At 35.5% G+C, this 72,089-nt stretch overlaps 2 protein-coding genes and 1 pseudogene across 2 annotated transcripts; 2 read left to right on the forward strand and 1 right to left on the reverse strand.

Annotated features, from left to right (window-relative positions):
• The first annotated feature begins 15,013 nt into the window (after nt 1–15,013).
• Nucleotides 15,014–22,844, forward strand: LOC145813408 (LEAF RUST 10 DISEASE-RESISTANCE LOCUS RECEPTOR-LIKE PROTEIN KINASE-like 2.4). Its single transcript, XM_082908745.1, has 4 exons — nt 15,014–15,902; nt 20,089–20,124; nt 21,001–21,036; nt 21,303–22,844. The coding sequence occupies exons 1-4, from the start codon at nt 15,116–15,118 to the stop codon at nt 22,451–22,453; spliced, it is 2,010 nt and encodes a 669-aa protein (XP_082764871.1). The 5' UTR covers nt 15,014–15,115; the 3' UTR covers nt 22,454–22,844.
• A 4,498-nt stretch (nt 22,845–27,342) lies between these two features.
• Nucleotides 27,343–31,624, reverse strand: LOC145813324 (uncharacterized). Its single transcript, XM_082908607.1, has 4 exons — nt 31,184–31,624; nt 30,598–30,991; nt 27,610–27,773; nt 27,343–27,558 (listed from the first exon to the last, which is right to left on the reverse strand). Exons 1-4 carry the CDS (start codon nt 31,622–31,624, stop codon nt 27,343–27,345), a joined length of 1,215 nt encoding a protein of 404 aa, XP_082764733.1.
• A 14,184-nt stretch (nt 31,625–45,808) lies between these two features.
• On the forward strand, nt 45,809–46,738 carry LOC145813325 (LEAF RUST 10 DISEASE-RESISTANCE LOCUS RECEPTOR-LIKE PROTEIN KINASE-like 2.4 pseudogene; annotated as a pseudogene).
• The last annotated feature ends 25,351 nt before the right edge of the window (nt 46,739–72,089 follow it).

Raw genomic sequence — 72,089 nt, forward strand, 5'->3', positions numbered from 1 at the left:
TTTTATTGATTTTTTTAATATTTTAAGCAATTTTTTTACTTTTTAGAAACACCTAACATAAATACACCTAAAAAGTAAAAAAAAATTGTAAAAAAAATCTTTTAAAAATTCACTAAATACCAAAAATACAAAAAAAAAAGAAAAAAACAAGAATTCAGTACATTTTTTTTGTATTTTTATGTATTTATTAATTTTTTAAAATATTTTTTCACAAATTTTTTACTTTTTAGATACATCTAAGTAAGGTGCATCTAAAAAAGTAAAAAAAAAATGTTTAAAATTTAAAAAATATTCACTAAAAACAAAAAAAAAACACGAAAATCAAAAAACTCAATTTTCAAAAAACTTAATTCAGAAAACTCAAACCAAACACACTTTGTTTTAAAGTTTTATTAAACTGTTCATATAATTAGTCTATATGTTTCAGTATATATTTGAAAGTTGATATGTATGACCTTTTCATAAAATGACTCTGAAGTTAGAAAAGGAAATTTGAGAAAATTTTCTTATTTTAAAGTTTTGAATCTTATTATTATATGACTCCGATGAATATTGATTGCCATTGAGAATTTATTTTTTATCAATATGTGAACTGAAATCTCTAATTTCAGTTTTCATTATTAGTAATTTCAATCAACAATCTGCTATGTATGGTCGCATCTGGTTGCCTGTAACGTTAACTTGATTGTAGTTTAATGGGTTGGTTCCACTGTCATGTTTATTTCATTTAAAATTATTATTTTGGATTTAAGAAAAGACCCACAAGAGTTAGTATATTCGTGAAAGTTTTAAAATTGTATTTTTTTAAAATCAAATTATGATTTTAATTATAAAAATCATGTATGATTTTTTGGTTTGTAAACTCTTGAAACTTGAGAAAATATAGAGTATATATTGTATAATTGGTGAAATTTTCTAAATGTAATTAAATTAGAATTTCTAATTTATGTAACTTACATTTGAATGGAAATTTTATATTGATTGGTCAATTCATGATTCAAAATAAATACAAGCACAAATCATGAAACTTAAGATATAAGAAAGCGTTGGTTCTTTATATCTAAAGTACTTGATTGTTTAAGTCCCACAAGTTATTTCTCAAAATTATTGAGAATGGTTAGTTTATATGTTAAAATGGATATCCAGTTATTTGAAAAGATACAAAAGCACTAGTTTAAACACTTAACGTTAAAACTATGGCTTAGAGTAAATAAAGATTACTCTTGGTGGGAGTTTATCCCTTAGATGATTCGTCTCTTGTAACAAAAGAGATGAAGTGACATGGTATTTTTCTCATGATTTTTTCTTGAATTTTTCAAGATGCAAACCCATCATCAATATGAGTTGATAGTTATGACAGTGATTGTTAGTCCGGACATGTTGATCACGTCATAAACTGTGGTAATACATAGCTATATAAGAATTTTGTCCACATGACTGTAAATTATCTTAAGAAATACTTGCAAGGGATTTGATTTGAGATCATCAAAGGGGATGGGTCTTAAGCCGAAGTAATATATCACTTCTAGTGGAAACTTGACTCAACACTTGAAGAAACATCAAATGCTTGAGTTCAATGAGCCCAAGTACACCATATGTCGTGATCACAAGCACTTAAATTTCTATTTTTATAACCATCGCAAAGTATAAAGTGTTTGGGACCGGTAACGCAAATGAGGAGGTTGAACTACTTAGCTCTTAATATGTTTATAACGGTGAGTTGGAGTACTTTAGTTACAGGGGTATTCTGAGTAAACTTACCTATATGAGTGTAGGAGGTAGTGCCGCTTCCTATGTGTTCAAGGGCTTGACTCTAGAACACTTATGAAATAGGATATAGATACAAGGCCAATCCACGTGTCAGCTTTTTGAATTACCTAAGGAGAAGAAATTTTGTGTGTGAGACGTGTCCGGTTAATCGTATAAGATCGCTAGTTCAAAGACAAATCTACTATGCCATCTTGATTAATTTTGATGTGTTTTCATTAAGTGAATGGTACATTTATATAATATAGTTATATGAATGATTAAAGAGATGTGACTTTTGGGTTTAAACTAAAGGGTGTAACTATTGAGTTTAAACAAAAAGGTGTGTCTTTTGAATTTAAACCATAGGGTATAACCGCTGGATTTAAATCAAAAGACATGACTCCTGGATATAAAGGGTGTCACTTTTGAATCTAAAGGATATGACCTTTGGTCTAAGGGATAAACTCATGCCTATATAAATGCAGAATGGGTTAATAATTGGAGATATATATTTTCCATGGAATTTCTCTCAATAATACATATTGTTATTTTCCTCTTTACTTGATGGATTAAAAAAATCCAAAGATATTCGGGGATCTGATTTTGTCCGTGCATAACGCAATTAGATATCAGTCTTTAGATTAGACTTTATTGTATCTTCGAGGAGGATTTGCAGGAACTCAGTGCACACCGTGAAAAATCTAAATATCCGCTAGATATTGATTTGTGATTATGTATCAATTTTAAGCAATAAAACAATCCCAATCAAACAATCAAGACAAATCGACACAACGATTTTAACGTGGAAAAACTACAATTGAAGCACCTCCAATTGTGATAAAAAAAACCACGGGCAACAACCACAAAACAATCCACTAAGAAAATATAAAGGAATTACATAGGTATACTCTCAATTACCTAGCGAATCCACGCCCGAATTGAACCAAAATATAAAGGAATTACATAGGTATACTCTCAATTACCTAGCGAATCCACGCCCGAATTGAACCAACCCCTATGTGCCTCTTCCAGCCCCGTCTTCACCTCGGAATTGTCTTGACGTTGAGCCACTTTAGAATCCAACAAAGCTTCAGGCTCGAATTCCCCATAATCTACTGAAGAACAACTCTCTCTTTTATGTAGAATAAACAAACAAACATTTGATGTATGCTTCTTAAACCATGAGTTGAATACTCAATGAAACATCAAAGAAAACTAGCAAAATATCCCTAGATATAAACCTTAGAACCCAAAAGGAAGATATGAAACAGTAATCCTAGATTCGGAGCAACATGCGAATTTATAGAATCTGAAATCGCGAGGGCCGCTCGAGCGTGGGAATTGACGCTCGAGCGGGGACACTATATGACGTGTTCCAAACCAGGATGTATGCTCGAGCAGGGAAATGGACGCTCGAGCGTGAAAACACGGATCACAGTATTTTTGCAGACATGCATACTTCTAGAACTAGGAATTCTCCGCTCGAGCGGGGAAATGTCCGCTCGAGCGGACAGGCAGCTTTGAATGTATTTTTGCATTTTGCTTCGGGGGCTCTTGTGATACCCCTGTTCCGTGGTATGCTAATTGGTCATTAATTTGAGTATGATTATGTGATTAATATGATTTTGTGTGCCATTATGTGAATATATGTGGTTTTGAATTTCTATCTGTTCACCGTAGGAATATTTGTTTGACTAATTGCTTTGGAAATTAAATTGAAGCCCTTATCGGCCACAGAACCCGAAATTGATTGCGCCATTGTGATTGACATAATTTTTAAAGCATACGGTAAAGTTTAATTGAAAAATTGATTCGGACTAGATTAAGTTGATTAAATTGGTGAATTAGCGCCCAACTATTTAAAATTATTAATTGTGGCTAGTGGGATTTGTTGTATTTGAGCACTAAACCCTCATTTCTCTCCTTTAGCTTCATTTGGATGATGAAAAACTCTAAGAAGAGGGAAATGGGTCGGTTAGAGAGAGAGAATGGAGAAACTTGTGTAATTTTTGGCTCAAGCTTGGGGATTTGAAGATTTAACTCAAGACTTGGTTGTAGATTGTGAGAATTAAGCCTCTTGGTGAGTGATTCATGAATTTTGAATTATCATCTTGGGAATTCAAGTTTGAATGATGGTTAAGAACATGGATTAGTTTGATTTTAAGGAAATTTGATTGATTTTGTTGTATTGAGACCCATATGTGCATGCATGTGTATAATTGCTTTGAATATTGCATGTTTGAGCTCAAAGGGTATGATCCATGTAAATTTGTAGTTGGAGCTCATGTTTTGATTACCTTTTCATCATCTAAGTTGAGAATGAGAGTAAGAAGCCACATGCATGTGCCATTCAAAAAGGTATAAGTGTTAAATGCATGAATTTGTTATGTTAGAGTGAGTTTGATGAGAGATTGGGGCATGCATGTGATTTATTTGTGAAGTTGAGCCTTATTGAGTTGTAAATTGGGGTTTATGCCATGTTAGTATAATTATATCTGAGATTTGAGCCGTTGCATGCAAGAAATGTTGATTGGAAGGTCGAATTGAGCTCAAAGAACAATTCTGGGTTTTCCAGAATTTTGATGTCCGCTCGAGCGGGAAATACGTGCTCCCAGTACTTTTTGCAGACTTGGTGTCCGCTCGAGCGGGATATTTCACGCTCGAGCGTGGAGCTTTGTAGACAGGCCTTCCGCTCGAGCGTGAAATAGGAGCGCCCTATTTCACGCTCGAGCTTATTTTTCATGCAACCAGTACTTTTGCAGGCCTTAAAGGTCCGCTCGAGCGGGGTAGTCCACGCTCGAGCGGGGACCCTGTCTTCTGAAATTTTGTTTTCACATTCTGTGTTTCGTTTTTCGTTCTCTTTCACTTGCAAGCACTCTTAGGCATGTGTTAAACATTGTAAATGAGTTAAAGAGATAAGAATAAAGCCTAAAGAGGAAAATGCGAATTTAGAACGAATTGAATTGTTAGTGACCCTTTTGTATTCATGGAATGTGTAGGGTCGAGCTTCAGGGAAAATCCACAAACCGATCACTGTGAGTAATATCTGAAATATGTTATTGTCCAATTGCTTACTTCTACGTAAGTTTTGTAAAGTTCATTGATGTTGAATGTTGGACAAAGTTTGAAATGAAAGTCTGAAAGGCTTAAATGCCAGTTTGAAACGAAAGTCTGAAAGGCTTAAATGCCAGTTTGAAAAAAGGCTTAAATGCCAGTTTGAAATGAAAGTCTGAAAGGCTTAAAAGCCAGGTTGATATGACAAGTCTGAAAGGCTTAAATGCCAGTTTGATATGACAAGTTTGAAAGGCTTAAATGCCAGTTTGATATGACAAGTTTGGAAGGGCCGAAAAGCCAGACTGGTACGAAAGTTTGATAAGGCCAAAAGGCCAGTCTGATATGAACGTTCGAAAAGGCCAAAGGCCAGTTTGACATGAATGAACTGGGCCCAAGGCCGTCTGATGTATAATGTTCAAATGTATTTTCTTTATTTGATATCATTCACTGGGCTTTCGCTCACGCTCATTCATGTGTTTATAGGTGAGCCAAGAGAGGTCCAGACCCAGCCCCAGTGAAGTCTGTATAGGACAACCGAGTTTTGGAAAGTCCGCCTATGTGTCTCACGCATGAGACTCACCTTCGCCTTTTTGCCATTTTGTTCTAAGTTGTTATGTTGGCGAAGTATTTGAATATGTCTGTATATAGTTTACATGGGTTGACTTAATTTTGGATGATCCTGTCTGTACAGAACTTTATGGTACTGTGTATCTATTGTGAGTTATTAATGTGTATGTGTATGGTTTGTTTTAATGTGCCATGTAAGCACAGCTCTAAGGACAAAGTTTTAAATTGCTTCCATTTGGCCCCCCATTATCTCTGTTAAAATATGTTGTTTTGGTTTGAGGCCGTAGGTAATCTTATGATTACTGGCCGGTTATGTCCTTAACCCATGGGGGCGGGTTCGGGTCATGACAGAGTGGTATCAGAGTACGAGTTAATAACTCACGCACTTGTCTAAATGAGCAATAAGCATCTAGAAAAGATCTAAGATGCATTCATGTGATAAGTCTGAATTTGAAAGCATTAAGTATATGCTTAAATGTTTCGATATGAACAACTATGTGTTAGAAATTTATGATTTGCTTGCATTGCAAATTATTTGAATATGTATGCTCCCTGTTATATGCATACTTGTATATTTTTTGTATAAAGTATAATGCAAGTTTAATCTGATGGTGAGAACAAGAGGTGATGAGATAAATGAATCTTCTACTGCCAGACTGGATAGAATGGAGAGACTGATTCAGGAAATGGCAGAGGCATTAAGGCAACAATAGGAATGGCAACAACAGTGGCAGCAGCCACATCCTCCACCTTTACCTCCGGCACCTCCTGTGCCAGACAATCAGAATGATGACCGAATCATAGCTTTCACCAAAGAGTTCAAGAAAATGAAACCACCACAGTTCCATGGTGGATTAAATCCTTTGAAAGCTGAAGCTTGGGTCCTCGGCATCGAAAAACTGTTTGAAGTGTTTTCGTGTTCGGATACACAGAAAGTGCTTCTAGCCACCTTTATGCTAGAAGACGATGCAAGAAGATGGTGGATGTTAATGCGTGAGAGTTACAAAGATGCTGATTGGGCAAAATTCCTGGAAATTTTCTATGACAAGTACTTCTCGCAGTGTGTTCGGGATAGGAAAGTAGCAGAGTTCATGGAACTGAGGCAAGACAGTATGACCGTAGCTGAGTATGAGGCCAAATTCACCGAACTGGCCAGGTTTGCACCGCACGTGATTGATACAGACTATAAGAAGGCGAGACATTTTGAAGGTGGGCTTCGAAGTGACATCCTTGAAAGAGTGAATGTCTTAAAGCTAGAAACCTACATTGGAGTGCTAGACAGGGCCATTATATCAGAGGCCAACATAGCTAGACAAGCCAAGCCAAGCCAACAACAGAATGGAAAGGTAACAAAAGAGAAGGCTACTTTTCAAAGAAGAAGTTTCTGAAAAAGCAAAACACGGGCTCCTCAAATACCTCGAATTCTTTCCAAGACACATCTCCCATGTGCAACATTTGCAGCAAAAGGCACCGTGGGGTTTGTTACCGTGTGTCAGGGGCCTGTTTCAAGTGTGGTAAACAAGGGCACATGTCCCGAGATTGTAATCAAAATGGAGGAAAGAAGGCTGCTAGTTCCACTGCATCGATCCCAAAGCCAGGAAACACTTTGAGATCCGCTACCACCGGGGATACCGTGAGACAAGGGAGAGTTTTTGCGCTTGTTCCGGGCGATACACGGAATGCCAATGCAGTTGTCTCAGGTACTATTTCTATATGTAATCAGGATGCTTTTGTGTTAACTGACTCCGGATCCACACACTCTTTTGTGACATGTGCATTTGCATCTAGGCTGAATAGACCCTTAGAACCATTGCCATATTTGCTATGTGTGTCAGCTCCATCTGGGGAATCTGTATTGTGTGAATCTATATATCAATTTTGTGAAATGTGTATCGAGGATGCTATCCTATATATAAATTTGTTGCCCTTGAACTTTAGGCATTTTGATGTAATTTTGGGCATGGATTGGTTGACTAAGTATTGTGCCACCATTGGTTGTGTGACAAAACAGGTCGTGTTTAAACCACCAGAACAGAAAGAAATTGCGTTTGTGGGAAACGGGGTAGTGCCTCCACCTTACTTGATATCTACTATGAAAGCATGTAAACTACTCAGGAAAGGGTACCAGAGTTATTTGTGCTATGTGTTGTCTGAACAATCTGTAAATGCTGAATTGAATGATATCCCTATTGTTAGAGACTTTCCAGATGTATTTCCAAATGAATTACCAGGGAGGTAGATAGGGAGATAGAGTTCACTATCGAGACCGTACCAGGCACCCAGCCCATTTCTAAAACTCCCTATAGAATGGCTACTGCTGAAATGAAGGAACTGAAAGAACAGTTGCAAGACCTGCTTGACAAGGGGTTTATTCACCCTAGCACTTCACCTTGGGGTGCACCGGTACTGTTTGTGAAAAAGAAGGATGGAACTTTACGTTTGTGCATCGATTATCGGGAATTAAACAATGTAACAATAAAGAACAAATATCCCCTACCCCGTATTGATGACTTATTTGACCAGTTGCAGGGATCACAGGTGTTTTCTAAGATTGATTTGGGATCCGGGTATCATCAGCTGAAAGTTAAGGCAGAGGATGTTTAGAAAATCGCATTCAGAACGAGGTATGGACATTTTGAGTTTCTTGTTATTCCATTTGGAGTGACTAATGCTCCGGTAGCATTCATGGACCTAATGAGCCGAATTTTTAAAACCTACCTTGACGAATTTGTTATGGTTTTTATTGATGACATTTTGATATACTCTAAAGATAGACTTGAACACGAACATCATTTGAGAACTGTTCTGCAAATACTTAGGGAAAGGAAATTGTTTGCTAAATTAAAGAAATGTGAGTTTTGGCTGAATGAGGTTGTTTTCTTAGGGCATGTGATCAACAAGGAAGGAAATTCGGTGGACCCCCAGAAAATAGAGGCAATTGTGAATTGGCCTACACTGACAAATGTGACAGAAGTCCGCAGTTTTATGGGTTTAGCTGGCTACTACAGGAGGTTTGTGAAGGACTTTTCGAAGTTAGCTGTGCCTCTTACCCAACTGACACGCAAGGGGCAACCTTTTAAGTGGAACGATGAAAGAGAATTAGCCTTTCATGAATTGAAAACAAGATTGACCACTGCATCGATTTTGACACTACCTTCAGGTACGGAGAATTTTGTAATTTTCAGTGATGTATCTTATAAAGGTTTGGGTTGTGTGTTAATGCAGAACAGAAAGGTTATTGCTTACGCCTCCCGATAGTTGAGGCCACACGAGAAGAATTATCCAACGCATGACCTAGAATTGGCCGTAGTTGTTTTTGCTTTGAAAATTTGGCGGCATTATCTGTATGGAGCAAGGTGTGAAGTCTACACGGATCACAAAAGTCTGAAATACTTTTTTACGCAGAAGGAATTGAGTATGCGACAGAGAAGATGGCTGGAACTGATAAAGGACTATGATTTAGAGATTCAGTATCACCCCGGGAAAGCTAACACAGTTGCTGATGCCTTAAGCAGAAAATCAACAGGGAGTATGGCTTGTTTGCTTACTGAACAGAAAGAGATCTTGCAAGATTTTGAAAGATCTGAAATTGAAGTGGTAATGTGTGAACAGAGCGGATTGATAGCGCTATTACAGCCGAACTGGCAATCATTGAAGAAATTAAGCAGAAGCAGAAGGAGGATGAATTCCTCAAGAAAGTGATTGATGAATTTGAGACAAGTCCGAAAGTAGAGTTTGGCATTGAGAATGAAGTATTGAGATTTCAGAACAGAATGTGTGTCCCAGATATTTCGGAACTAAAGAAGAGGATTTTAGATGAAGCCCACAGATCCGTATTTGCTATGCATCTGGGTAATAATAAAATGTATCGGGATTTGAAACATACTTATTGGTGGCCTAAAATGAAGAAAGAGATTGCAGAATATGTGTCCAAATGTCTTCAATGTCAGCAAGTCAAAGCTGAACATCAGAAACCAGGCGGTTTACTTCAACCCCTTCCTATTCCTGAATAGAAGTGGGAGCATGTGACTATGGATTTCGTGGTTGGCCTACCTCGGACTTCTCGAGGTATGGATTCTATTTGGGTTGTAGTTGATAGACTGACTAAATCTGCACATTTCCTACCAGTCAGAACCACGTTTAATGCTTATAGATTGGCTACTATTTATGTTGATGAGATTGTCTGTTTACACGGAGTCCCGGTATCTATTGTGTCGGATAGAAATCCGAAATTTGTATCTAGATTGTGGAAAAGTTTGCAGGAAGCTATGGGGACAGAACTAAGGTTCAGTACTACATTCCACCCACAGACAGATGGGCAATCAGAACGAACAATACAGACTTTGGAAGATATGCGCAGATGTGTGCTTTGGATTTTCAGGGGAGTTGGGAAGATTATTTACCACTTGCAGAATTTGCATACAATAACAGCTTCCACTCCAGCATCGGTATGGCACCATATGAGGCTTTGTATGGTAGGAGGTGTAGATCACCTATTTGTTGGACAGAAGTCGGGGATAGAGCTTTACTTGGGCCTGAAATTGTGCAAGACACTTCTGAGAAAATCAAGATCATTCGGCAAAGGCTCAAAACAGTTCAGGACCGACAAAAGAACTACGCGGATGTTCTAAGAAGACCTCTTGAGTATGAGGTCGGTGACCATGTGTTTATTCGTGTGTCACCAATGAAAGGCCAAGTCAGGTTTGGAAAGAAGGGCAAGTTGTCGCCCCGTTACATCGGGCCGTTTCCAATTTTGGAAAGGCTCGGTCCAGTTGCTTATAGAGTTGCTTTGCCACCGGGATTTGAACAAATCCATAATGTGTTTCATGTGTCGATGTTGAGGGGTTACCTCCGAGACCCGCTTCATGTGATTGACTATCACCGGGTAGCTTTGGATGAAAATATGGAGTACGCTGCATGGCCGGAACGAGTTGTTGACCGACAAGTGAAGCAACTGAGAAACAAGTCCATCCCAATGGTGAAAGTTGAATGGAAAGAACACTATGGGACGGATGCCACGTAGGAAAAAGAGGAGGAAATGCGACTACGCTATCCACATTTGTTTCCCGACGAAGGTAAACTAAGTTTGGAGGACCAAACTTCCTAAAGGGGGGAAGACTGTGATACCCCTGTTCCGTGGTATGCTAATTGGTCATTAATTTGAGTATGATTATGTGATTAATATGATTTTGTGTGCCATTATGTGAATATATGTGGTTTTGAATTTCTATCTGTTCACCGTAGGAATATTTGTTTGACTAATTGCTTTGGAAATTAAATTGAAGGCCTTATCGGCCACAGAACCCGAAATTGATTGCGCCATTGTGATTGGCATAATTTTTAGAGCCTACGGTGAAGTTTAATTGAAAAATTGATTCGGACCAAATTAAGTTGATTAAATTGGTGAATTAGTGCCCAACTATTTAAAATTATTAATTGTGGCTAGTGGGATTTGTTGTATTTGAGCACTACACCCTCATTTCTCTCATTTAGCTTCATTTGGATGATGAAAAACTCTAAGAAGAGGGAAAGGGGTCGGTTAGAGAGAGAGAGAATGGAGAAACTTGTGCAATTTTTGGCTCAAGCTTGGGGATTTGAAGATTTAACTCAAGATTTGGTTGTAGATTGTGAGAATTAAGCCTCTTGGTGAGTGATTCATGAATTTTGAATTGTCATCTTGGGAATTCAAGTTTGAATGATGGTTAAGAACATGGATTAGTTTGATTTTAAGGAAATTTGATTGATTTTGTTGTATTGAGACCCATATGTGCATGCATGTGTATAATTGCTTTGAATATTGCATGTTTGAGCTCAAAGGGTATGATCCATGTAAATTTGTAGTTGAAGCTCATGTTTTGATTACCTTTTCATCATCTAAGTTGAGAATGAGAGTAAGAAGCCACATGCATGTGCCATTCAAAAAGGTATAAGTGTTAAATGCATGAATTTGTTATGTTAGAGTGAGTTTGATGTGAGATTGGGGCATGCATGTGATTTATTTGTGAAATTGAGCCTCATTGAGTTGTAAATTGGGGTTTATGCCATGTTAGTATAATTATATCTGAGATTTGAGCCATTGCATGCAAGAAATGTTGATTGGAAGGTCGAATTGAGCTCAAAGAACAATTCTGGGTTTTCCAGAATTTTGATGTCCGCTCGAGCGGGAAATACGTGCTCCCAGTACTTTTTGCAGACTTGGTGTCCGCTCGAGCGGGATATTTCATGCTCGAGCGTGGAGCTTTGTAGACAGGCTTTCTGCTCGAGTGCCCTATTTCACACTCGAGCTTATTTTTCATGCAACCAGTACTTTTGCAGGCCTTAAAGGTCCGCTCGAGCGGGGTAGTCCACGCTCGAGCGGGGACCCTGTCTTCTGAAATTTTGTTTTCACATTCTGTGTTTTGTTTTCCATTCTCTTTCACTTGCAAGCACTCTTAGGCATGTGTTAAACATTGTAAATGAGTTAAAGAGATAAGAATAAAGCATAAAGAGGAAAATGTGAATTTAGAACGGATTGAATTGTTAGTGACCCTTTTGTGTTCATGGAATGTGTAGGGTCAAGCTCCAGGGCAAATCCACAAACCGATCACTGTGAGTAATATCTGAAATATGTTATTGTCCAATTGCTTACTTCTACGTAAGTTTTGTAAAGTTCATTGATGTTGAATGTTGGACAAAGTTTGAAATGAAAGTCTGAAAGGCTTAAATGCCAGTTTGAAACGAAAGTCTGAAAGGCTTAAATGCCAGTTTGAAAAAAGACTTAAATGCCAGTTTGAAATGAAAGTCTGAAAGGCTTAAATGCCAGGTTGATATGACAAGTCTGAAAGGCTTCAATGCCAGTTTGATATGACAAGTTTGAAAGGCTTAAATGCCAGTTTGATATGACAAGTTTGGAAGGGCCGAAAGGCTAGTCTGATACGAAAGTTTGATAAGGCCAAAAGGCCAGTCTGATATGAACGTTCGAAAAGGCCAAAGGCCAGTTTGACATGAATGAACTGGGCCCAAGGCCGTCTGATGTATAATGTTCCAATGTATTTTCTTTATTTGATATCATTCACTGGGCTTTTGTTCACGCTCATTCATGTGTTTGTAGGTGAGCCAAGAGAGGTCCAGACCCAGCCCCAGTGAAGTCTGTATGGGACAACCGAGTTTTGGAAAGTCCGCCTATGTGTCTCACGCATGAGACTCACCTTCGCCTTTTTGCCATTTTGTTCTAAGTTGTTATGTTGGCGAAGTATTTGAATATGTCTGTATATAGTTTACATGGGTTGACTTAATTTTGGATGATCCTGTCTATACAGAACTTTATGGTACTGTGTATCTATTGTGAGCTATTAATGTATATGTGTATGGTTTGTTTTAATGTGCCATGTAAGCACAACTCTAAGGACAAAGTTTTAAATTGCTTCCGTTTGGCCCCCAATTATCTCTGTTAAAATATGTTGTTTTGGTTTGAGGCCGTAGGTAATCTTATGATTACTGGCCGGTTATGTCCTTAACCCACGGGGGCGGGTTCGGGTCATGACAGAGCTGCTTCTCGACCCCGCCGTGGCGTTGCCCCGTGGACCCCCATGAGCTGACCGGGCAGCTAGATCCTCGTCATAATCAGCGAAGTGGCAATCTTGAAAGAATTAACATCAAAAAACTTCTCTGCAAAGCACAATTTGGGTTGGATTCACATCTAAAAACTCATAGCCTTACTGAAATAAAAAGTACGAAAACAAATACAACTTAAAGGGGTTTTGTCAAACGGGATTGCCAAGAATAAAAACCTAACACACTGTATTCGACAGATTTGGTAGGAGCGAATATCGTCTTAAGGAAAGCGACATTGTAACGCGCCATGAAGCAATACTAATTATTTTCTGTTTTATCTGTTTTCATCTCATTTACCAAATTTGCACCAACATTGAGTGAGCTCAAACCAAGCTCAAATTTATCAAATATTTAACATTTAAGCTTGACTTGAACTCGACTCAAACTTAAGCTCGATTAATTCTTAATAAACAAGTCTGAACACTAAAAAATTCGGTTCAACTCAACTCGTTTGTAACCCTAAGCACAAGAATCTAGATTAAGTTAACCATATGAGAGGTCAAAAGCCAATTATTTGCCAATTTTAGAAATTATGTCTTCAATTAACAAAAATCAAGTTAACAACAACATTGATAACATTACACACAAAAAAATTATTCGAAAAATTAAATAAGTGGATCGTATTTATTTTTTGATGTGACTCATACCCCATTATTGAATTTCATCATACATTTTCATTTTTAAACAATTTTCATAATATTTTTTTTTTCAAAATACATAACTTTTAATATAGCATCCAAGGTCATGTACATATGGTTGAAATTAAAGCCCTTGATTGTACTCTGTTCTATCCCTGACTTCAGAGGTAGTTGAAGACAAAGCAAGACACTTGCTTTTGCTTGAACTAAAGTTTGTCTTTCTTGTGCATATCAAACCACTACATAGTATTAATTCTTTCTACAAATGCTTCTCTCCTCCAAATTCACACCTCTCTTCTCTCCTCCCCTGTTTTGAATATGAATAATAGATTAGGGTGTACATGAGAAAAAAAAAAATTATTTTAAGGTTTAATACGTATTGTTCTTATTAATAAATTTATATTAAAATATAATAAAAATTAAAATTTATAAATTTAAATTTAGCATTGTGAGATATTTTTTAGGTTCCAATAGAATGCCGCCTAAGGAAGACTTGACATTTCATTGGGTGGCCTGGCCTGGCCTTCATTGTAGTATAATTTGCGATATGCAAATACCTTTTCCAGTCAAATTTGTCAACGAGGTTTGTTTGATTACCGTATTCAGAAATTATTTTTAGATATTTTTTTGTTTATTTTTACTGAATTTTGTTTTCATATTTTAGAGTTTTTTTTTTTTTTTAGATACATCAAGATTCGATTCATCTAAAAGTGAACAAAATTTAATTAAAATATTAAAAAAATAAAATAAAGACAAACGAAAACCTGAACAAAAATGCATATAGATTTTTTGTTCGAATTGTCGTTTGTTTTTATTGATTTTTTAAATATTTTTAGGTAATTTTTTTTTAAAACTTTTTAGATGCATCTTGATTAGATACATTTAAAAAGTATAAAAAAAACTATTAAAATATGAAAAAATAAAACTAAACGAGAACTCAAGTAAAAATAATTATTGAAAAATCAAACCAAATAGATATCGAATTACGTAAATTTTGTGCACCCTTTTTTGGGACCAGATTGCCTCTGGATTGGAAGGTGTTATTCGAGTTCGTGGGGCTCATTATTGGTTTTGTTTTAATAATCTGAATTGTTTATTTTGTAACCCCTTCGTGTATGCACCGATAATAAAGATAAAAAAAATAAAAAAAAAGATGGATCCAATAATCGTAATATATTTAATTTATCGCATTTGTCAGTATAAAAAAAAAATCTATTTTCAAAAGTATATTTATTATCTATTTTTTAAAAATAAATATAATAAATTGAATAAGTTGGAATTATCAAATTATTGAATTGACATAATTAAGCAATAATTCTACACATTTAAGTTTGCGCGTTGGGGCCATTACATCCAACTCACGAACTGACTGTAACAAAATTTTCCAAAGCCAACACACTAGTTGAAATTTCTTCTTGAAAACAATTGCTCTGCTTTCTTACAAAATTATAATCATTATATAATTGCAAATGACCTGATCTGTATCAACCAAAAACAACACGCCTCTTCTCAGCATGCCTCCTCTTTGTGTTAATTTCATCATCACCATCTTCTTGCTCATCGTTAGTAGTCCTACATCACACGGCACCGACAATGAAAATTACACGACTTGCCACGAAAAAACATACGACTGCGGAGAGCAAATAAAAGAAATTAGATATCCCTTCTGGGGAGGAGATCGACCTCCGTTCTGCGGCGTTCAAGGTTTTGAGCTCAAGTGCCACGGCAATGAAAACACAACCATAGATATCGGGAAACAGCCATTTCGTGCTCTTCATATCAATCAATATAACATGACCATTGCTCGAGCCGATCTGTGGGATAATCTTTGCCCTAAAGAATTGAGTGAGACCACTTTGAATTTCACTCTTTTCGATTACGCTCCTTATCCGCATGTTCTAAATCTTACTTTGTTCCATGATTGCCTCCCTGACCTCGCATCTTATGATCAGATACAAGAACGGAGTCATTTTCAATGCCCCGAGGTAGCGGGGAGTCAGAGTAGTAGTAATATTAGTTTCTTCGTAGAAGACCCATATCCATATGACTGGTCTATTCCGAAATGTAAGAGCAGAATCAAGGTTCCAGTTTTCCAAGAGGCTCTTTATGCATTTTGGGGGGATAAACACATGACTGTGGAAGAATTGGTGAAGCAGGGATTTGAGGCTAATTATCATGAAATGGACAAATTCCATGCCTGCGACTTGTGCAATGCCTCTGGAGGGGAATGTGGGACTGACACTACTACAAATCAAGCAATTTGCTTTTGCCACGATGGACTTCAACCGCAAAAATGCCAAGGTGTGCATCTCCTTTTGCCATATTTTCTTATTTGACTTTTCAAAAGCATAATTTGTGTGTTTCTAGCAACTTTTTGATTCAAAAGGGTTATTAAGGCCACGTTTGATTCATGAATTTGGAGAATGATTTGAAAATAGAAAGGGAAAATGTATGTGAAATGTAATTTTATTTCATTCATATTTCATCATTTTTTCCTTTTATTTTTTCAAATCTTTTCTCAAATCCATAAATCAAACACAACCTAAAATGACATATTCTAAAATTTTAGAGTGAAGGGACTAATTTGATACAAATTGAACACCAGATAAAAATTACACAACAAAATAACACATAATAAATAAATAAATTAAATTAATGTTAGGTTTTTATTCTTGGCAATCCCGTTTGACAAAACTCCTTTTAATTGTATTTATTTTCGCACTTTTTATTTCAGTGAGGCTATGAGTGTTTAGATGCGAATCCAACTCGAATTGTGCCTTGTAGAGATGTTTGTGATGCTAATGCTTTCAAGATTGTCACTTCGCTGATTATGACGGGGATCGAGCAGCGCCCCCGAAGCAAAATGCAAAATTGCATTCGAAGTTGCATATCTGCCCTTGCTCACTCAAGTGAAGGAGTTCTCGCTCGAGCGAAGGCTGCGTCTGTAAAAAACCTGAGAATGATGATTTTACGCTTGAGCGCAGGATGTTTGGCTCGAGCGAAGCCACTTATGGAAAACACGCGTTTTTGGTTCCTCGCTCGAGCGAGAGGTCCCTCGCTCGAGCGAGAGAGTCCTCGCTTGAGCGAGCTTCACAATCCCAGATTTCTATAAGTTTAGTCCAAAACTAGGATTACTCCTCCAGATCTTCTTCTTGGATATTAAGGTTTATATCTGGGGATATTTTACTAGTTTTCTTTGATGTTTTGATTGAGAAACAGACTCATGGTTTAAAGAGTATACATCAAAGGATTATTTGTTTATTCTACACAAAAGAGAGAGTTGTTCTTTGGTGAATTCTGAAGAATTCGAGCCTGAAGCTTTGGTGGATTCTGGAGTGGCTCATCGTCAAGACAATTCCGAGGTGAAGACGGGATTGGAAGAGACACATAGGGGTTGGTTCAATTCGGGCGTGGATTTGCTAGGTAATTGAGAGTATACCTGTGTAATTCCTTTATGTCTTTTTAGTAGATTGTTTTGTGGCTTTTGCCCGTGGTTTTTTTTATCACAATTGGAGGCGTCCAATTGTGGTTTTTCCACGTAAAATCGTTGTGTCGATTTGTCTTTGATTGTTTGATTGGGATTGTTACATACTGCTTAAAATTGATACATAATTACAAATCAACATCTAAGGGATTTCTAGATTTTTCAATTAACATTAAAATAATTATAATACTAACTCAAAATAACACGGAACTATATTGACCACATACTGCGTGATCTATGGGCAACACAATTAGAATTGTAAACTAACCGAATTGTTTATGAACAGTTTAAGTTCGATTCATTTAAAGTTCGAGCTTGATTTTTAAACTCGTTTATTAATTGAGCCAAGTACGAGTAGTCCCAAGCTCAGCTCGATAAGGCTCGTAAACATTAAAAAAAAATAATAATAATATTTACTTCAAATAAATTTTCAATAATATATTTTAATTTTTTATTTGTGTTCAATGTTTGTGTAAATTTACATATTTGATTGATGAAATTTATTATTAATATATGCATTCTTGTATATTTTGCTCATAATTTTTTTTTATCCTAATAAGTAAATTAATATAAGTTTTTTTTTTTTTCAAACTCGAGAGCGAACTTGGCTTGTTTATGTGATTGAGCAAGTTCAAACTGAGCTCGAGTTTATCAAATATTTAACGTTTAAGTTTGACTTGAATTCGGCCCAAGCTTGAGCTTGATTAATTCTTAATAGACAAGTTTTAACACAAAAAAATTCGGTTCAACTCGACTCATTTGTAGCCTTAAGCACAATATCTGTACTTTGAGATATCTTGTAGGAAGAATTACTTAACAGTTGAGCAGAGGGGAAAAAAAAAATTACAAATCCATAAGGGGTACAAGTGATTTTGTGATCAGGCGCAAATGAAAATTTGTGAAGGTACAAGCCTCACTTACACCCCTCCATATAAATGTTTTTTTTTTTAAAAAAAAAAAATAATAATTCCCTCTATCTTCTAATTTAGCCATATAATGATTGACTCCATAGATTTCTTTAACCAAAGGCATGAAGTCAGACTTTCTTTTAATGGGTACATACTTGACTCCATAGACTTCCTTTTCACTTCTCATAAGCTCATGGACTTTGGCCCATAAAAGTTTACTAGTGATGCAATTGAAAAAAACTATAAGAGTACATAAAAATGAAATAAAAAAACATAAAAAGTTGTCTTATATTCGTTTGGGAAGTTGAGTTGCTTTATTTATTTATTTATTTTTGACTATTTTAACCCCAACTAAAAAGTTTGTTTGGATTGGTTTTTTTTTTTTTTACTTTTTTAACTTTTGTGAAAAAAAAAATGAAATAATTATGATTTGAATGTAACATTTTGTTTTATTAATTTTTTAGTATGCTTTATCTTTTTATGACTAATTTAGCCAAAAAACTAACCCAACCCACATCGTAAACGACACCATAATCTCACACCATATTCCCTGTTTATTGTACAATTTTTTAAAATGCAACAATGATACATCCATCTAAAATTAGAGTTATAGTGAGGTGGAAAGTCAAAAAAAATAAAATAAAATAAAAAAAAATCAAAACATCACATCAGATGGGTCCCACATACACATTAGAGCTATTAGAGCTCCAAAACATTTTTGTTTTAAGATGTGGTTACCAATGATTTGTTTTAATAGGAAAACATATTAAGATAAATTACTAATAGGTCCTAATAGTTTGATTTAATTCTTATAAAGTCCTATTGAAAGTTAGTCTTAGTAAAAGCGTCACTAAAAATAAATTTTCGTGACTTTTTTTGCATATTTCGCTAAAAATTGATAAGTAGTGTTTTTTAAATTTTTTTTTTATTTTTTATTTTTTATTTTTTATTTTTTTATCACGATTCTTATTAGTTGTTGCTAAAACTTACAATTAGTGACTTTTTATATGATAATTTTTTCAAATTGTCACTGAAAGTTAAAAATTAGTGACTTTTTTTTAAACTGTCACTAAAATTTATAATTAATGACTTTTTGTGACAAAATTGTCAAACTGTCTCCGAAAATTAATAGTTAGTGACATTTTTTAATAGTATTTGATGAAAAACGTTATTCATTATCATAGGATCTATTGAAAAATAAGTCCACTTATTAAGATTTACACGTAAATTTCCCTTAAAATTTGAAGAGCGTATATAGACTTTATAGGCAGTGCATTTTAAATTTTTTGACGGTGATTAAATTTCGGAAGTCATTACTACATGAGATACAATTACTTTCTTTTTTATTTTATTTTTTATTTTTTAAAAGGATTGCACTGGTATAAAAATAGGTTTTACCAAAATCTTCACAAGTTTTGTTTATTGACATAAGAGTACCTTTTGCTCACAAGTCTTCAATTTTGCATCAGTTGTTGAAATCTCATCTCACTATTGAAAATTCTATGTGATAAAGTTATGGGTAAAATCAAAAGAAGCTAGAAAAGAGAATTGTGACACCATGATTGAAATGAAAAAATTCCAAAAACAAATAATAGAAGGGAAAATGTGTTATTCATATATTTATTTTTTTAGATTGGGGGAAAATGTGTTATTAAATGACTAAAATGTCATTTTACTCCTAAAAGTGATAAAGAGTACAAGAAAAGCAAAATGTAAATGGAAGATCAAAAAGAGAAAAACAAAAGCGACAAACATCAAATTTGTACTATTTCATTTAGCCTTCTAACAAGCTTAGAAAATGTTCTATTACCGAGACTAGGGTGCAATTATTGTGGGCTTTGTTGCTTAAAAATTATGTCTCTTTAGACTGGTTTTTGGATATTCCTTTGCATTGGTCACTAGGCTAGCTTTATATCATAGGAGAGTCCGCTTTCCTCTTTCTTTATTGATTTGTGTAGGGATTTACAAAGCAAAAGAGAAAAAGTAGTGAAATATAAATGAAATACATGTACATTTCACTCACATTTTCTTTTTTCCTTTCTAAATTCCTATCCAAACAAAGTCTCAGTTAATGGTGTGTTGTTATGTTTTGCAGGTGAAAATAAACAATTGACATTGAAAGTTGCCACAGGTATCCTACTGAAATTTTATTGTCTATCCTTAATTTAGTAATGCATAAAAACTTTAATCATTTTGTTTTCTTTGTTCAAGGTTTGATCAATTTCATTATAACTAAAACATATAGTTTATGATTCATATTTGTTCATTGTAATTTTCTGTGAACAACTGAGTTAGTTTTGATTTTTGTTAACATAATTCTTGCATAACTTCACAAAATCTTCACAAGTTTTGTTTGACATAAGAGTACCTTCTGCTCATGAGTCTTTAATCTTCTGTCAGTTGTTGAAATCTCATCTCACTATTGAAAATTCTATGTGATAAAGCTATGGGTAAAATCAAAGGAAGCTAGGAAAGAGAATTGTGACACCATGATTGAAATGAAAAAAATTCCAAAAACAAATAATAGAAGGGAAAATGTGTTATTCATATATTTATTTTTTAGATTGGGGGAAAATGTGTTATTAAAGGACTAAAATGTCATTTTACTCCTGAAAGTGATAAAGAGTACAAGAAAAAAAAATGTAAATGGAAGATCAAAAAGAGAAAAACAAAAGCGACAAACATCAAATTTGTACTATTTCATTTAGCCTTCTAACAAGCTTAGAAAATGTTCTATTACCGAGACTAGGCTACAATTATTGTGGACTTTGTTGCTTAAAAATTATGTTTCTTTAGACTGGTGTTTGGATATTCCTTTGCATTGGTCACTAGGTGAGCTTTATATCTTAGAAGAGTCCGCTTTCCTCTTTCTTTATTGATTTGCGTAGGGATTTGCAAAGCAAATATAAATGAAATACACATACACTTCACTCATATTTTCTTTTTTCCTTTCTAAATTCCTATCCAAACACAGCCTCAGTTAATGGTGTGTTGTTATGTTTTGCAGGTGGAAAGAAACAATTGATCTTGAAAGTTTCCATAGGTATCCTACTGAAATTTTATTCTGTCTTTCCTTAATTTAGTAATGCATAAAAACTTTAATCATTTTGTTTTCTTTGTTCAAGGTTTGATCAATTTCATTATAACTAGAACATATAGTTTATGATTCATATTTGTTCGTTGTAATTTTCTGTGAACAACTGAGTTACTTTTGATTTTTGTTAGCATAATTCTTGCATTACTTCACAAATTTATTTTTGGCTAGTCAGAAATTTTAACACTACCAGACTTCTTTCATTTTTTATGTAGTCATTTCAACGGTTGGAGCAGCAATTTTATGTGCATTTCTGATTTTCTGGTTTAGAAAGAAAACCTCAACATACAAATCAATATTCTTTTGGAGGAAATCAACGATGGAAGATGATAATGTGGAAGCTTTCTTGAAAATTAATGGATCCCATGTGCCACAAAGATATAGTTACTCAAGAATAAAGAAAGTAACAAATTCTTTCCAAGATAAACTCGGGAAAGGCGGCTATGGTGATGTGTACAAAGGCAAGCTTCTTGATGGACGTCTAGTGGCTGTCAAGCTTCTAAATGAAACAAAAGGCAGTAATGGAGAAGAGTTCATAAATGAAGTTGCAAGCATCAGTAGGACATCCCATGTCAACATTGTAAGCCTAGTAGGGTATTGTTTCGAGGGTCGCAAAAGAGCTCTTATCTATGAGTACATGCCAAATGGATCTCTTGAGAAGTTCATACACAACAACAAATCACAAGAGACAAATGACTACTTAGAATGGAAAACAATGCACAAAATTGCAGTAGGGGTTGCTCGGGGATTAGAATACTTGCATCGTGGATGTACAACGCGCATTTTCCATTTTGACATAAAACCCCATAACATTCTTCTAGACAAAGATTTTTGTCCGAAGATTTCCGATTTCGGGCTTGCTAAATTATGTCCCAAGAAAGAGAGCATCGTATCCATGTTGCATGCTCGAGGAACTATTGGATATATAGCGCCTGAAGTTTTCTCTAGGCATTTTGGAAGGGTCTCACACAAGGCTGATGTGTATAGCTACGGAATGCTAGTTCTAGAGATGGTTCAGGGAAGGGAAAACAATGGACAATCAATTGAGGACACTAGCGACTTATATTTCCCACATTCGATCTACAAGAAGCTAGAATGTGATGAAGATATAGGACTTCATGGGATTGAATCTGAAGAGGATGAAAAAGTTGCACGAAAGATGATATTAGTTGGGCTATGTTGCATACAAGCTAATCCATCAAAGAGGCCGGCAACTAACAAGCTGATTGAGATGCTTGAAGGAAATCTAGAATCTTTGCAAGTTCCCCCAGAACCATTATTATCTTTACCTTCAAGAACACCAATTGCAACTTCTATTATTGAAATATCAGGAGAGATTGAATCCTGTGAGGTTGAATCAATGTAATAATGTTTTTCTAGGTTAAAAACATCATGGAATGCAAAGCTTATGTAGAATAATATCATGTGAAATAGATTCCTCAAGACCCTCAGGGCGTGTTTGATTCGCTGGATTAGGAGGGGACTATCCACTATTTGGATTGTAATCCAAATAGTGCTCCTTATCCGCCGTTTGATTTTTTTTTAGTCGGCCGGACTCCATGTCCGGCCGGACTCCTTATCCCCCATATGGGGGACTATTGTGTCCTAGGGGAGGGGGGGTATGGGATAGTTTTTGGGGGACTATCCACTGTTGGGATTAGATGATCAAAATGACCATTTTGACCCTTTACTATTTAATTATGTATTATATTTAATAAAATTCAATAAAATTTAAATGTTTCAATTTAAAAATAAAATAATTTTATTTAGCTTTTTATTGATGTTTTATTTATTTAATTTTTTAAAATTATTTTTTATAGATATTTTATTGATGTTTATTTTAAAATTTTGGTTATATTTTATTTAATTTCATTATTTAAATTTAATAGATGTTTTATTTAAAATTTATTTAAAATTTTAATTAAAAAAATAATATAAATTTTTTATACAGGTTATACAGTATTTTATTAAATCAAATTTAGTGGTTATGCAAGTTATACAATAATGATTTATTAAATAATATAAAAAAATAATGTCGTCTGTATTTTATTACATAATTTAGTGGTATTTGTTATACAGTAATGATTTAAAACAAATTTATTTAAAATTTTAATTAAAAAAATAATATAAATTATTTATTGATATTTTATTTATTTATTTTTTAAAAAATAAATTTATTTAATTGTGTAAAAAATAAAATAAAATAAATTTTTATTTAATCTAGCTAAAAATAATTAAAATATTAAAGATATGTTTAATATTGCTATTACTTAGTAAACAATTGAAAAATGGTAAAATAGTCTTTTGTTTATTTATCCTATCCAGTCCGTCCAACCAAACGTTGGATTCACTAAAAGTAGTCTTTTCCAGACATCTAATCCCATGAAAAAACAAACACAGGATACATATCCAATCCAACCAAATAGTCCGGGGGATTCACAGTCCCAGGACTAAAGTCCGATGGATTCTAATCTCCCCTTATCCAGTCCGTCCAATCAAACACACCCTCAAAGTAGTGAAATTTTGTTTGAAGTTGCTATGTTAATTGTTGTCCAAGCATATCTTTGATTCTTCACTATGAATTTGTCATGACCCGAACCCGCTCCTATGGATTAAGGTCATAACCGGCTAGTAATCGAGTGATTATCTACGGCCTCAAACAATTCTCAGACATATCTCAACAGAGTTAAGGGGCCAAAACAGAAGAAATTTTAAAAACTTTGCCTATAGAGTTGTGCTTACATGATATAGCAAAATCATTCCAAAGGTATTTCATAATAACTCACACAAACCGTAGAGTTAATCTATATCCAGGAACTTTTAGTTATGCAGTCAGCCAAACAAAACTTATATACAAAGGTGATTCAATGTTTTCGCCAACAAAGCAAAAATATAACCAAAGAACAAAAAGGCAAAAACAAGTCTCGTGCGTGAGACGTTAAGGCTAACTCCTCAAAACTTTGACTTTTTTCCACATACTTCACTAAGGCTGGATTTGAACATCCCTTGGCTCACCTACATACACATGAATGAGAGTGAGCGAAAGCCCAGTGAATAATATCAAGTAAAGAAGATACGTGAATGAAGTTCGAAACAGTTATACATATATCAGACGGCCTTGGGCCAATTTATGGTTTTATCTAGTACATTAGACGGCTTTAAGCCCGAGCATGTCATACGGCCTCTGGCCCATTCATTCATGTCCGACGGCCTTTAGCCCAATCATTCATGTTCGACGACCTTTGGTCCAATCGATTATGTCCGACGGCCTTTGGCCCAATCGATTATGTCCGACGGCCTTTGGCCTAATCATTTGTATCCAATGGCCTTTGGCCCAATCAATTATGTCTAACGGCCTTTGGCCCATTCAATAGTGTCCGACGGCCTTTGGCCCAATCAATGGTATCGAATATTTGTCCACAATTCAAATTAACAAACTTATGAACTCAAATAGGAGTAAACAATTGGACAAATAGTATACTTCAAAATATCTTTACTAAGATATTACTCACAGTGTTCTGCCGGTGGATTCATCCTTATGCTCGACCCTACATAAATCATAACACAAATTGGGTCACAAACAATTCGATCCGGTCTCAATTTATTCACTCCTCTTAGGCCTCTTTCTTATCTTCTTAATCCATTCACAATGCTCAATGCATGCCTAAGAGGGATTAGAAATGAAAAAGAACAGAAAATGAAACACCAAACGTCCGTTCAAAATTTCAAAAACAGGGCTTCCTGCTCGAGCGAACCCCCTTTGTCTGCAAAAGTACTGGTTGCCTCATTTTCGCGCTCGAGCGTGACTTCGGACTCTCGAGCTGAAAGTCAAAACATGTGTCCGGACGCTCGAGCGTAACTATTCCCGTTCGAGCGGACATCAATGTCTGCAAAAGTTCTGGAAGCTAACATTTCACGTTCGAGCGGCGCTTTCCACGCTCGAACGGACATGCCGAATTCTGAAATTTTCAGAATTGTTCTTGAAGTTCAAACTTGATATTCAAAGGCCCTAAACTCATGATTTTGGTTCAAAAACATGGAAACACATTATATAATATGAGAATATAAGAATATGAGACCAAATTGTTCAAATTCATGGTCCTTTTCCAAAATCATTTTGAGTTCTCTTCATAGGTTTCGAAACGCATGTATTCAACTTCATACAAACTCCATATCTTCATCAATTATGCATGCATGTGAATTCTTGACTCCAATTCTATTCCAAACGGTACAAATGACACTTATAATTAGGAAACTCATGAAAATTATGCATGCATGTGAGATTTGGTGCTCAATTCTTCTTGTTCAACATGATTCATGCTTGAATGTATAAAATCATGGCAATTATGCACATGCATGTACATACAAGCTCCAAATTCATCAAATTCAACTCAAATTATGTTTTGATTACCATCCACCTTGAATTCATAAAATTACAACCTCAAACTTATGAATCAATGCTCAATTACTCACCTAGGAGCTCCAATCACCCAGATTCTAGTTAGTTCTTTGAGTTTAGCTTCCAATTCTCAAGCTTTGAGCCAAAACTCATAATTTGAGCCCTTCTCTCTCTCTCTCTCTCTCTCTCTCTAGAGTACACTTCAGATTTTGAGTTCAACAATGAGGAACTTGAGTGTATATTGGCCTATTTATAGGCTTGCTTAATCATATTGATTAAGTCTAAGTAATGGCACTTCTAATTAATCGTTCTGAATCTAATTACTTTGATCCGAATAAATTTTCAATTAAATTTCACCATAGGCTCTAAAAATTATGCTAATCACAATGGCATGGTCAATTTCAGTTTCTGATGCCTCTACAGCCTTCAGTTTAAATTCTAAAGCAAAAAATCAAACAAATTTTCCTACGGTGAACAGATAGAAATACAAAGACATATATAATCATGTAACTATCACACAAAACCATATCAAGCATATAATCACAATCATAATTAAGATCAATTAGCATAATATGGAACATGGTTATCATAGAATTGCTGTCCTAAATTTTTTATGGTAAAAACAGAGCAAGATGTCTACTGTAGTTGTAAATTTCCTTCTCTTTTCTTTTTCTTGTTACCCTTTTTTTCTTTTATTACACAAAAGCTGCAATAAATCAATTTGAACAAAAATTAGAATTCTTTCCATGAACAAAACTTCTAATTCTTCTATTATAAGGTATGGGGAATGCTACTAGACTATGAGATTGGTTCTCAGGTTAGTTTGTCCATTGGACCGAATACCGAGTTATCAAAAAAAAAAAAAGATACGGAATTTTTTTCTGCTATCATAAATTCGGGAAAGAACAAAAATTAGCCTAATCATCATCCCATAGTCTAAAGAAATTAGATTAATATCTCTGCCACATTGATATGATTCTCCCCTTTCTATGCATAACATAGTGAGCCCAAAATAGGATATCTTTCTCTTTTTTTGTTTCCTTTTTTTCCCAAGAAAAATGATTGATTGATAATTGTATCTTAGATATTCAGCAGCAATTGGATCTTGGATCTTACTCCTTTAACAGAAAAGGCACATCTAACATGATCGGCTACAATGAGATTAGCATTAGGACTGTAAGTGTGGTGTCAAAAAATCTAGGAAAAAGATAATAATAATCATAATAAAGCATTAACTTCATATGCAACCTCTTTAGCAGTAGATTATTTTCATCTGGTTCCCTATGATGAAATTTATCCATGATCACTTTTCCTATAACTCCAACTCATTATAACAGGAAATCATTGGATGCACTTGGAATGTCGGGTGACCTAAATATTGTATTGTGGTATTCCTACAACACGTGCACGTGTTGATCTAAGAACACCCAATAAATTCTTCGATTATATCATGACATTATCATTGGTAGACCATGAAAATGAAAGCATATGACATTATCACAAATATGATCTAGTTTTTGTTTTAACATTTTTCCCAATAATTTTCTCATTTTCCCTTCTGCGTTGTGAAAAAAATTCTCTCGATCAACCCAAATTTGTCGGCATGACAATTTAAGACCCAGAAATTGGGCATGGTTCATTTCCTAGGTTTAAGAACAAATAAAAACAATGAAACAATGAATAGAAAAAATAAAATAAAATTCAATCGACTTATACAATGAATGATTTTACCACTATATACAAAGGCATTAATATAATTCGGAGTAACTTTCATATTCGTGATGGAAATAATATGGCATTATCTCCCAAAATTTACTATAATATGGATCTTGACTGCATTAAAATGATACATTAACTTAGCTACTACTAGCATTAGATGTGGTACTTTCCCTGTTAACCCAATTTTCCCTCAAAGAATTAGGCAAAAGCATCAGTGGATCACTCTTCAACAACACAACATGATCAGCCGATATATCCACCTCCTTGGAAACCTTCCTATCATAACCCACACTGCTAATTTCATCAAAAACCTCCAACACTTCTTTCATCGATGGCCTCATATCGCTCTCATTCTACAAACACCGAAATGTCAGCTCAGCAACCACTTTGATCATCTCCCTCACCTTATAATTCGGTTCAAACGCAAGGGACAGGTCAACAAGCTCATCAAGTTCATGATTTTGAATCTTATTAATAGGCATATTAGACAAATTAATTTCATGGCGATGCCTTGTAATGTCCACAGTTGGCTTAGATGAAATAAGCTCAATCAAAATAACCCCAAAAGCTATAAACATCACTCTTATTAGTAAGTTGGTAACATTCATGGTACTCAAGGTCCACATAACTCGGAGTACCTTGTGGGGCCGTGGACACATGGGTGGCATTAGTTGGGAAAAGACGAGAAATTCCAAAATCAGCAACTTTAATGCAAAAGCTGCTGTCGATCATGATGTTGTTAGTTTTGACATCGTGGTGAATGATGTCAGAAGCATAAAGGTAAGCCAACACGCTACCGGTTTCAAATGCAATGCTCATTCTTGTAGTCCAAGAGAGGTGTCACGACCTAAACCCGCCCCTATAGGTTTAGCGTCGTAACTGGTCAGTAATCCTCGGATTACCAAAGGCCTTTGAACAGATTATCACATAATAAGGGGCTATGAAAGCAAATATAGAAACATACATAGTCCATAGAGCTGTGCAAACATACATAGGACACATAATTTAAAACCTTGTATATATATACACATATATGACATCATATACATCCATCCAACCTTGTCACAATACACAAAGCAGAACAAAAGAATTGGTTACAAAATAACAAAAGTCTTAAGCTTATGCCTTGGTTTACAAAACTTGACCGTTGAACTCTTTCCGGAACCTCCTTGGGAGGCACAATGGTTGGCCGACAAAATAGAGACTCCAGATCATCAACTCTGAGCCTCGATCCCGAGCCTGGTCGCCTACATACATAATATAAATAGTGAGCGAAAGCTCAGTAAATAATAACAGAGTAAAGATTTTAATGAATGATGTCCAGTTTCGTATCATATTAATAAGAGAGATAAGCATAGTTGTATTAAAAACAGAGTCATGTTCATATTCATATTCAAATCATGTGTGGTACTTCCATTTGCATTGACATATCACTTTGGTCAAGCATATCAAGTTCCATAATGGAACCTTCGGTACCGGGTAACATATGTCATACATGGACCACAGTATTGTTTCCCCCGGGCAAGGGCTTGGGCCACGGTATTGTTTCCCCTAGGCAAGGGCCTCATGACCATAAGCCACAGTATTATGTTCCGAGGGCAAGGGCCTCTGCTAAGGATACCACAAATACATTTCAAAGATTTGGATAATCATTCATGGAATCTCAAAATAGCCTCTTGTACTATTCAGAAACAGTTCATATCATATCATAATGTTCCAAAAATATTTCATATCAAACATAGCTTTACTAAGTTATTACTCATAGATAGTTATACAGAAAGCTTGATAGCAACCAATGGATCAACAGCTCACGACGGATGACCTACACAAACATAACAGATACACATACTGAAACACACTCTCAGATCGTACTTAACTTATTTCACTTCGTTCTTCGTGTGTTTCTAAGTCTTATCGTCATTATTATGTCTTAATATTGGCCTAGGAATGCTTAGGATGCAATGAGAATGCTAAAATGCACTTGAAAATACTTAGTCAAATATGCTGAAAACAGTGGCCTCGCTCGAGCACAACTTCCTTCACTCGAGTGAATGTTCAAACATGTGAGTGGTCGCTCGAGCACAACTTTCTTCGTTCGAGCAGTCTGCAAACTCTACAAAAGTACTGGTTGCTTGATTTTTTCACTCGACACATGCTCAATGGTCACTTGAGCGTGAGACTGAGGTCTTCACTCGAGCACAACTATTGTCGATCGAGCGGTCTGCAAAATGTGTAAACTTTTGGGAGCATGCATTTTACGCTCGAGCCAACTTTTGGTCACTTGAGCGGAGGTGCAAAACATAAAGTGGTCGCTCAAGCATAGGATCTGTCGCTCGAGCGGAGAATTAGAATTCTGGAATTTCCAGATTTGCTCCTAAGTTCAAAACTCGACTCCAAAGCTACAACTCTTGATCTTTTGGGCCAAAAACTTAAGGAAACATATATAAACTTGTCAAACTTCAAGAATTCAAAACCATTTTGCAAAATCAAGGCCCAAAAGTTTGCCAATTGTGCATACTCAAACTTAAAATTTCAAGAACATAGCATGTATGAATTTATCTTGGCTTCAAGGCTTTCAATACATGAGTTATTGAGGTAACTTGGTATGAAACTTCATGAATTCTCAAAACAAAGGCAAGATGAACACATGCATGTGGAAATTCTTTGAAATCAAACTCAAAACTTCTTGAATTATGCATGCATACAATGACTTTTCCCAAATTCCTTCATCTAAGCTCAATTCTCATGTTTAGCCATCTTAATTTCTTCAACTCTTTCTCATATGTCTAGAATGCAAAGTTTAGGGACAAGATTCTTACCTAGAGTCTTAAATTCACAAGTGTAGAAGCTTAAACTCCCAAATTCTCCAACAATTCCTAGCAATTCCCCATTTCCTAGCTTTTGATCTCAATTTTCTTCCCTCTCTCTCTCTCTCTCTCTCTCTCTCCCCCCCTCCAAAGTATGGAATGAAGGTGCAAAATGAACTAATGGAGTCAAATTAGCCTTATATAGGCTCAATTAACGAGGCTTAATTAAACTTGACTTACGTTAATCAAATTGATATTAATTATTCTAATTTAATTCGTTCCGAATCAGATTTCAATTCAACTTATCATAAAATTCCAAAAATTTCAAATAACACATAACCGTAGTCAATTTTGTGATCGGATGCCGATAGGGCCTTCAATTCGCAGAACAAAACAGAAACACAAATAGATATTCTTACAACAGACATATATAAATGCAAATACCATATAGTTCATGCAATTAACACATGAATTTATCATAATTACTTATTAGGCATATTTAATCATGGGTTAATAGTTAATCACGGGTCGGGGTTGTTACAGTCTTCCCTCCTTAAAGAGTTTGGTCCTCCAAACTTGAATTACCTTCTATCTGCAAGAATACGGGGTCCAGAGGGAATAGGTCAAGGTACTTTTTCATCATGTCTTCTTCGATCTCCCAAGTTGCATAAGTCCCTCCATGGTTTTGCCAATCAACCTTCACCAATGGAATTTTCTTGTTTCTCAATCGTTTGATTCTCCGGTTACCAATTTGGGTTGGCCATTCTTCATATGTGTAGTCATCCTTCAAAAGTACGTGTGTTGGCTCAATAACATGTAATGGGTCCCTCAAATAGTCTCGGAGCATTAAAACGTGGAAAACATTGTGCATATGTTCCATGACTGGCAGTACGGCTACCTGATACGTCATCGGGTTAATTTTCTCGAGGATTTCATATGGCCCAACATATCTCGGTGCCAATTTGCCTTTCACTCCAAACTGCATTTGCCCGTTCAGAGGAGTTACCTTAATAAACACATGATCCCCGACTTCATATTCTCGCTCTCTTCTTCGGATATCTGTATAACTCTTTTGACGGCTTTGTGCAGTTTTCAATCTTTGTTGAATCAATTTCACATTTTATGTCGTTTCTTGCACAAGTTCCAGTCCCAACAAAGGTCTATCACCTACTTTGGCCCAACAGTTCGAAGAGCGGCATTTCCTACCATACAAAGCTTTAGAAGGAGCCATACTAATACTCGAATGGTAGCTAGTGTTATACACAAACTTGACCAATGGTAAGTAGGTCTCCCAATTGCCTTGAAAGTTTAACGCACACATCCATAACATGTCTTCCAATGTTTGAATAGTCCATTCAGATTGCCCGTCTGTCTGTGGTTGATAAGCACTGCTTAGTCTTAGTTCAGTCCCCAAAGCCTGTTGTAAACTCTGCCAGAATTTCGAAGTAAACTTGGGATCTCTGTCAGATACTATAAAAACTAGAACTCCATGCAATTTCACAATCTCATTGACATACAAATTAGCCAACTTATCCACATTATACAAAGATTTGATAGGCAAAAAGTGGACAGATTTAGTTAAACGATCAACAATGACCCAAGTAGAATCCATACCTCAAGAGGGGTGAGGCAGTCCAACAATGAAGTCCATGGTAATATGCTCTCATTTCCATTCCGGTATCGGAAGCGGCTGAAGCAATCCAGCGGGTCATTGATGCTCGGCTTTAACTTGTTGGCAATGCAGACATCTAGCCGCATAGTCAGCAATACTTTTCTTCACTCCAGGCCACCAAAAATTTTGTTTCAAGTTATGGTACATTTTTGTATTTCCCAGATGCATAGCAAATTTTGAATTGTGAACTTCAGTCATAACACATTTTCTCAAATTAGAACAACCTGACACACAAAGTCTATTATGAAATTTCAACACATTATTGTCAAATGCAAATCCTGACCTCGGTTTTGAGTCAATTTCATCCACAATCTTCTTCAGAAATGCATCTTGTAGTTGTTTCTCTCTAATCTCTTCAATAATTACAGGCTAGGCAAAAATAGCAGCTACAACTCCACATTGTTCACGCAACACAATTTCGATTCCATCTATTTCCAAGTCACATAACAGTTCTTTCTGACCGGTGAGCAAACATGACAAATTGGCAATGGATTTTCGACTTAAAGCATCTGCAACTATATTGTCTTTCTTTCCCCGGATGGCACAGAATTTACAAGTCATAGTCTTTTATTAATTCAAGCCACTGTCTCTATCTCATGTTCAATTCTTTCTGCGTAAAGAAATATTTCAAACTCTTATGGTCGGTATACACTACGCAAGTCACACCGTCCAAATAGTGTCGTCAAATTTTTAGAGCAAACACCACAACTGCTAATTCAAGATCATGTGTTGGATAGTTCTTTTCATGTGATCGGACTTGTCTAAAAGCATACGCAATCACCTTCCCATTCTGCATCAATACACACCCCAAGCCTTTGTAGGAAGCATCACTATAAATCTAAAATCTGTCGGTTTCATTGGGTAATGTCAGAATTGGTGCAGTTACCAGTCTAGTTTTCAGTTCTTAGAAGGCTAATTTTCGCTGATCAGTCCAATCAAATAGTACATTTTTCTGGGTTAACTGTGTCAATGGCATGGCAAGGTTAGAGAAGTCCTTCACAAATCTGCGGTAGTAGCCAGCAAGTCCCAAAAAGCTTTTTATTTCTGTCACATTAGTTAGTCTTGGGCAGTCTACAATGGCCTCGATTTTCTGTGGATCCACTGATATGCCGTCTTTGTTGATTACATGTCCTAGAAATGCTACACTGTCAAGCCAAAACTTACATTTGGAACATTTTGCATACAACCTCGTCTCTCTCAGAATCTATAAGGCAGTTCTCAGATGTCTTTCATGTTCTTTCCTACTTTTGGAGTAAATCAGTATATCACCAATAAATACAACTATGAATTCATCAAGGAATTGTTTGAAAACCCTATTCATTAGGTCCATAAACGCTGTAGGTGCATTAGTGACCCCAAATGGCATCACTAGAAATTCATAGTGCCCATATCTAGTTCTGAATGTAGTCTTTTTATGTCTTCCGCTTTAACTTTTAGCTGGTGATACCCAGATCTAAGGTCTATGTTAGAGAACACTTATGCCCCCTAAAGTTGGTCAAATAAGTCATCTATTCGAGATAATGAGTATTTGTTCTTAATAGACACTTTGTTTAGTTCCCCGATAGTCTATGCACAACCTTAAAGGTTCGTCTTTCTTCTTGACAAACAATACTGGAGCACCCCAAAGTGACGTGCTCGGGCGGATAAACTTCTTGTCTAACAATTCTTGAAGTTGAGTTTTCAATTCTTTCAATTCAGAAGTTGACATTCTGTATGGCGTTTTGCAAATTGGTTGTGTTCTAGGTAGTACATCAATGGTGAATTCAATCTCTCTATCAATCAAGTCCCCAGACAACTCATTCGAAAACACATCGGGAAATTCATAAACAGTAAGAATAGTTTCCACATTAGAACTATTAGAAGTCTTAGTCAAAACATAACACATATAACCCTTACACCCCTTCCTAAGCAATTTAACAACTTTCATGGCAGAAATCAAATATGGGGAAGGAACTACCCCATTCTTAGCAAACACAAATTCAGGTAAACCAGGTGGACGAAATATAACAAATTTATTCACACACTCAATAGTTATACAGTACTTCGTTAACCAGTCCATACCTAATATGCAGTCAAAATGATCAATTCCCAAAGGTAATAAATCAACATACAACGTCACATCACCGATCACAATATCACATGCTAGATAAACATAAGCACATACCATAGAACTCCCAGATGGTGTAGATATAGACAATAAATAATTCATGGGTTCTAAGGGTCTAGTTAATTTTTGAGAAAAGACGTGTGACACAAATGAGTGAGTAGAACCAGAATCTATCAAGACATATGCATTTTGGGCATAGATGGAAATTATACCTGACACCACAGACTCAGAGTTTTGTACATCCCTTGGGACCAATGTGAACACTCTCCCTTGCCTTAATGTTTCATTTCCAGCTGTCACACCCCAAATCCGGGTATGACCGGCCGTGGCCCACAGGGACTTAGCCCAAGGCATACGTAAGCCTAAACATGGATCCAAAACCATAAAGAATAAATGTGATGATAGCCCAGAAATAAATAAATCAACACTCAATCCAGTGACATACCACAAGTGAAAAATAAGTCATAACCAACTTCCTAAAAATGTATATATACTAAATGGGACACAAACCGCCCACAAAATAAAATAATTCTAAATAAAATCCAACCACAATGTATGCACAAAACTCGACAAAGCAACCTAAAATAAATTAAATAAATGCCCTAGAGGTCCATGCAATTGAGTCCCCGCTACGCCATGAGTCGACTCTAAGTCCTTCTAACACCTGGAAATTGTAAACAACTAAGTCAGCTGATAGCTCAGTGAGTAGCAACATGGATAGTAAATACAGTTTTTAAAACAGGGTTCAATTCCAAAATAAGATATATATCACAGAAATTAGATTGGCATACAGTTTGCTAAATACAATCTGTTTCAAAAAGAAGGTTCCACAATTCAACACTTAAAATACTCATGTCTCGCAAGAACATGATAAATGACATTTTCCACTTAAAATAGATTATAACATGAACACCAATAATTTTCTGGGTACCAATAAAAACAAATAATCTGCCACGCAGTTCTCAAGGCTATAAGCCCCGTTGGATCCAATACCGAACTAAGAGTCATCCTCAGGGTGGCACCTGGGCCTTTTCTCAAAGACGATCCGATTGAAGGTCACCTAGTTGTTTTTAAAGGTCTTTTCCTTACAATCGCTGAGTACTAGAGTCATCACGGCCCAACCCGGATCTGTTCCCTAGTGGCCAGAGTCACCACACACAGTGGAATAATTTCCCTGGACTAAATACACACATGGTCCCAATAATCAATACACATCAGTTTCGCAAAACATGGTAGTTCATCATTATAAACATGAGACCAAAACAAATAGTTTACAGTATGCCAAGTTCACACATGTTTCAGAAATAATTTGATTCCATTGATAATATAATAATTTATCAAAACAGTTTAGTCTTAAAACAAAAATTTAATTTTCCAACAGTTCAGGGTAGGGGAACATTTATAAAAATACGTAGCATGAAACTACTCACCTGAAAACGAAATAATATAATCCTCGAATAGAGTGTAAAAGTCCAACTAGTGCCCTGAACCAAGTATAAAAAACTACACGTCACAACTAATTTAAAAATACAAAAAAATAGGAACTAAGTAACCTCAACTAAAGCGCACAAACACGGCTCAACCCAACTCACCGTTACTCTTAAATATTACCTAAGTTCATGTTCTTCAAGTTTAAAATCACCCAAGACATGTGTTTCGGTCAAAACTTAATTAATTGTGACTTTAAGATAAAACAAAATTTCAAACAAGCCTTCCCAACCTATTCGCTAACTTTGAAAATTACAAATCCCATTCCACACTATTCGAAAAATTCCAATAACCTCCAGATATGATCTAATATATCCTAAGTTTCAAACCCAATTGGTTTCACTTGATTTGCTTATCAAAATAATTATCTACAATTTATTATATCCAAACAGGTTGTTTTCTGCAGCACTTTAAAGAAATTGACAGTTCTCTGAATATACACGAGCAATCAATGCAAGGCCAAAAATGTACGAAACTAGACTCATAACTGGTTCTAATGACACTAATTTGATAATTTTTGGATTTATACCCAAAGAGAACAACACTCCCGAATTTAATGTTTCGGACTGGTTTCCTGGACAGATTTGAATACCTCAATTTATATTGATTTTGACTCCCAAAAATTATGAAAAAATTCAGATATGCAATTCAATATGTAATTGATCTACTGTAAAAATTTCAGATTAAAATTCATCCATTTGATATGGTTTCTTGATTTATAAAGTTTGTGATTGTGTGCAGAATTTTTAAACTAAGAATTACACCAATTCTTTACACATAAATTTAGCTCCTCAGATTTCTTAACAGTGTATACATATATTTACAAAATACATAAACCTAAAACCTCTCCATGAATGAATAAAATAATTATAGAATAAGGATGAAGAACAAAGATAGAAGAGAAGAAAACCTAGGAGGTCACACAGCACAACACACCCAAAGCTCTCCTTCTTGGCTACAACAATAATCTTGATGATTGAAAAACCCCTCTCTTTCCTTCATAAACCCACGGCTGCTAGGGCTGTTAGTGTTGTGGAAAACAATTATAACAAGAGTTAGGGTTTGTGTTTATTTTATTTTATACTAGTGGTGGGCACACTTAGGTCAAATAGATAGATAAATATACAAAATACATATATAAGTTACATGCAACTCAAATGGTAAGAGCCTAACTTATTAATTTTATGGTCTAGAGTTCAAGTCACACCCTCTTCTCTATTTTTTTTTTAATAATAAATCTTGCTTCTAAATCAATGACTTTCACCATAAATTTATTTTAGGTTTAAAAATTAATTAAAGGATCCTCCAATAATATTTAATTTGCACCTTAGAATTCACCACCAAAATATTTGAGATTGTAATATTATTATTTAATTATTTACTTAAGTTTTATATTCGGGTTCTCACATTCTCCCCTCCTAAAAAAAAGTTTCGTCCTCGAAACTGACCTGAGTAAATCATGAGAATAGATGTGGGTACTTCTCGCGCATCTCGTCCTCACATTCCCAAGTCGCCTCTTCAACTAGATGATTACGCCACAGTACCTTAACCAATTTAATGGCCTTTGTATGCAGCCTTTTCTCTTTCGAATCCAAAATCTGAACAGGTATATCCTCATACGAAAAATCCTCTCTAATCTGAAGCGGCTCATAATCTATCACATGCCACGTACTGTGCACATATTTCCTCAACATTGACACGTGAAACACATTATGCACTCCTGCCAACCTAGGGGGTAAAACAACACAGTACACAACCTCACTAACCTGCTCTAATACCTCAAATGGTCTAATGTATCTAGAACTCAACTTTCCTTCCTTTCCAAACCTGTTGACTCCTTTCCATGGTGATACTTTCAAGAATACCATATCCCCCACATGAAACTCTAAGTCTCTCCTACGATGATCAGCATAACTTTTTTGTCTACTCTTAGCAGTCAATAATCTCTCTCTGATGGTGATAATTTTCTGTGTAGCATCCTCCACCAAATCAGTCCCAACATTTGCCTCTCACCAACCTCATACCAACACAAAGGAGACCTATACTTCCTCCCAAACAAAGCCTCATAAGGAGCTACTCCCAAACTAGAATGATAACTATTATTATACGCAAACTCCATGAGCGGCAAATAATCATCCCAATTACCTCTCCACTCCAAAGCATAAGCCCTCAACATATCCTCAAGGGTTTGAATAGTCCTCTCTGATTGCCCATCTATCTGAGGGTGATAAGCTGAACTAAAATTTAACCTAGTACCCATAGCTGATTGTAACGCACCCCAAAACTTAGACACAAAACGAGGGTCCCGATCTGACACTATTGACACTGGTGCACCATGCAATCTAACAATCTCCTTCACATACAACTGTGCAAATCGAGCTAGAGAATAGGTCATCCGTACTGCAATAAAATGTGCTGACTTGGTTAATCTATCAACAACAACCCAAACTGCATCGTGATTACTACTAGTACGAGGTAATCCGCACACGAAATCCATGGTAATATGGTCTCACTTCCACTCTGATATAGGTAAGGGTTGTAGTTTCCCCGCAGGTTTCTGATGTTCTACTTTAACCTGTTGACACACCAAACACTGAGCCACAAATTCTGCAATATCTCCCTTCATACCATTCCACCAAAAATGTTCATGGAGATCCCGATTCATCTTAGTGCTTCCTGGATGAATGCTGTAACTAGAACTATGTGCCTCTGCCATAATCTCCTTCCTCAAATCACCACCAGTAGGAATACAAATTCGGTTACGGAATCTACGCAACCCATCATCACTAACCTAAAAGTCTACATGCTTACCCTCTGTCATCTCTCCTTTAATACGCTCACACTAGAGGTCAATCTCCTGAGCTAAACGAATCTATTCTCTCAAGGTCGGCTGAACTGTCAATTGACTACAATAAGCTCTATCACCAGCCGTAATAACCTCAAGCCTCAAACGTCTCATGTCTTCCACCAAGCAACTCTCAATAGACAAAGCAGCTATATCTCCAACTGCGACCTTCTTACTTAAGGCATCTGCAACTACATTTGCCTTCCCCGGATGATATAAAATATTCACATCATAATCTTTTAGTTACTCAAGCCATCTTCTTTGCCTCAAATTTAGTTCCTTCTGTGTGAAAATATACTTCAAACTCTTATGATCAGTGTAAATCTCATATGACTCTCCATAAAAATAATGGCGCCAGATCTTAAGAGCAAAAATCACTGCTGCTAACTCTAAGTCGTGCGTAGGATAGTTTCTCTCATGTATTTTCAACTGTCATGACGCATAGGCAATCACCTTCCCATGCTGCATGAGCATACATCCTAAACCCCATCGTGAAGCATCACTATAAATCACAAAACTACCACCACCTGTAAGTAAGGCAAGGATTGGAGCTGATATCAACCTTTGTTTAAACTCTCGGAAGCCACACTCACAATCATCATTCCACTCAAACTTACATCTTTCCTAGTGAGATTTATAAATGGCAAAGCAATACGGGAGAATCCTTCCACAAACTGTCTATAATATCCAGCAAGCCCTAGAAAGCTAAGTACCTCTGTCACAAAAGTAGGTCGCGGCCAATCAATAATTGCTACCACCTTCGTGCTATCCACAAATACCCCATCTTTACTTACCACATGACCCAAAAAGGATACAATGCTAAACCAAAATTCACACTTCTTAAATTTTGTATACAGTCTCTTCTCTTTAAGGATCTGAAGTACTACCCTCAAATGCTACTCATGCTCCTCCTTACTCCTTGAATAAATTAGGATGCCATCAATAAACACTACCACAAATTTATCCAGTTGGGGCTTAAATACTCTGTTCATTAAATCCATGAATGCGGCTGGTGCATTTGTGAGACCAAAAGGCATCACCAAGAACTCATAATGCCCATAACGGGTTCTAAAAGCAGTCTTAGGAACATCCTCATCCCTTACCTTCAACTGGTGATAGCCTGACCTCAAGTCAATTTTAGAGAATACTTGAGCTCTCTGCAACTGGTCAAATAGATCATCAATGCGTGGCAAAGGATACCTATTCTTCACTGTGACTTTGTTCGGTTCTCAACAATCAATTCACAACCTCATAGACCCATCCTTCTTCTTCACAAACAACACAGGTGCTCCCCAAGATGAGACACTAGGCCTAATAAAACTTTTGTCTAACAACTCATATAACTGAGTTTGTAACTCCCTCAACTCCAATGGTGCCATTATATAGGGCACTTTAGAAATAAGTGTTGTGTTAGGGACCAAGTTAATGGAAAATTCTACCTCACGATCTAGAGGAAGTCTAGGTAGATCCTTTAGAAAAACATCAACACATCACTTACTACAGGCAACTCCTCTAACTTCTACTCTGGTTGTTCAGCACTCATCACACAAGCTAAATAACCATGACACCCTTTTCTCAACATTCGATTAGCCTAAAGGGAAGAAGTAAAACAGATAGAAGATCCTTTCCTATCCCCCTGAAAGAAAAACTCAAGTTGCCTTGGCATAGCAAAAACTAACCTCTTTCTAAACCAATCAACAGAGGCGTGATGCTTCGTTAACAAATCCATACTCAAAATCACGTCAAAATCCTTCATCTCTAAAGAAATCAAATCCACTAGAAAAATCCAACCATCCAAGTTTACCGCACAAGATCTATAGATATCTCCCAATACAACTATTTCTCCTAATGGAGTAGACACGGTAATAAAAACATCAAAGGCTCACAAAGAATAGACAATCTGTGTAAATATCAAGGTGCCAACTCTTAACCTTCAAAATGAAATCAAGAACGATTCAACACAAGCTTAAACAAAACTAACTTAACCAAACACTACTAAGGACTATAGGGACTCGGTCCTCGTCTAAATGATGAATGCAAGGTATGTAACTTGATAAATCTACAGCTCTGATACCACAATTGTCACACCCCAAATCCGGGTATGACCGGCTGTGGCCCACAGGGACTTAGCCCAAGGCACACGTAAGCCTAAACATGAATCCAAAACCATAAAGAATAAATGTGATGATAGCTCAGAAATAAATAAATCAACACTCAATCCAGTGACATACCACAAGTGAAAAATAAGTCATAACCAACTTCCTAAAAATGTATATATACTAAATGGGACACAAACCGCCCACAAAATAAAATAATTCTAAATAAAATCCAACCACAATGTATGCACAAAACTCGACAAAGAAACCTAAAACAAATTAAATAAATGCCCTAGAGGTCCATGCAATTGAGTCCCCGCTACGCCATGAGTCGACTCTAAGTCCTTCTAACACCTGGAAATGGTAAACAACTAAGTCAGCTGATAGCTCAGTGAGTAGCAACATGGATAGTAAATACAGTTTTTAAAACAGGGTTCAATTCCAAAATAAGATATATATCACAGAAACTAGATTGGCATACTGTTTGGTAAATAAAATCTGTTTAAAAAAGAAGGTTCCACAATTCAACACTTAAAATACTCATGTCTCGCAAGAACATGATAAATGACATTTTCCACTTAAAACAGATTATAACATGAACACCAATAATTTTCTGGGTACCAATAAAAACAAATAATCTGCCACACAGTTCTCAAGGCTATAAGCCCCGTTGGATCCAATACCGAACTAAGGGTCATCCTCAGGGTGGCACCTGGGCCTTTTCTCAAAGACGATCCGATTGAAGGTCACCTAGTTGTTTTTAAAGGTCTTTTCCTTACAATCGTTGAGCACTAGAGTCATCACGGCCCAACCCGGATCTGTTCCCTAGTGGCCAGAGTCACCACACACAGTGGAATAATTTCCCTAGACTAAATACACACATGGTCCCAATAATCAATACACATCAGTTTTGCAAAACATGGTAGTTCATCATTATAAACATGAGACCAAAACAAATAGTTTACAGTATGCCAAGTTCACACATGTTTCAGAAATAATTTGATTCCATTGATAATATAATAATTTATCAAAACAGTTTAGTCTTAAAACAAAAATTTAATTTTCCAACAGTTCAGGGTAGGGGAACATTTATAAAAATACGTAGCATGAAACTACTCACCTGAAAACGAAATAATATAATCCTCGAATAGAGTGTAAAAGTCCAACTAGTGCCCTGAACCAAGTATAAAAAACTACACGTCACAACTAATTTAAAAATACAAAAAAATAGGAACTAAGTAACCTCAACTAAAGCGCACAAACACGGCTCAACCCAACTCACCGTTACTCTTAAATGTTACCTAAGTTCATGTTCTTCAAGGTTTAAAATCACCCAAGACATGGGTTCCGGTCAAAACTTAATTAATTGTGACTTTAAGATAAAACAGAATTTCAAACAAGCCTTCCCAACCTATTCGCTAACTTTGAAAATTACAAAACCCATTCCACACTATTCGAAAAATTCCAATAACCTCCAGATATGATCTAATATATCCTAAGTTTCAAACCCAATTGGTTTCACTTGATTTTCTTATCAAAATAATTATCTACAATTTATTATATCCAAACAGATTGTTTTCTGCAGCATTTTAAAGAAATTGACGGTTCTCTTAATATACACGAGCAATCAATGCAAGGCCAAAATCGTACGAAACTAGACTCGTAACCGGTTCTAATGACACTAATTTGATAATTTTTGGATTTATACCCAAAGAGAACAACACTCCCGAATTTACTGTTTCGGACTGGTTTCCTGGACAGATTTGAATACCTCAATTTATATGGATTTTGACTCCCAAAAATTATGAAAAAATTCAGATATGCAATTCAATATGTAATTGATCTACTGTAAAAATTTCAGATTAAAATTCATCCATTTGATATGGTTTCTTGATTTTTAAAGTTTGTGATTGTGTGTAGAATTTTTGAACTAAGAATTACACCCATTCTTTACACATAAATTTAGCTCCTCAGATTTCTTAACAGTGTATACATATATTTACAAAATACATAAACCTACACCCTCTCCGTGAATGAATAAAATAATTATAGAATAAGGATGAAGAACAAAGAAAGAAGAGAAGAAAACCTAGGAGGCCACACAGCACAACACACCCAAAGCTCTCCTTCTTGGCTACAACAATAATCTTGATGATTGAAAAACCCCTCTCTTTCCTTCATAAACCCACGGCTGCTAGGGCTGCTAGTGCTGTGGAAAACAATTATAACAAGAGTTAGGGTTTGTGTTTATTTTATTTTATACTAGTGGTGGGCACACTTAGGTCAAATAGATAGATAAATATACAAAATACATATATAAGTTACATGCAACTCAAATGGTAAGAGCCTAACTTATTAATTTTATGGTCTAGAGTTCAAGTCACACCCTCTTCTCTATTTTTTTTTTAATAATAAATCTTGCTTCTAAATCAATGACTTTCACCATAAATTTATTTTAGGTTTAAAAATTAATTAAAGGATCCTCCAATAATATTTAATTTGCACCTTAGAATTCACCACCAAAATATTTGAGATTGTAATATTATTATTTAATTATTTACTTAATTTTTATATTCGGGTTCTCACACCAGTGTTACCTCTGACATTAGTTCTGGCATTTGACGTTGTCACAGAAGTGGATCCGGTTGAACTTGCTGTGGGGCAATTGGCATTTTCGGACCCAAGTAGGCAATCCTTCATCATATGGCCAACTTTGCCACACTGGTAACAAGCTTCAGATGCACGGTAACACACTCCTCTATGCTTCCTTCCACAATTAGGGCAGTTTGGAATTGATTCGCTACTCTGACTAGAGCTACTAGAAGATCCCGTGCTTTGCTTCTTGCTTCCAAAGGAGCTGCCCTTTCTAGACTTGTTCCCCGACCTCTTACCTCTCCATTTTGTTATTGTTGGGGCCTTACTTTGTTTCATAGCTGCTAAGGTAGCTTTTGTCATCAATGCTCTGTCTAGTACTTCCATATATGTAGACAACTTCAAGACGCCAACTCGGTTAAACACTTCCAATGTCAAACCTCCTTCAAATTTTCGTGCCTTCTTATAGTCCGTATCCACCATATGAGGAGCAAATCGGGCTAATTCTATGAATTTAGCCTCATACTCGGCTACAGACATATTGCCTTGCTTGAGTTCTTGGAATTCAAAAACCTTTCGGTCCCGGAAGTATTGAGGAAAATACTTGTTGTAGAAGATCTCGTTAAATTGAGTCCATGTCATGTTCCCATTATTAGTTCAGATTAATAACCACCATCTTCGAGCTTCATCTTTTAAGGTATAGATGGCCAATAGAACTTTCTAAGTCTCGGAATAGGGAAACACTTCAAATAGTTTATCCATTTTCGAGCAACCATGTCTTTGCCTTTAAGGGTTCAATACCACCCAAGAAAGTCGGCGGTTTCATCTTCATGAATTTTTGAGTTACATTTATAATACAATTGTTATCTGGCTAAACTTGGGCCGAAGGAGGTGGAGGAGGCGGAGGTTGTTGTCTTTGCTACTGTATCATTACTTCGGTTAGGGTTATGAGCATTTGTTCCATTCGGCTTATTCGAGCCTCAGAAGATCCCGCTGCATCATCACTTCTTGCATTTTCCATCGCTATAGGTAAACAAAACAATAATAAACATAGGCAAATACTTTTTTTTCACAGTGTCTGGAACATTCAATCCGAATTCATTCGTTTCAATTTCATGTGTTCATGTTCAGATTCGGTTTTCACATTTACAGAATTGACACACACACTGTCACATGCAGATAAAATGTCCCTTATTCTTTTCTAGGACATCCTATAGCTCCAATGGACTTGTGTGTGCGGTATAACATGTGCTCTGATACGACTTTGTCATGACCCAAACCCGCCCCTATAGGTTTAGCGTCGTAACTGACCAGTAATCCTTAGATTACCAAAGGCCTTTGAACAGATTATCACATAATAAGGGGTTGTGGAAGCAAATATAGAAACATACATAGTCCATAGAGCTGTGCAGACATACATGGGACAATTAATTTAAAACCTTGTATATATATATACACATATATGACGTCATATACATCCATCCAACCTTGTCACAATACACAATACACAAAGTAGAACAAAAGAACTGGTTACAAAACAACAAAAGTCTTAAGCTTATGCCTTGGTTTACAAAACTCGACCATTGAACTCTTTCCGGAACCTCCTCGGGAGGCACAATGGTTGGCCGACAAAACAGAGACTCCAGGTCATCAACTCTGAGCCTAGTCTCGCTCCAAGTTGCCTACATACATAATATAAATAGTGAACGAAAGCTCAGTGAATAATAATAGAGTAAAGATTTTATTGAATGATGTCCAGTTTCGTATCATATCAATCAGAGAGATAAACATAGTCATATCAAAAGTAGAGTCATGTTCATATTCGTATTCAAATCATGTGTGGTACTTCCATTAGCATTAACATATCACTTTGGTCAATCACATCAAGTCCCATAATGGAACCTCCGGTACCGGGTAACATATCTCACGCATGGGCAACGGTATTATTTCCCTCGGGTGAGGGCCTGGGCCACAATATTGTTTTCCCCATGCGAGGGCCTCATGACCATAAGCCACATTATTATATCCCCTGGGTGAGCGCCTCTACTAAGGACACCACAAATACATTTCAAAGATTTGGATCATCATTCATGGAATCTCAAAATAGCCTTTTGTGCCATTCAGAAATAATTCATATCATATCATAATGTTTAGAAAATATTTCATATGAAACATAGCTTTACTAAGTTATCACTCATAGATAGTTGCACAGATGGCTTGATAGCAACCAATGGATCAACTGCTCACGGTGCGTGACCTACACAAACATAATAGATACACATACTGAAACACATGCTCGAATCGAACTTAACTTATTTCATTTCGTTCTTCATATGTTTCTAAGTCTTATCCTAATTATTATGTCTTAATCTTGGCCTAGGAATGCCTAGGATGCAATGAGGATGCTAAAATGCACTTGAAAACACTTAGTCAGCTAAAAACAGGGGCCTTGCTCGAGCGGATGTTCAAACATGTGAGTGGTCGCTCGAGCGCAACTTCCTTCGCTCGAACAGCCTATAAACTCTGCAAAAGTACTGGTTACTTGATTTTTCCACTTGATGCACGCTCGATGGTCGCTCGAGTGTGAGACTGAGGTCTTCGCTGGAGCGCAACTATTGTCGCTCGAGCGGTCTACAAAATGTGTAAACTTCTGGGAGCATGCATTTTACGCTCGAGCCAACTTTTGGTCACTCAAGCGGAGGTGAAAACACAGAGTGGTCGCTCAAGCGCAGGAAGAAGGAATCGGGTAAGGTGATCGGCGACAGTGTCATTGGAGCTGTATTCATAGACGAGGAGGAGCTCATGGCAGTAGCAGGACGTACAGTTGTAGAGGGGGATGTATTTATATGATTTGTCCTTTTTTTTAAGAAAATACTTGAGACACTTAATTTATTACTCTTAAAAATCACTCCTAATGATATTTTCAAACTCTAATTTTCTTGCTTAGAAAGAAAACCTCTACATACAAATCGATATTCTTTTGGACGAAATCAACAATGGCAGGTGATAATGTGGACGCTTTCTTGAAAATTCTTTCCAAGATAAAGAAAGTAACAAATTCTTTCCAAGATAAATTCGGGAAAAGTGGCTATGGTGTTGTGTACAAAGGCTAGCTTATTGATGGACATTTGGTGGCTGTCAAGCTTCTAAATGAAACAAAAGACAGTAATGGAGAAGAGTTCATAAATGAGGTCACAAGCATTAGTAGGACTTCCCATGTCAACATTGTAAGCCTTGTAGGGTATTGTTTCGAGGGTCACAAAAGAGCTCTTATCTACGAGTACATGCCAAATGGATCTCTTGAGAAGTTCATACACAATGACAAATCACAAGAGACAAATGACCACTTGGAATGGAAAATAATGCAGAAAATTACAGTAGGGGTTGCTCGAGGATTGAAATATTTGCATCGTGGATGTATAACACGCATTTTTCATTTTGACATAAAACCCCATAACATTATTCTAAACAAAGAGTTTGTCCAAAGATTTCTAGTTTTGGGCTTGCTAAATTATGTCCCAAGAAAGAGAGCATTGTATCCATGTTGCATGCTCGAGGAACTATTGGATATATAGCGCCTGAAGTCTTCTCTAGGCATTTTGGAAGACTCACACAAGGCTGATGTTTATAGCTACGGAATGCTAGTTCTAGAGATGGTTCGGGGAAGGGAAAACAATGGACAATCAATTGAGGACACTAGCGACTTATATTTCCCACATTCGATCTACAAGAAGCTAGAATGTGATGAAGATATAGGACTTCATGGGATTGAATCTGAAGAGGATGAAAAAGTTGCACGAAAGATGATATTAGTTGGGCTATGTTGCATACAAGCTAATCCATCAAAGAGGCCGGCAACTAACAAGTTGATTGAGATGCTTGAAGGAAATTTATGTAGGAAAACATTTTTGAAAAAATCAGTTTAATGCAAATAAATAATAAAATAAAACACAAGAAATTTCTTATAGAAATTCTTTAAATTTAATACAGATTGTAACCGAAGCCAGTGTTTGAACACTGTGTGTTTAAGACAGAATTTCGCCATTGCCTCTGGTGCTTGCGATTGATGGACGTCTTGCCTCCAAGATACAACGATCATTCCACACAAAAATTGTACAACGAACTAATTTATGTTATGCACACTCTTTTTTAAACTTGACTTTGACTTATGTATGAATCCTAACACTTGTCTTTCAAATGAATGCTATGGGAATGGTATTTATAGAAGTATTTGTGACCATTCATAAGGGTCATGACTCTAGGGTCACACCCTTTCATATGAAGAGCCACAATGAAAGGTTGCACCTTTTCATTTGAATGGAGTCAATTCCCATTCACTTCTAAAGTTTTCCAACAATCCCCCACATGAATAAAATTGACAACATAGTGCAAATGAAATGCAGACACTAACAAAGAGAGTACAAAATGGAAATATCCTGCATTAGGATAGGTAGCTTTCAACCTTAAACCTTCCTTACTGAAAGACTATCAGATTTACTAGTTAACTAGTGGACATGATGCCTTAAGCTATTAAGCTATTTAAGTAAACCAAGACAATAGAAATCACACAAAATATCTCCGAACGCAGCTTAGTTCTTTCAGTTGTTCCCATTTTGGCATTGGGCAGTTCCTGGTTTTCATGAGTACTTTAGAGAATGTAGCCTTATTCAATTCTCATAGAAGCGGCCCTTTTACACTCATATAGGTGATTCTTATATCGTGTCTCTTAAATACTCCTCTTGAAAAATACCCCTCTAGGTTTTTCAAGATATAAGTAATCATTAAAAGTATAGCTTACCCTAAGTCCTCTACATACAACACATATTGTAGATATCACTCTCATCATAAGAATGGATAGGACATAAACTCCCTTCGTGATTTTTGGTGAGTCATTCATAATTCAGTTGTCCTTTTGAACCTAGATCTTGGGATCTCCAGTCAACTAGGTTGAGTTGCCAATATGGTGACTCGAAATTAATAAGTTTTAATCACATTCCCTTCGATGAACTTCCCTTCATTTGCTTTCTGGTCAAACTTTTTATTTAGCGGTCGCTATTTTCTGTTTAACCTTCTTTGTTATATATTATTGAGTAGTTAGTGGATCCACTATATTGTTCTCAAACAATGCTCACATCTGAGAGCAAATGTCATACGATATTAAGTCTATGAATAAGTCGAGACTTACCGTTACTCTATGTCACTCCAATTTTTTAAATCAAATAATAAATATAGAGGTGTTCCTTAGAAATTAATGAAACCATTTTTGCTTCTACTTCAATTTTGTCCTATAGAAAGAATTGAGATTCTTTGTGGACCTACTATTGGAACCGTTACTTTGGCAAAATCCTCCAAGCACCCTCACATTTTAAGTACTCTAAGAAAAATTAATTTCCTTGTTAAGATATTACCACACGAAAATATCAATACACCCCAACAATTTTGATACAAATCAAAATATAACATTCATCACTTATTAACTATGGTGTACTTGAATAATAAAATTCTAAATCAAATTTATGAAATCGAAAACTTAGAATAATTATGACTATACAAGTCAAAATTAATGCTTAAGCAAAATTATATTTTCATAAAGATTTTGCCCAAGAATCAAACAATTCAAAAACTTCATTTAATTACATAAATCTTACAACGCATTCGAGTTTCTGTAGGTAACTTGTCATGAATCAAGATTAACAAACAACTATGCTTCTCTCCCCCATATTTGTCATAATACATAAGTTAGCACAAACAATATGACTCATTTACAAACAAGTATCACTGTCACAAAAATATTTGTGACAAAAGAAAATTGAATTATCTCTTATAATTCAAGGATAAACTCCCACCAAGAGTAATCTTTATTTACTCTTAAACCATAGTTTTCATGCTAAGTGTTTAAATAGGCATTTATCCTTTCAAATAACCGGATGCCCACTTTAACATATAAACAAGCCATTCTCAATAAGTTTGAGAAATTAAAAATTGTAGGACTTAAACAATCAAATACTTTAGATATGAAGAACTAACACTTTCTTATATCTCAAGTTTCATGACTTGGGTTTGTATTCGTTTTGAGTCATAAATTGACCAACCAATATGAAACTTTCATTCAAATAAAAGTTACATAAATTAAAAATTCTTACTTTAATTACATTCAGAAAATTTTTCCAAGTATATAATTTATACTCCATATTTTCTCAAGTTTCAAGAGTTCACAAAAAATCATACCTATTTAAAAATGCATTCTTAAAAATTTCACAAAATATATTTCAAATATTTTGTGTCTTTTCTTAAATCCAAAACAATGATTCAAGTTTAATTTTTGATCTCGTGCACTTTTAATTTTAAATTCATACCATAAATTTAAGCATATGCAACCAGCAGATCTAACTCATCAAAAAAATTATTTTCGATTGACTTGTGCCCATAACTAAACTATAGTAAAGGGAACAATGAAAACGGTGGAAGTTGAAAAATCGGTGAGTTCAAAAAATAACTTTCTGATCCATCTTCTTCATTGTTGCACGTGATTAAACAAATCAATCATTACGATCACCATACATAAATATTGTGACTAACTTAGGAGAACAAGTTACGATAACTAAGGTATGGAAAACTCTCCCATGGTCGGTAAAACTAGTGCCGAAAAGCACTATGATGGGTTTTTAAAGGTGTGCTAAAACATCAAAACTCATAATCATGATTTTGAAACAAAAAATTAAATTGTCACCAAATTAAACCGATTCCCTTCAATCACATTGTAGTGAGTATTATGCGTGAAAATTTATCACCCTGCCTACTTTCCGTTCTGATGGAATTCAATTTGCGAAGAAACTCATAGAATTTTTATGCCATAAACTTTGCAAAACACAGGATGTAAAAGTAATAGCATACAAACCGTGATGGATATTACTTTGACTATCGAAACTAAAGATTCCAGTTTACATATTGATAAAAAAAATAAAATCTCAACAGCAATTAATACTATATAAACAGTAGCCTAACTATATAAACAGTTATGAAAAGATCATGCATATCAACTTTCAGATATATACACAAACATATAGCCTAACTATATAAACAGTTTTAATAAAACATTCAAAAAAATCAAACTAACAATATCCTGTAATTCTTGCAAAACTTAAAGTTTTAGGTATATTAATAATATATATAAACAACAAATCACTTATTTCACAAATAACATGCAAAATGCGGCAGATATTATAGCTGAACCAAGTTCTGATCACCGAACATTGAAAGTCAGAAAGATCTTATTTTCTTAATTACACCTCATTGATCATGCAATAGAATTCTACTTAAACACAACTTTGGATAAAAAATTACCAATCAGATTTATCAATTTTATTAACAGAGAAAAGATGCAGTAACAATACTCAAGTTCTACCAAATTCAAGAAACAAATTTTACAGGAAACCAAATTTGCAAAAAATTAATTTTTTTAACGGGAAAAAAATACTAAATATGTATTACAGAATCTGAAACTGTAAATAGATTAAAGTTCTGTCTTAAAATTGAAGGAAAATATTTTCAGAAAAATCAATAATAAAATAAAACACAAGAAATTTCTTATAGAAATTCTATAAATTTAATACAAATTGTGACCGAGGTCAGTGTTTGAACACTGTATATTTAAGATAGAATTTTACCCTCACCTCTGGTGCTGCGATTGATGGATGTCGTGCCTCCAGGATACAATGATCACCCCGCACAGAAATTGCATAACTTTCTATATGTATAGCGAAGTAATTTGTGTTAAACACACTCTCTTTTATACTTGATTATGACTTATGTATGAATCTTAACATTTATCTTTTTAATGAATGTCATGAAAATAATATTTATAAAAATATTTATGGACGGGAAAATGTTTGGGACCCCCACAAAGGAGGACTCCCACAACCCTTATTGATGTATTGACCATTGATCGATGTGTTTAAATTTTTTTTATTTTTTTATTTTTTATTTTTTATTTTTTATTTTTTTTTATTTTTGTATCTCTAACAGTGATATGAATGGTCTAAATCATTTTAGAGTTGTAGAAATTATATTTTGTGGACATCTCTATCATTATTCATGATTGCTTCTTATCCTAACACCCTTTTCCCCAGAGCCATTCTTATCCTCACCTTTAAGATCAATAATTGCTTCATCCATTGTTCAGATATTGGAAGAAAATGAATCCTGTGAGGTTGAATCAATGTAAAGATGTTTTTCAATTAGTATTTTTTTTTTTACTTTTAATGAATTTTTTAATATATCTAATTTGGATGTATTTAAAAAAATTTAATAAATACAAAAAAAAATGTATTGTTTCATTATTTTTTTACATTTAGTGAATTTAAAAAGTTAAAATTTTTATAACTTTTAAATTTAGGCTTCATTTGGGAAGTAACTATTTTAGTCAAAAAGCCACTATAAGTTGTCATATCATTCTCTCTATTTTTCTGTATATCTTTTTATAAAATGTTAAAAAATTACTAAAATAACTTATTTCCGAATGAGACCTTCGATTAAATGAATCTAAAAATAAAATAAAAAAGTTGTTACAAATATTAAAAAAAAATTAGTAGAAGTTTGCATTAGTAAGGATGTGATGTTTGCTTCAATATTATCACAAGATAACCCAGCAAATGTTGTAACGCCCCACTACTTGCTGACCCAAGTAACTAGCGAGCAAGGTAGTGGTGCTTTATATGCCCAAGATCACCCATGCAAACTTCCGATATGGGACAAGGTGTTACAAACTCTCCCACTTATAAATCCTCGCGTCCTCGGGAGGGTCTATAATCAATCAAAATACCACGACAAGCTTATGGCCAGCCCAGACAGTTGTGTGCATAGGTCAGCTCTGATGCCATTTGTAACTCTTTGTTCATGTCGAACGTACAGCCCAAAAGCTTTAGTCCAAATTATGTAGTAGTAAGGTAGTGATATTTTATATGCCCAAGATCACCCATGCAAACTTCCGATGTAGGACAGGGTGTTACAAATGTTAAAGTAGAGGTTGGGATCACACTGTATATTAAGAATACATTTGTAATTTTAAGGTTGGCTCAAATTAACATTGGACTTAAGAGTTATTTAGAATAATCTAAATAAGTGTACTTTTTAACTTTTTATGAAAAGATGTGCAAAAAAGTAGAAAGGTGATGTGACCTAAAAAACAAAAAAAAGATTAAAAAAATGTACTATTTTAATACACCCCAAAGAGTCTGACTCTAAAAAATTTTCAAATTTTAAGCCTACCCACTCAACCCAGGGGTGAGCAGTGGATATACCGATCGCCCAAACCGACCAAACCGAACCGATTTGCCGCATTTTAGACGGATGCGTGATAACGAGCGGACGGTTGCAGATTGATTTTTTCCAATCTGCCTAGTTTTGGACGGATGGCGAATTTGAGGTCATTTTGGCCACAATCGAACCGCCAAACTGCGAGCACCCCTAGTTATTTGTAAAACTTTATATTTTCAATTAGTTTAGATATTCTGTTTGTGTTTTTAATTGAAAAAGAGTTTAAATATTCTGTTGAATATATTCTGTTGAAAAAGAGTTTTCAACTTGAGTATATTTTTTGAATTGAAAAAAATAAATGTATGATTTATTCATATTTTTTGGTTTTTAAATCTAACTCTAAAAATAATAAATAAAAAAGATGATATATGCTAGTTAATTTTTGTTTTAAAAAATAGATATAGATGTAACAATACAGAGACATACAATCTCTGCTACTGCTCTGTTCATGGTTTTGATGGTTTGAATTGTTTTTATATTTTAAGAACCATAGATTATAATACGTTATGTGGATGAGGTATGTGATTGTAATATTATAAAGTTTCAAACTTTCTTTCTTTGGATGAGGTATGTAATGATGGTAATATTTTTTAAGTCATTGACTGTAATTTTTTTTTTTTTTTTTTTTTGAGAAAGTGCATAAGTTGAATTATATTTAAAATTTATAAAATTTCAAACCACCAAACCGGTTCGCACCCATCCGCCAATTCGTCAATCGGCTCAATCTACATTCGCCTGATTGGTGGATGGATGCGGATTGATTTTCTTCAATCCGCCAATCTGGCGGACGAATGACGGATTGGAGGTTCCGTGGCCTCAACAGACCGGCCCCCACCCCTAACTCAACCCACTATTATTTTTTATTTTTATTTTTTAAATTTTGTCTTGAAGGTATATTAAATTATTTAGATCATTTTAATTATTATTTAATGTGACCTAAAAAATTAAAAAATTAAAAAGTTAATTTTAATCAAATTTCCAAAATAAACAATCTATTAAAATATTCAAAACAATTCTCTTGTTCATATGTTCTACAATAATTAATCAAACAAAGCCATACGTACCTTACCCGTTGGGAATCAGGATCCTCTCCTTGAGGTTCCTACTTGATTTCTTACTTGATGGGCCATTGGGCCCACTTTTAGGCCTAATTTTGATAATCCAAACCGCTCACATTTTAAAATTTGTTGAGTCTATCATACCTGTAAAAAATCAAGTTGATTGGATATTAGAAAGCATGTGTTCGGAAAACTAACTAAAAATTATTTTTTTTTAAAATTTAATAAACAGTTTTCCGATCACATGCTTTCTGATATCCGATAAACTTGATTTTTTTACAGGTATGATATATTTAATAAATCTTAAAATTTGAACGGTTCAAATTATCAAATTTGGGCTTAAAAGTGGGCCCAACAGCCCAGTAAATAAGAAGTCAGGTAGAAACCTCAATGGGAGGATATTGATTCACCCGTTGGGGCCATTAGGTCCATCAAAGCCAAGAGCAGTAGTAGTTGAATATCTCTCTCCCTTGGAAAATTCCGACAAGGTCATATACTTTTCTTCTTGAAGACAATTGCTCTGTTTTCTTCACAAAATTATAATCATTATATAATTGCAAATGACCTGATCTGTATCACCCACAACAACACGCCTCTTCTCAGCATGCCGCCTCTTTGTGTTAATCTCATCATCACCATCTTCTTCTTCCTGGTTAGTAGTCCTACATCACATGGCGCGGGCGATGAATTTTACCCGATTTGCCTCGAAAAAACATACGACTGCGGAGAGCAAATACAAGGAATTGGATATCCCTTCTGGGGAGAAGATCGACCTTCGTTGTGCGGCGTTCAAGGTTTTAAGCTCACGTGCAAAGGCAATGAAAACACAAGGTTCCGGTTTTCCAAGAGGCTCTTTATGCATTTTGGGTGACTAGCATGACTCTGGAAGAACTGGTGAATAGGGGATTTGGTGTTGCTTATCATGATATGGACTATTTCCAGCACTGCGTCACGCGCTATGCCTCTGGAGGGGAATGTGGGACTGACACTACTACAAATCAAGCAATTTGCTTTTTCCAAGGTGTGTATCTCCTTTTCTTTCCCGAACTTTTGCATATTCTAGGCTGATTGGATTATGAATTTTGGCACTAATTTAAAAAGAAAAAAAGAAAAAGTGGGAGTATTATGAATGAAATACAGTATATTTCATTCAGTTTTTTCATTTCTCTTTTCAAATTTTTACCTAAAAATTAATAATTTAAATAGTGATAATATGGAAGCTATTGTGAATTAAATATTAGTACTCGAATCGTATTGACTAAAAAAAATAAGAAGGGCTCATGAAGGGGAAAATATAAAAACTTGAGTCATATTTCAAATACAAAAAAAGCCAATTCTAGTACTCGAACCAATTCTTATGAGAAAAGATAACTACAGAATGAAACCCAAAATATATTAATTAATATACACTATGTCTGATTCTATGACCACTTGTATTCCTAGATTTTTTTCATTCTATAATGTTCCAAAACCCAATAAAATTCTTGTCCAAATAGTACTCGAAATATCCTGCAAATAGCTCTAGTTGATTGCATTCTCTTTCACATAAATATAAGACAATTCAAATGGCAGATCAAACAACAGTCTTTGGTCTCCATAGTAGCCAACTTTGTTCTTCTCTGAAGTTTCGTTGATCCATTAATTTTTCATAATTACTCCACTGGTGGCTACTCTGTATACGACAAGAAAAAAAAAATATCTTTAAGACATTTCATGACTTCTCTTTGTCTCGTTTCTAACTCGATTTAAATTTTATTTTAGTCTTTATTATTTTAATTTAAGTAATTATACTTTGTCCTTTTTATATTTAGTCATTTTCTCCTTAAATTTTTTCCCCTATTTTGGCCCTTTATATTTTAAATTTTTCTCAATTTACACGTAAAACTAACTTCTGTTTAAAGATAGACAGAAAATGACATGTTAGCTGTCACATGACTAAAAAATATATTATTATATTGAGGTTTATGTTTGTTTTAGACGTGTAATAAAATAGTTTTATGACACATGACTGTCAATGTGTCATTTTCCGTATAATTTTGAATAGCTTTTGAAGTAAATTGAGAAAAACTTGAAACATGAAGGGTCAAAATGAGAAAAAAAAAAATTCAAGAGTTAAAGTGAGAAAATAGACAAATATAAAATGAACAAAGTTTGATTTACCCCTTTTAATTTTAACAATATTAATTTTAAAGTTAAATTTCAATTTAGAAATTGGACCTCATGCTTTTCTGCCACATATCAATCACATGAGATAGAAAAATATATGGACAATAATTTGAATGGAATAATCAAATTAAAACTTGACTTAATATTCAAATAAAAATAATAAAGATCAAACTAAAATTTGGATAAAAACACAAAATTAAAAAAATGTAATATATTTTATCAAACAAACCCGTTAAGGCTTTTAGTTCGAAGTCAAGCTAATTTATGATGCTAGTCTTATCTTACTCTTATCCTATAAACAAATGCAATCATAAATTTTGTTAGTGTATAGTAATATGTTATGTCATGTGATGCAACATTTGAAGGAATATCTCTTTTGTTTGGGATATTTTGTAATTAGTTAGAAATTTCCATTTGGTGGTGGTTTCCATGGACTTCTTCAACTAATATCACGAGGTAACAAGTTATACTACAGATTTAAATTTATTTTATGTTAAGTTTTTACTATTGGCAATTTTGTTTGACAAAATTTCTTTCAGTTGTAATTTTATTCGATCCTTTATTCTAGTGAGACTGAGTATTTAAATGCGAATCCAACTCGAATTGTGTCTATGCAAAGGAGTTTGTGATCTTAATCATATCATGTTTGTCACTTCGCTGACTAAGTACGAGCAGCGCCCCATAGTGGGTCTGCGATAGCACCACGGCAGGGTCGAGGGGCAGTGCCCCCGAAACAAAAAGCGAAAATGTATTTGAAGTTGTTTGACCACTCGAGTTGTAATTTGTGCGCTCGAGTGAAAAAAAAAAGATCATCCAGCATTTTTACAGAGCTCCTAAACTTCTGGAAATACAGTTTTACCGCTCAAGTGGTGAAAGTTGCGCTCGAGCGGTCAGCCTATATATTTCGCACCGCCTTTAGTCATACTGCTCGAGCGATAAAATATGCGCTCGAGCGATCTGCACAATCTTGTTTTCTATAAAGTGCGTTGTTCACTATTTTTAGGGTTTGAACCGTCCAAATTGTAAGAGTGGAAGAAAAAACAAAGTGTTTTATATTGGAGGCTAGTTTATATGAGTTTCCTTGGTGTACAGAAGGTGATCGATTGATCAATGAACTTCAGATTGTCAAACATCAAGGATTGGTATTATTGTTTTGTTTACAAAAGAAAGAGTTGTTCTTGGGTGGATTCTGGGAAACTTGAGCCTGAAGCTTAAGTGGATTCCGGAATGACTCATCGTCGTGGATTCGACATCAGCATTGTGAATGCAACGTTGGACAAGACAATTCCGACGTAAAGATGGTGGTGAAAGAGATACATTGGGGTCGGTTCAATTCGGGTGTGGATTCGCTAGGTAATTGAAAGTACACTTGTGCAATTCCTTTTTGTTTTCTTAGTAGATTATGTTGGAAAAAATGGTGTTTTATAAGGCTTATTTTGGGCCAACTTTGAGCCCAAAATTGAGTGGGCCCCAAACGTCTTTTGGGGTGGGTCCGAAGAGGTGAAGTGTTCCTTGCAGCGTGGCAAGTCACACGGTGAAGACGGTTCGTCAAAACCATTTATGAGTGAATGAGAACATGACGTCGTTTTTGGGTTCGTGGAATTGAACATTTAAGTTTTATATGTGGGTTTCCTTGTGAGGCTTGTCCCACATTGAAACTTTAAGAGAGTTTTGTTGAGTTTATAAGCTCTAGCCTACAACATTTGGGTTGGGCTCCAAGGGGCACCCCAAGTTTGTAGAAGGGAGGAGTTATGGACAAAGTGAACCATAGCCCAAACCACCACGCGCCGCCACCGCCGTCCATCCGAGCACGAGTGTGGGTCGGGTTGGTTCTTGTATTAATTTTTTGGACGAAATTCATTTGAATTTTTTCACAAATTATTGTGGGAAAAATTAATTTGAATTTGAGTTCAAATTTATTGTCCAATAATTGTTGCTTCTAATCTGGTCCAAATTCCATCTGTTGAACAGTTAGCAAAACTGCCCAGACAGTTTCGAAACTGTACAGCAGTGCTACAGTCCAAAATAGTGCAGCAGTGTTTGTATTTCAAACTGAATCTGTTCAGTTTAAATATTGCATCTGTTCACTTCCTTGGTACCTGTTCGGGTCAAAAATTTTTTGCCTATAAATACTAACATTCCAGCAGTGTTTAGGTATCCAAAAATCAGTTTGCAAAACCCATCTTTGCTGTCCAGATTTTATTTTGCATTTTAATCTTCATTCTAGTTTTAGGAAAAATCAAAGAGAGTATAGAACACAAGGTTTGGTTCACCGTACAAATTTGTTTGGTGTGCTACAACAATTTTGTGAAGATCATTGTATCCTGGGAGATAGACGCCACTCAACCGTAAGCACCATAGCGGGGCGAATCTGTCTTAAGGACAGAGTGTCACACACTCGACTTGGTCTTTGAATTTTTTTCTAATTCAGTTCAATAAATAAATTCGGTACGTTATTTATTTATTTTGTTTGATTTAGTTTCCATTTATTTTATTTACACAGAAGATTGTTCCAACAGATTATTTTGTGGATTTGGCCCGTGGTTTTTTTTTATCACAATTGGAGGCGCTGCAATTGTGATTTTTTTTTCACGTTAAATCGTTGTATCGATTTGTCTTTAATTGTTTGATTGTGATTGTTATTCGTTGTTTAAAATTGAAATATTATCACAAATCAATATCTTGGGAATTCTTAGTTTTTACATTTTATATATGGATTTTCATAATACATTTATTCAATATTCACCGCACATCCAATTTTAGTCACAAATTAGGATAGTAATTATGACTTCCAAACTTATTGTGTCACGATTATGAAAAGTTATTTGGTGGCCTTAGATTATTTTTTCATACTTAGGATTAGTTTGGGATGTAAGTTGGCTTTTTGGCTTTTTTAGGCTGGGGCTAAAAAACCTTGCTTGGAATAGGCTTTTTGGTTTTTTTTGACTTTTTGACTTGATAATGATGAGTCCATATGTCAAATTACGGAAATGCCCTTGAGCATCACTTTATTTCTTTTTGAATTTTCTTTTCTTCATTTTTTTGCCGTGTGCGTAGCAACCATCCTAGACTGCCACATCAGCTTATTCTTTTTGTAATACTTTGGTTTTTTTTATTTACTTTTTTAGTAATTATGTAAAAAGGGCCAATTTTGCCCTATATTTATTATAAAATAAAAAAAATTCCCTTCCAATCTATTTTTGGGCACATCACCTCTAAACTTGTTTTACAATTTGTTAAAGAAAAGTCCATACAAATCATATTGCTAACTTTTAACCAATTTGTTAGACGCCCCAATATTTTAATTTTCGAGAAGTTTGGTTTGACATAGTGGGTGGTCAAAAATTTTTTTTTTTCTATCACAGTCATCAAATCATAATCTGTTGTTTGCCATGGTGCTACCATGCATAAACTTAACAAGTACATAACAAAATTTTCCTTTCTCCAACTCAATAAATTAACATAATAGGTCATGTAAGCCATAGTAATTTTATTTTTTCATGTAAACACATACATATTTACAATATAATGCCATCACATACATCCCGACCATGGCTGAACAATGTTTCACACATACGAATATTAGGTTGACTATATTTTTCCTAACAATCCGTTATTACGCGTGTACACTAACTTGTCTCGGATGCGAAGTCGTACCAATGCCATATGGGGGTCATCATCCCCAACCATTAAACCATCATTGTCATGTGCAACTTCCAGTATGGAATTTACTATTGCAATAGCCTCTTCCTCATTTACAATGGGGTTAACAGTCATTGGATTGCTAGTACTTCTACGTAAACAGTTATATAACGCCATTGACGCACCAACAAACTGTACTTGCACATTTGCGAAATCATACCGAGGCATATTTTGAATAAACCCCCATCGATTTTTCCATGCTCTGAATGTTCGTTCCACCACACTCCGTAACGACGCATGAACTTTGTTAAATAATTCCCTTGGGTTGTCTGCTCTCCTATGCATTTTGTCATAGAATTCTTATTGATGGTAACGGTTGCCTTTGAATGGTGCTAGGTAACCTGTGCGATTCGGATAGCCGGTATCGGCAAGATAATATTTGCCTACACAAAAAAAGAAATTAAAAATAATACCGCAATAAGGTTTTTTTTTTTTTTTGTTAATATATGTACCCAAATGTGACATTCTTTTACGATACCTTCTTTAGGGTGTGGAAACAGAACATTGTGATTGGTGATTGTCTCATTGAAGATGTGACTATCGTGCGTACATCCTTCCCATCCAAGTGATACAAATGAGAAACAGATGTCAAAATCGCACGCAGCCATGATATTTTGGGTGTGACAGTATTTTCTACCAAAATATGTTGCAGCCTCAGGCCCTGTAACCTGCGCAGTAACATGTGTTCCATCTATTGCTCTAATACAGTCCTGCCAACAATGACATATGCGTTAACGGGTTTTAAGAACCAAATTCGCATATGAACCAAATTTTTTTATAAATATGAACCTTGTTATCTACACATTCACTTCAACATTGACATGATGCACATTAACCCCCCCCCCCAATTTTTTTCTTTTTCTTTTTTTCGAGTTATGCCTTGTTATACATTACTTGAAATTTTATCAAATAATCAATCTCAGACTCACATTGCAATTTTCGTAATTTTTGCTGCACTACTTCTCGTTCACGTTTTGAATTTTGAACAAACATCTTATCAATGTCATTGACCAAAACTTACTAGTTCTATGGGTAAATGAAATGAAATGAATTTTTTTGCAATGTTGACGACACCAACAGCCCGGTGTTTTCCACACTTGAAAAGCATGCCTTGTTCTACTACCATTACTAATTACACATTATTTTTTATGTTCTCGTCAACATCATTTACAAACATTTAAATGAACTTATTAAACTTAGTCACGGTTTCGAAATAGTACCTAGAAAGGTAGGTATTTCCATTTTGACCGCACGTATGGATGTAGATAATGTTGACTATGTGTTGGTCTGCAATGTGCAACAGTAAACTCCTTCATCACCACTAACACATTATGCACGTGTCGTGACATAGTCTTCCCCGAATGTCGAAACCGTTCTTGGATTTCTTGATTCTGAAACCCTCTCAACACGTGGATAAACATTGCAACGCTTTCTTGCACGGCTAATCCATGTTCACGATTGGGTACTTGTAACCCGAAATCATTTACTAACGTGTCACACAACGATGCAAAACGTCATTGGGCATGCATGCACAACAAAAATAGAAGCACAAATAATTTGAGAAATAGTTTACCAAAAGTTTTTATTCATTTTTTTAATTTATTTTTTTATTATGGCTATTTTAGAACATAAATAAGTTGTAAAAAATGACACCAAATGTAGAGCCAAAAAAATAAAAAGAATCCACAGAAATTGTGAAACAAAAATTTCCGTAAGCTAATTGTTTTGCTAGCATAAATCAGTTATCTTTTGTTTTAAATGGAAAATTGTGTGGATGGTTAGTCAGATTAATTTGTTCAACTTTTTTAAATTTAATTATCAAATGAATAGCTGTAATTAGTTTGTTCCATGCATTCAAATACAGCTCTGTTTTTGTTTTCTTTTTGTAGATTTCAATCAATAGTTGTTAAAATGTAAGGAAAAGCTTATTACACATACATGCAAAAATAATGAGATGATATCACTTGAAATTTTTCATTGAATTCTCAAATTAAACAGAATGTTATTAATTTTTGGATAGTTATTCTTGTTACGGAAAATCGATGATTACAAGTAAATCAATCGATGGGAATAAAAATTAATGCGAAAAAATTAAATCAACAACGATGCAAGAATTTTTTTTGGTTCCCTCAATGTGAGGTACATCCACTGGACCGAAATTCGATTTCACTATCAACCAAAAGGTTTCCAAACGATTACAAACGAGACACAAATGGTCTCACAAATCACCCGTAGGTGAATTCCAAATAATCACAAATAAATAAGAGAAAATGCCTTACCAAATAGATGAACAAAAGTTTTCGAAATAGAATTATAAAAGACCCAAAATAATATGCCCAAATCAGAACCGAAAATTGAACTAGACGAAGCAAAGCAGCACTATTGCTTTTTTGCGCAAGCAATACACACACAACCACACCATCCAAAGACGCACAAATCAACACATATGATATCAGCAGCAAGCACTCTACTTTTTGATCCAAAAACACTATCCCACTAAATTGATCATCACGTTGTTGGCTGCTCCTCTAGCAAGTATCAACAATACCAATCAACTATTGTTTTGTTTTGGGCTTTTTATCAAAACCCTAGTTGCCACCAAACAAATTATTAAATACTCATTGGGCAAAAGTTAGATATAATATATAAAAATATATTAAAACCAACACCAAACTAAATTAAATTCTTTTAATAAACCAATTGGGTCTCATACTCTACTAAGGAGGTATACCTAACAATTCTCCCTCTACCGACTTAAGTGAAGACATTAACCATACCAGCCAAAGTTCGACACTTTAAATGTTTGTCCCTCGACAAAGTCTTAGTCAACATATCCAAAATATTATCATCTGTGTGAACATTTTCAAGTTGCAACAATTTCGAATCTAACACATCATGAATCCAATGGTATCTCACATCAATGTGTTTTCATCTCGAATGAAAAGTAGAATTTTTACTCAAATGAATAGCACTTTGACTATCACAATAAAACACATACCTTTCTTGCTTCAAAGCAAACTCTTGCAAAAATTTCTTTAACCATAACTCTTCTTTACAAGCTTTCATAATAGCGATAAATTTAGTTTCGGTAGTGGAGATAGAAACACATTTTTGTAATTTAGATTGCCATGCCACAGCTCCCCCTGCAAAAGTCATCAAATACCCCAAAGTAGATTTCCTAGAATCAACATCACCGGCCTTGTCGGAATCTATGAACCCATCAAGTATTGGCTTACCATTCCCAAAACACAAACACACCTTCACTGTCCCTCGAAGATATCTTAGAATCCATTTTACCGTTGTCCAATGTTCTTTACCTAGATTAGAGAGAAAACGACTCACCAGACCAACAGAGTGAGCAATATCCAGCCTTGTAAAAACTGTTGGGTTGGTGGACCCTGATAAGTACTTGGGTACTTTCATAATTCCCATGTGCTTCCGTGTAACCCTAATTCTATACTTATAAATAGATGAAGGGACGCCTCTTTTAGGTTAAAAAAGATAGAGTCGTATTTTTCTGATCATAGTGAAAACCGTAACTGCTGTGGACGTAACCCTATTCTGGGGTGAACACGTAAATCCTTGTGTTCTTATGTGTGTGATTTGTTTGATTCGTTAATTTATTTCTTGTTTGTTATTTCGTGTCTCACCAATCTTGGTTAGGAAGGGTCAATTCCTAACAGCTGGTATCTGAGCATTGGTTCGAGTGAGAGCGATGGCTATAGATGAAAATGTTAGAATCGATAAATTCAATGGCACAAATTTTGAATTTTTAAAGATGCAGATTGAAGACTATCTGTATGAAAAAAAACCGCATGAGCCCCTTTCAGGGACGAAATCAGAAAAGATGAAGGTTGATGAGTGGACTCTTCTTGATCGCCAAGCGCTAGGTGTTATTTGGCTAATATTGTCTCGTAACGTTGCGTTTAACATAGCGAAGGAGAAGACTGCAGCGGGTTTCATGGAGGCACTCTCAAACATGTATGAAAAACCTTATACCTCAAAAAAAGTTTATTTGATGCACAGATTGTTTAATCTGAGGATGACAGAAGGTGCTTCGGTGGCTGAGCATCTGAACGAATTCAATATTGTGGTAACACAATTGAGTTCTGTATCTATCAAATTTGATGAGGAGGTTAGGGCTTTGATTCTTCTATCTACTTTTCTAGAAAGTTTGAACGGTACTGTAACGGCATTGAGTAATTCTTCAGGAAAAGAAAATTTAAATTACAATGATATTTGAGATTTAATTCTAAGTGAAGAAATTCACAGAAGGGAATTAGGGGAAACATCAAGTTCTGCCCTGAATACAAAAGCCAAAGAAAGATCAGTAGGAAAAAACCCGAACCACAACAGATTAAAATCCAAACACAGAAGCAAGTCAAGAATTGGAGAGGGACAGAGTTGCTAGAACTGTGGAAAGAAGGGACATCTAAAAGGAGATTGCCCGACATTAAATAAGAACAAAGGTAATCAAAATCAGAAGTCTGTTAATGCTGCAACGGAGAAGATTTATGATGCTTTGATCTTGAGTATTGACAGCCCTCTTGAATCTTGGATTTAGATTCTGGCGCATCATTCCATTCTACTTCACAGAGCGAAATCATGGACAATTACATTGGTGGTGATTTCGGGAAAGTTTATTTGGCTGATGATGAACCTTTGAAGATTGTGGGTAAAGGGGATGTAACAATCAAGTTTCCAAACGGATCTGTTTGGAAGATACAAAATGTCAGACTTGTGCCTAGTTTGAAAAGAAACTTGATTTCTGTTGGACAACTTGATGATGAAGGTCATGTTGTAACCTTCATGGGTGGTTTGTGGAAAATCACCAAATGAGCAATGGTTGTTGCTCGTGATAAAAAAGAAGGCACCCTTTACATGACTACGAATAATAGGGATACAGTAACAGTTGCTGGTAAGAAAGAAGACTAAAATCTGTGGCACCAAAGGCTTGGGCATATGAGTAAAAAAGGGATGAAGGTACTTGCATCTAGGGGAAATTGTTAGATTTGAAATTGGTGGGCATTGACTTTTGTGAGGATTGCATCTTCGGGAAACAAAAGACGGTCTGTTTTTCAAAGGATGGCAATAAACCGAAGTCAGAAAAATTGGAGTTGGTTCATACAGATGTGTGGGGATCTGCACCAGTTTCATCTCTTGAAGGATCATCATACTATGTTATCTTTATCGACGACTCAACAAGAAAGGTATAGGTTTATTTTTTGAGACATAAATCTGAAGTTTATACTACTTTTAAGAAATGGAAAGCCTTGGTAGAGACTGAAACAGGTCTGAAAATTAAATGCTTGAGATCAGATAATGGAGGGGAATATGAGGACAATGAGTTCAAGAAATATTGTGCAGAAAGTGGAATTAGAATGAAGAAGACTGTTCGAAAGACAACTCAATAGAATGGTGTTGCAGAACGCATGAATAGAACTCTAAATGAATGTACTAGAAGTATGAGGATACAGGCCAGATTACCAAAGATGTTTTGGACAGATGCAGTTAACACTGCAGCATATTTGATTAACCGTGGTGCATCTGCTCCATTGGATGGAGAGTTACCAAAAGAAGCTTGGAGTGGTAAAGAGGTCAATCTTTCATGCTGTGTTTCATATGTGCATATAGATTCTGCTGATAGATGTAAACTTGATCCGAAATCTGTTAAATGTACTTTTATTGGGTATGGCATTGATTAATTTGGTTATCAGTTTTAAGATAAAAAAAATCAAAAAATAATCAGAAGTAGAGATGTCATATTTAATGAGAAAGTAATGTATAAAGATAGGGATAAGTCTATATGTGAATCTGAATCTGTTACTTGTCATGAACATGTTGAGTTAGAGGAGATTAGTAAGAGTGGTTTGAATAGTAGGATTCAGAATAATCCTGAAAAACTTATTCCACAAACTGAGCCACATACTCCTACTCCTAAGCTGAGAAGGTCAGAAGGAAAGTCTAAACCTACACAACGTTGGCCTCTATCTTTACATTATTTGTTGTTGTCTGATGGGGGTGAACTTGAAAGTTATGATGAGGCTTTGTAGGTTGATGATTTAATTAAGTGGGAGTCAGCTATGCAAGATGAAATGGATTCACTCATGGCAAACCAGACAAGGGAGTTAACTGAATTACTAGTAGCTACGAAAGCTTTGCACAACAAGTGGGTTTACAGGGTCAAACAGGAACATGATGGGTGTAAACGCTACAAGGCCAGATTGGTTGCAAAGGGATTTCAGCAAAATGAAGGGGTTGACCACACTGAAATTTTTTTCTCCAGTTGTGAAGTTGACCACTATCAGATTGGTGCTAGGAATTGTGGCTACTAAAGATTTGTATCTTAAGCAGATGGATGTGACGACAACTTTTCTCCATGGTGATTTGGAGGAGGAAATTTAGATGAACCAATCATAAGGTTTCTTGGCATGTGGCAAAGAGAAGTTTGTATGCAAACTTCAAAAAAGCTTGTATGGTTTGAAACAAGCCCCAAGGCAGTGGTACAAGAAGTTAGATGGGTTTATGTGTAGTAACAGTTTTACAAGATGTCAAGCAGATCATTGTTGTTATTTCAAGAGGTTTGACAAAAGTTATATTATTTTGCTTTTATATGTTGATAATATACTTATCGCAGGATCTAGCATTGAAGAGATAAAATGATTAAAGAAACTTTTGTCCAACCAATTTGAGATGAAGGATCTTGGAGTTGTAAACAAAATCCTTGGTATGAGGATTTATAGGGACAAGGCAAACAATACTTTGAAGTTGTCACAGGCTGAGTATGTCAAGAAAATTCTCAAGAGGTTTAGTGTGGATGGTGCAAAACTAGTGAGCACTCCATTGGCTAGCCACTTCAGACTTACCAAAGAGTAGTCTCCAAAGACCGAAGAAGAGCAGGCTTATTTGGAACATGTTCTATATGCTTTAGCTATCGATAGCATAATGTATGCTATGGTTTATAGTAGACCAGACATTGCACATCCAGTGGGAGTGGTTAGTGGGTACATGAGTAATCCAGGCAAACAGCATTGGGGAGGCAGTGAAGTGGATCCTTAGATACTTGAGTGGTACTACAAACATGGCACTTTGTTTCAGATGAACCGGCATCGGGTTACATGGTTATGTTGATGCAAACTTGGCTGAGGATATGGATAACATTAAGAGTACTACTGGTTATGTTTACACATTGGGTGGTACAACAGTGAGTTGGATTTCACAGTTACAGAAGATTGTAGCCCTTTCTACAATAGAGGTTGAGTATGTTGCTATTACTGAAGCTGAGAATGAGATGACATGGTTATAGAATTTCCTAGCAGAGTTGGGTAAGACGCAAGAGATGAGTATTTTGCATAGTGACAGTCAAAGTGCTATTCAGCTTGCAAAGAATTCGACTTTTCATTCTAGGATGAAACACATTCAGCTGCGATACCATTTCATTTGTTCACTTGTAGACGATGGAGTATTGTCTCTTGAGAAGATCCAAGGCAGTAAGAATCCAACAGATATGTTGACCAAGGCAGTCACCATTGACAAACTAAAGTTGTGTGCAACTACAGTTGGCCTTCAAGATCGATGAAGGAAGATCGAGTTGTTGTGGCATTCCTCTATGTGATGAAGATGATGGAGAGCTTGTGTTATCAGGTTCCAAGTGAGAGATTGTTGGGTCGGTGGACCCTGATAAGTACTTGGGTACTTTTTAATTCCCATGTGCTTCCGTGTAATCCTAATTCTATACTTATAAATAGATGAGGGGGGGCCTCTTTTAGGTTAAAAAAGAGAGAGTTGTATTTTTCCGATCAGAGTGAAAACTGCAGCAGCCGTGGACGTAACCCTATTCTAAGGTGAACCACGTAAATCCTTGTGTTCTTGTGTGTGTGATTTGTTTGATTCGTTAATTTCTTTCTTGTTTGTTATTTCGTGTCTCACCAATCTTAGTTAGGAAGGGTCAATTCCAAACACAAACCATGGCGTACATCAAAGAACCAACTGCTGAAGCATAAGGAATTTTCAGCATCTCTTCCTTGTTTTTCTCACGTGTAGGACATTGCTTTGAACTAAGCTTGAATTGACCCACAATTGGACAACCAACTAGCTTTACTTTATCCATATTGAACCTCTCAAGAACCTTCTCAATGTAGCTTTCTTGAGACAACCAAATCAGTCCCTTCTTTCGTTCACGAACAATCTTCATACCAAGTATTTGCTCTGTCTGTCCCAAATCTTTCATAGCAAACGACTGGCTCAACTCTAATTTCAACCTGTTAATCATAATATAATCTTGACCCACAATTAACATGTCATCAACATAAAGCAAAAGAATAATAAATTTGTCATTCGAAATTTTTTTCACAAACACACAATGGTCTAAAGTGGTTTTAGAAAAGCCATTATTCATCATAAAAGAGTCAAATTTTTGTACCATGGTCGCGGCACTTGCTTGAGGCCATACAAACTTTTCTTCAAATTGCAAACAAATTTCTCTTTCCCTTTCTCTACAAAACCTTCAAGTTGCTCCATATAATTTTTTTTTTCAAGGTCACCATGAGGAAATGCAGTCTTCACATCAAGTTGCTCAACTTCAAGGTTTATACTTGCGGCCATGTCAAGTACAACCCGAATAGAAGACATCTTCACAACTGGCGAGAAAATCTCATCAAAGTCAATACCTTTCTTTTGCCTAAAGCTTTTCACAACAAGGTGTGCCTTGTATCTTAGATTCTTGTTATCATTCTTCAAGTTGAAAATCCACTTATTTTTCAGAATTTTCCTCCCTTTAGCCAACTTCATTAAATCATAAGTGTAATTTTCAAGCAAGGAATCCATTTACTCTTCCATGGCCCTTTTCCAATCACCTTTCTTTGCATGCGCAATTGCTTCTTGGTAGCTCTCGGGCCCCCCTTGATCGAATATCATCACAAATTCATTGGGAGGATACTTTTTTGAAGGTTGTCGGTCCCTTGTAGATTTTCTCAACTCAAGTTGTGGCTGTGGTTCTTAAGTTGGATGCTCTTCCTCAATTTCGGGCTCAACTTCATTTGGATTAGCATTGTTATCTACATCTTCAAGATCTGGCTGCACATCTCCCCCATTTTCATCATTGACCGAAGATAAATTAGATAGATCCATGTCAATAAGATCACTAGTTTTGGCTCCGATTAATCACCTTTGCCAAAGTTTTCAATTGTTTAGTCTTCAAGAAACACAACATCATGACTTTGAATAACTTTCTTGTCGACCGGATCCCACAATTTATAACCAAATTCATCACGCCCATAGCCAAGAAAAATGCATTGTCTTGACTTGCTATCAAGCTTGGACCTCTCATCCTTTGGAATGTGAACAAAGGTTCAGCAACTAAACACTCTCAAATGCTCATAAGACACATCTTTGCCGGTTCAAATTTTTTCAGGAACATCACCATTCAAAGGATAGGAATGAGACAAATTTATAACGTCAATTGTTATCCTCATTGCCTTACCCCAAAAGGATCTTAGCAATTTAGCATGTGAAAGTAGACACCTCGTTCTTTCCACATTGGTGCAATTCATCCTCTCAGTAACGCCATTTTGTTGAGGAGACTTCTTAACTGTCTTTTGATGCCGAATTCCTTGACTGCGACAATACTCATCAAATGGTCCAACGTATTCACTACCATTGTCTGTTTGGATACACTTCAATTTCTACCCTGTTTCTCTTTCAACCATGGTCTGAAAATGCTTAAATACATCTATAACTTGATCTTTAGCTTTTAGTACAAAAATCCAAAATTTCCTTGAATAATCATCAATGAAAGTAACAAAATAAAGTGCAACACTATGTGTTCTAACTTTTAAAGGACCACAAACATTCGAATGAATCAACTCGAAAACATTTTCTTTTCTAAAAGCAACATTTTTATGAAAAGAAACTCTATGTTGTTTACTCGCCAAACAATGAACACAAGTTTTAAAATATGTACCTTTCAAACCTAGTAAAAGCTCTTTCTTGAACAAAACTTGTAGCCCCTTTTCACTTATGTGCCCAAGCCGCTTGTGTCACAATTCAGTAGAAGTATCATCCTCAAGTGCATTGATAATACATTTACAAATTTTTCCTTGCATCGAATAAAGTGTGTAAGTTTTCTTGCACTTAGCCACGACCAAAGAACCCTTTGTGAGCTTCTATTTTCTTTCACCAAATTTGTTGTTGTAGCCTTCATCATCTAGCTTCCCGGTAGAGATGAAATTGAGGCAAATATCTAGAACATGTCTCACATCTTTAAGCAACAACTTGCAGCCCAAATTTGTTTCCAAGCAAAGATCACTCATGCCGACAATCTTGGACAAACCTTCATTATCCATTCGAACACACCCATAATCTCCTTTAGTGTAGGTAGTGAAAAAATCAACTCGAGAAGTCACATGGAAAGAAGCACTGGAATCAATCACCCAATTGCTCTCTTGGCCCACAAAATTGACACAAACATCTTTATATGCAACCATGAGATCACCATCAGTAGTAACCCCGTTGTGTCTTCTTGCTTCTTATCCACACTTTTGTCGCGCCTTTTCTCCTTGTTTTTGAGCTTTCGGCATTCTAGCTTCATGTGCCTTTTCTCAAGGCAAAAATGGCACTTAATGTTTTTCTTTAAAAAAGAATCATCTCTTGATTTGTCACGGCTTTGATCATGATCATGAGGAGTTTTACTCCTCTCCCTTATTTTGCTTCGGCCTCTCACAACAAATGCTTCCGAATGAGAGGAACCCACTGATTTTTTTCTAGTTTCTTCATTCAACAAGCTACTAGTGACTTGGCTTATTATGATAATTTCATCGGGTACCGAATTACTAACCGTCACAACCAAAGTCTCCTAACTTTCAGGTAAAGAAATAAGTAGCATCAAAGTATGTAACTCATCATCAAAAATAATTTTCATAGAAACAAGTTGGTTAACAATACTCTTTATTTCATTCAAATATTCCGGAATAGAGCTGCCATCTTTATATTTTAAATTAACCAACTTACGAAACAAAAAAAAGCTTTATTGGTGGCTGATTTTATGTCATAAATCATATGCCGATGTTTCAGTAGCAACATGATGAAACACACTATCATCAATCCATTGACGGATAACACTAACGGCTTTTTGATTAAGCCTCTTCCATTCATCATCTTTCCTACCTTCAGGTTTGCCACTATCACCCTCAATGGGTCCATACAAATCTTTACAAAATAATAGGTCCTCCAGTTTAGTTTTCCAGTTACCAAATTGCTTCCATTGAAGCAAGACATACGACCCACATTCCCCTCCATTGATTTACACAAATAAATAAACCCAAATAAACCGTAAGCTCTGATACCAGTTGTTAGGAAAAATCGATGATTTCCCACAAGTAAATCAATCAATGGGAATAAAAACTAATGTGGAAAAGTTAAATCAACAATGACACAAGAATTTTTACGTGGTTCCTTCAATGTGAGGTATGTCGACGGGACCGAAATTCGATTCTACTATCAAGCAAAAGGTTTCCAAACGATTACAAACAAGACACAAATGGTCTCACAAATCACCCTTAGGTAAATTCCAAATAATCACAAATAAATGAGAGGAAAGATCTCACTAAATAGATGAAAATTTTCGAAACAGAGTTGTGGAAGGCCCAAAATAATACGCCCAAATCAGAACTGAAAATTGAACTAGACGAAGCAGAGCAACACTATTGCTTGTTTGCCCAAGCAATACACACAGCCACACCATCCAAAGACACAAATCAACACATACGATATCAGCAGCAAGCACTCTACTTTTTGATCCAAAAACACTATCCCACCGAATTGATCATCACGCCGTCAGCCGCTCCTCTAGCAAGTATGAACAATACCAATCAACTATTGTTTTGTTTTGGGCTTTTTTTATCAAAACCCTATTTGCCACCAAACAAATTATTAAATACTCATTGGACCTCCAAAAGTTAGATATAATACATAAAAAATATATTATAACCAACACCAAACTAAATTAAATTCTTTTAATAAACCAATTGGGTCTTATAGTCCACTAATGAGGGATACCCAACAATTGTTTGACAGAGCACCAACAAATGTTGAAAAAATAACCAGAAAGGACAATTGTTTCTCTTCAAATTACAAACCAATCCTAACTTCAATTTATGTAACTAGTAAATAATATCTTCCAATTGAATTCTTACTCCAGACTGCATTGTTTTAATTTTACCCTTCAACAACATAAACAAATTGCAAGATATAACATATATATCATGGACAGAACACAACAGCAAATCTAAAAAATTTTCCATGAATAATTTATTTCATGATAAATAAAAATTTTCTACCAACACAATAAAAAAAAAAAAACTTTGCATTACCAACACAGCTGCAATCAGGATTGGTACAGAATCGAAATAGAAAATAATTCACAGAAATCGGCAGAACAAAGAATGTAGGGAAAAAAAATTAACACAAATCGGATATGCATATTTCAGAGGAAGAAATTTTCCAAACGTTAAAAAAATAATAATAATAAAATAAAAATAAATAAATAAAAATTCCACATGTATCACAATTTCATGTCTAAACCGAAAGGATAACAACGTGTTTTCCCAAATGTCCAACAAACACGAACATGGAGACAACAAAAAATGGATGATTCAAATTATACTACAGCAGATCAGATTGAAAGAGATGAAATATATATATATATATATATATATATATTTGTGTACTTCACAATCGGCTGTGGCGAGGACGCGATGGTTGCTCTTCGATCAGGGGAGAGCAACCGATTTGCACTCTAATCGGCCTTCGATGGTTGCTCTTTGATGGTCGATCTGCACTCTAATCGGCCTCATATGTGTGCAGCAACCATGGCTCTTCTTCTTCGGCAAAGGATTCATCGAAATCGCCTCCTTCTTTGTGTAATGGTGCCCTAGCTGAAGGAATGGGTGTGTGCCAGATTTGCTGCTGTGTGTGACAAAAAAGGGAATCAAACTGGGCGGTAGTTTGGTAATTTCAACATTGCTTGAAAGGCTTTAGG

Source organism: Camellia sinensis, chromosome 15 (genome assembly GCF_055761805.1).
Source record: "Camellia sinensis isolate YWXY chromosome 15, ASM5576180v1, whole genome shotgun sequence".
Lineage (NCBI taxonomy): Eukaryota > Viridiplantae > Streptophyta > Magnoliopsida > Ericales > Theaceae > Camellia > Camellia sinensis.

What these genes read in the sequence shown, in the direction of transcription:
- LOC145813408 (XM_082908745.1), top strand. Translation starts at nt 15,116, where the DNA reads ATGCCTCCTCTTTGTGTTAATTTCATCATCACCATCTTCTTGCTCATC. An exon ending in TCAACCGCAAAAATGCCAAG is followed by an intron (nt 15,903 to 20,088) that starts GTGTGCATCTCC and finishes TATGTTTTGCAG; the next exon opens with GTGAAAATAAACAATTGACA. An exon ending in GATCTTGAAAGTTTCCATAG is followed by an intron (nt 21,037 to 21,302) that starts GTATCCTACTGA and finishes TTTTTTATGTAG; the next exon opens with TCATTTCAACGGTTGGAGCA.
- LOC145813324 (XM_082908607.1), bottom strand. Translation starts at nt 31,624, where the DNA reads ATGGATTCTACTTGGGTCATTGTTGATCGTTTAACTAAATCTGTCCAC. An exon ending in CTTCGAACTGTTGGGCCAAA is followed by an intron (nt 30,992 to 31,183) that starts GTAGGTGATAGA and finishes GGGCAAATGCAG; the next exon opens with TTTGGAGTGAAAGGCAAATT. An exon ending in CGTATTCTTGCAGATAGAAG is followed by an intron (nt 27,774 to 30,597) that starts GTAATTCAAGTT and finishes TGATGTTTATAG; the next exon opens with CTTTTGGGGTTATTTTGATT.